Consider the following 72,089-nt stretch of genomic DNA (forward strand, 5'->3'; position numbering starts at 1 on the left):
TTTGCATAAATTAGATAATTCTAACTATTCGTTTTATGTAAAAAAAATTCAACGGTTAATTATATATTAATATAGATGGTATTTTACCTACACGTGTTGGATGCAATAATAAAACACATTGCACTCCTAAGGAAGAATGCAAGTTTGGACCTTGAATACAACATTATTAGAAAAGAAAACCACAAATTTTAAATATGAACCATAAAATAGACATAAAAATCCTAAAAAATTATAAATGTTATTTCAAATCCATATGGATTGATCCTTCCCATTACAAAATTTTTATTTAATTTTTTATAAAATGTATGAATATTAAGTAAAAAAATATTTTTGTATAAAAATATTTTTTTAATAGTTTACCTTTTGCCACACAAGGACCAATCAAGAAGCTAACAAATAACTCTATTTTGTACTTTTTGAAAATGAAAAACAACTTTAGTCTTTTTTTATATAACAAATGAAAATAGAAAACTAGGACCAACATTTATTTGGATCACTGTGCATTATGGCAAGCTCTGTAAAGATTGGTCTCGGATTGATAATTGATAATGTATTAATTGCATATGAAGTTCTATATACATTCAAGCAATAAAGGGTAGGGAGGAGAGGTTTTTTGGCGTTAAAATGGGACATGAGTAAAGCATCTGATTATGTTGAATGACCTTTTTTACGAAAAATTTTATTAAAGATGATGTTTGTCGTAACCATTTTTTGGAAAACGGGAATCGACTTAAGTTTTGGAAACGAAAATGAAAAATGGGAGTCGCCATCAATCCTTTTTGGTGAGGTGTGATCGGATCACCTTAAATTAATCATTTTAATTAAAATTACGATTTATTAAAACAATAGTTTTTGGTCTTCGAAAATTAGAAAAATGAGTTCGGGAGTCGGTTACGCACGAGGAAGGATTAGCACCCTCGATACGCCCAAAATTGGTACCTAGTTGATTAATTAGTGTCTTGGTGTTGAAAATTTGAAAACTTGAAAGAATTTAAAATACGATCCCTCTTTGCATTAATGCTAAAAAATGATTGAATAAATCAAAACGGATATTAAGGACCCTCTCATCTCGAGGTAATAAAATATCATGCCCAGTAAGTTAGGACACGACATCTCGAACTTTGAGACTGAGCTTGTCTTTTAATTTAAAATTAAAAGGGTATTCGATTATTTAGTGTAAGCGAGAAAAATCGAAACCCAGTAAGTTAAGGCACGATATCTCGAATTTCTAAATGTCGAATATTGCCTTTGTCAGCAAAAAGTCTTATCCTGAGGTAACAAAATGTCATACCCGGTAAGTTAGGGCACAACACCTCGTATCTCCGAGAATAAGTATTTTTCAAAACTCGTATTGCGATTTTTTAAAAGAATATTCCGTTATTTAGATGAGACTAGAAAAATCGGAACCCAGTAAGTCAGGGCACGATTCTCGAATTTTCAAATACGGAGTATTATTTTTATGAAAGGATTATTTTTGTTGGGTAAAGGATGATATAACGCAAATTTGTGAAGAAGAAATAAATCATGATCTTAACAAGCATAATAATAAATGAGTAATATGAATGACAAAAAATGAAAGAAATAAACAAGCTATGTAATTGAAGAAGAGAATAATAGGTAAAAATAATAAAATGATAAAAATAAATAAGAATAAGAAGAATAAGAATAAGTAAAAGGAAACTTAATAATAAATCGATAAATAAATAAGTAATATATAAAATAGAAAAACAATAACAATGTTGACAAAAGGTAAAAAATGTATTAATAAAGATAATAAAAATAATATGCTAATAATATAATAGCGATGATAATAATAGTAGTAAAAATAAGGGCAGCATAATAAAAAATAAAAAAAAAAAAAATAATAGTAATAAAATAATAAAGAAATAATAGTAATACTAGTAGTAGCCGTAATAAAGTAATAGTAATAAATATGGTACTAATGCAAATAATGATATATATATATGTATAAAAAATAATGGTAGTAAAAAGTAATAATACAATGATAATAGTAATTACAAAGATGATGATAATAACGATAATATTAATATTACTATGTATAAATATATGTTGAAAATAAATATATGATAATATTGAATGTATATACATAACATGTACACGAAATGGGATAAATACATATAACTAATAATACTAATGATATATATACATAATATACAAAACAAAATATACACATAATATATTAAAATATATGCATAATATACGTCAAATATATGTAATGTCTAAAAAGAATAAATATACGTAATAATAATACATATATCGTAGTATGGAGTATAATGTATATACATTAAATGAATACATATATGACACATAAACACATTAACAAAATAATATTAAGCTATCAATAACACTTTATAACATATATATATATATATGTAAGTATTAAAATAAAAATGAGATAAAAATATAACGGTGACAAAATATAATATTATGGATAATGTTAAAATTAGAATAATGAGATAAAGTAGAAAAAAAAGGACAAAATTGGGTTGGAAATGGAACTTTAGAGGCGAATTTTAAAATAAATAAAGGAGAAGGGGACCGATTTGAACACGCTAGCAATCAGGAAGGCCCTAAGGAGAAATAACCCAACCTTTCTAAACGACGCCGTTCAAATGTCCCTCCTTCAAACGTCCAGAGGACTAAGTTGCAACGGAGATAAAATTACTTGGCTGAATTAAAAAAGAAAGGAAGATGAAAAAGGATTAAAATAAAGAAGTAAAAAATGCGGGGGGATTGCAGTCGTAAATATCCCGAAGCAATAAAAACACGCGGATCTTTCTTGCCGGGTTGGGTTGATCCGTTTTACACCAAAACGACACCGTTTTGGGTGCTGAGTATTGGCCCCAAAACGACGTCGTACCAGGGGGCCCTTTAAAAATCAATTTTTTTTTAGAAATTTCATTTCTGCTGATTTTAAAGAAAAAGAGAGAGAGAGAGAGAAAGTTTTCTCTCTAGAGAAAATCTGAAAATGACCAGAGGGTCCGGCCATCGCCCCGCCGTGGCCCCGCCGTGCCGGCCACCCCTGAGGTAATTTTTTCCTTTTATTTATTTATTTAATATATATGCTTTGTTATATTGGAAATGAAAATGGTATGTGTAAATAAATTCGAAGAAAAAAAAGAAATAGACCTTAGATTCGGTCCTTACTATTTCTTGCTGTGATTTAATATTGAAGCCATTTTCGGTGATGCTCTTTCTTTGTATTTGATCGATATTCTTTGCTTTTTTATCAGAAAAGAAAAAAAATCAATAATCCTTCTCTTTTACAGCGTATGCTTGGGCTTATATAGTCGTTTACACTTCTTTTTCTTGCTTTCTGTCTATTCTCGTTTAATGTTTGCAGGGATGCAACTTGAAGGATGGTGGGGCGGTGCTGATGCTTCGTCAGAGGCGTCAGAGGGCAGGTGGTTTAGGTGGCCGACTGGTATGGGGCTGGGGACAGAGGCGGCAGAAGCTGATTTTAGGGTTTCTTTTTTCTTTTTTTGTCTTTTGATTTTGGGTATTGGGCTAATTGGGCTAGGGTTAGGTATTGGGTTTAGTAGGTTTTGGGGTTATTGGCTTAGTGGGTTTAGGGGTTATTGGCTTAGTGGGTTTAGGGGTTTTAGGCCCAAAATTGGGCTTGTACAATGTTAAAATAGAATGTTGATAATGGCAATGTATCACTAAGAAAAGAAAGAAAAATAGAACACATATACGCGAAAACCTTTTTGGGGAAAAACCACAGGCAAAGGAGAATAAAATTTACTATGTTGAATTTGAATGATTACAACGAGTATAGACTACGTCTATTTATAAATTTAGAAAATCTTATTCTAATCAACATTTAACAAAAGTAATGCAGTAAGGTTGAAACACCTTATTCAAATCAATATCAAACAGAAGAAGTAAACTTTTTTATGGATTCTTCTTGTGCAGCCTGTATTATACCTATCTTTCCACTTGTATTTTATTTTGATAAGAATTTGGGTCACAACTCTAATAGATGGTTTTGCTAGTTCGTGGGTAGATTTTTTTATGCATTGCATCAGTTCAATCTCATATTTGATTGTGGTGAATGGGTGTGAAGCTGAGAAATTGAAGCCAACAAGGGGCTAAGGCAAGGGGATCCTTTGAGCCCCTATCTTTTTTTGGTGTGCAATGAGGGGTTATCTACTTTAATGTGCTTAGCTGAAAGGGAAGGGATAGTGAAGGGAGATAGAGTTAGCTGAAGAAGCCCACAGATTTCACATTTACTCTTTGCGGATGATAGTATATTATTTGGAGAGGCTTCAATTCAAGGGGCACAAACATTAAAGAAGATTATGCAGGAGTATGAAGAGGTTTCAGATTAGTGTGTTAATTATGAGAAGTCTACCATCTTTTATAGCACAAATACAACTAACAGATCAAGAGCTCAATTACACAATTATTGAATGTTAGAAGTACTTTTAATCAAGAAAAATCTATGGGTTTCCCTAATATGGTTGGGAGAGGGAAAAAATTGGCATTTCAAGGTTTAAAAGATCGCATGAAACAAAAAATTGCGAATTGGAGCACTAAATTTCTATCGTAATGAGGTAAAGAAATTTTCATAAAATTGATTCTCTAGGGTATTCCAACACATACTATGGCTTGTTTTTTATTGTCAAAATCATTATGCTATAAGATGGAGAAAATTTGTGCTTCCTTTTGGTGGCAAAAGAGCCATAGGAAGAGGGAGATTCATTAGTGTGCTTAGAGACAGCTTTGTGAGCTAAAGGAGAATGGTGGTTTGGGTTTTCGCAGTTTGGATAAATTTAATCTTTCGTTACTTGCTAAACAGGATTGGTGATTGATTAATTATCCTAATTCATTAATTGCGCTACTTTGAAAGTGAAGTATTATCCAGATTCAAATTTTGAGAGTGCAAGGTTAGGGAATATACCTTCCTATACCTGGAAGAGTATCTGGGCTACCAAGGGAGTGCTCTAGGAGGGGTTGGGTTTAAGAGTAGGGAATGGGACCAAAATTCTAGTTTGTGATTCAGCGTGGGTTCCAAGAGCTGTAAACTACTTAATCCAACATAGTGAACGGTGTCAGGAAACTCTTTTGGTATCGGATCTGATTAATAATGCTAAAAGGGAATGAAAAGTGGATTTAACAAGTAATACCTTCAGTGACACTGATGTGAAACGGATCTTGAATATCCCATTGTCCAAATTCCCACATGATGACTACCAGGTGTGGAGAGAGGAGGCTTCTAGAGAATTTATAGTCCAAACCGCATACAAAGTTATATTACAATAGGATAGAGAGGCTACCCATGTATACATCTAGGCAGAAAATGGGAACTTTACAAAAAGTTGTAGGGTTTAAAAATTCCTTCTAAGCTGCAAATTACAATATGGCGAATCTCAAAAAATTATCTTCCTACCCTATGTAATTTACTCTATATAAGAATTACTAATTCTAGCCACTGTTCGGGAGGTGCAGGTGAAATTGAAACCAGTATCCATGCCCTGTGATGAAAAGATATATGGCATCATTTAGGCTGGGCCTAGCATGAAATGGTGTCAAATATGGAGATTCTAGAGTGGATTACCTAGTTCTTTAAACATAACACCAATACCCAATGTCGATTGTTTGCATGTGCTCTATGGTCTATTTGGATAGAAAGTAAGTGGCTTCATGAGGGTCAGAAAATATCTGGGAATAAGTGGTTTTATGGTCTATTTCCACATAAAAATTTGTGTGTTCTTTATTTCTCTTTTCTCTTTTCTTTGCGATATATTGTCATTACCAATATTTTATTTTTACAAATTAGTATCAGAGCTTTCAGGTTGTTCATCTCAATCACAATAATGATGTCTTTGAAGTATGAAATTTCGTTGTTGGATTGCAATACTAGATTCACGCTGTGACAAATAAAGATCCAGATAGTTCTTGCACAGATAGACTTAGAGGAAGCCCTGCTAGGGGTAGATAAGATACCTTCAACATTGACGGGGGAAGAGAAGAAGTGTAAAGATTGAAAGGCGTTAACACAGTTACATCTGCATTTATCTAATGAAATTTTACAGGATATGATGAAAGAGATGACCGCCGCTACATTATGGAAGAGGCTAGAACAAATATGTATGTCGAAAACTCAATCCAACAAGTTGCATATGAAGCAGTGTCTTTATGCTCATTGTTTGGAAGAATGTGCATCTGTGTACAAACACTTAATAGGTTTAAAGAAATTCTCTCAAATTTGGAGGCCATGGAGGTTCAGTATGATAAGGAATATCTAGGGTTGATTCTACTTTGTTCGTTGCCCCCGTCTTATTCAACCTTTAAAGATACGATTTTATATAGCCGTGAGTCTCACAGTTGATGAGGTTTAAAATTTTTTGACCTCGTATGATAAGATGAAGCATCTTGTGGTTAAAATCGACTATCAAAGAGAGGGTCTCATTGTTCATGAAAGACAAGATCGGAATGCTGATGATGATCTTGGAAGGACACATGAACAGAATCCTCGTGTAAATCTAAGTGTAGATTGAAGTCTTCAAACAGAGGTAAAACTTGTAACTTCTGCAAGAAGAAATGACACATTAAATCTAAGTGCTATAAGCTACAGAACAATATCAAAAGGGAGGTTGTGAATCAAAAGGGAAAACAACCATAAAATTTCGGTAAAACTGATGTTGTAGAAGACTACAGTGATGGTGAACTTTTAGTCACTTTTGTCAACAATTCTAAAGCAAGCGATAAGTGGATCTTTGATTCGAGCTGCACCTTCCACATGAGTCCCAACCGGAATTGGTTTACAACTTACGAAACAGTGTCTCAAAGTGTTGTTTTGATGGGAAATAATGCTTCATGTAAAAATCACAGGTGTTGGAACAATTAAAGTTAAGATGTTTGATGGAGTTGTTAGAACACTTAGTGAGTACGACATGTTCCAGAACTGAAGAGAAATTTAATTTCATTGAGTACTCTTGATTCAAAAGGTACAAATACACAACTGAAAGTGGGGTTTTGAAGATTTCTGAAGGTTCCCTCGTTGTGATGAAAGGGCATAGTAAGACTGTCAATTATATGTTTTGTAGGGTTCTACTGTTACTAGTGATGCAACTATCGCTTCCTCTTCCTTGTCAGATGATGATATTACTAAAATTTAGCATATACGCCTAGGGCATATGAGTGAGAATGGCATGACAAAATTGAGCAAAAGGGGACTTCTTGATGGGGAAGGAATTTGCGAACTGAAGTTCTCTGAGTATAGTGTTTTTGAGAAGAAAAAGAGAGTTTGATTCACTAGAGGAATCCATAACGCAAAGGGAAAGTTAGAGTATATTCATTCTGATCTGTGAGGGCCATCCAGAGTGCCTTCAAGAGGTGGAGCTAATTATATGCTAACTTTTATTGATGATTTTTCCAGAAAAGTTTGGGCGTTCTTCCTGAAGTAGAAAAACGATGTGTTTTCAGCATTTAAATCTTGGAAAACTATGACTGAAAAATAGACGAGAAAATAAATAAAATATCTCCACACAGATAATGGCTTAGAGTTCTATTCTGATGAGTTTAATAAATTATGCAAGTTAGGAGGGATCGTGAGACACTTGATAGTTCGTCATACTCTACAGCAAAACGGCGTTGCAAAACGAATGAACAGAACGTTTATGGAGAAGGTTCGATGTATGTTGTCAAATGCCAACTTACCAAAGTTATTTTGGGCCGAAGCAGCCTCTACTGCATGTTTTTTAATCAACCGATCTTTATCCATTGCTATTGAGAAAAAGACTCCCCAAGAGGTATGGTCTGGTAATCCTGCTAACTATTCTAATTTAAAGATCTTTGGGTGTCCTACGTATGCTCATGTTGATAATGGAAAATTGGAACCGAGATCTATTAAATGTGTTTTTCTTGGTTATAAAGCTGGTGTAAAAGGGTATAAGTTATGGTGTCTTGAAAATAGAAAAATTATGATTAGAAGAGATGTTCCTTTTGAAGAAACTGCTGTGCTACCTAACTTATCTCTTAAAGACTCTTCTAATAAAAAATCAAAAGTAGGTGGAGCATCAGATTAATTCAGAATCTACAATAGAGTCGACTCCTCAAGCTAGTGTAAAAATTTAGAATAGAGTTGTTTCTTCACCAAAATACTCTATCGCTAAAAATAGAATTAGAAGAGAAATTAAACCTCCAAAGAAGTACGCCAAGGCTAATCTAGTTACTTATGCTTTAAATGTGGCTGAAGATATACTTGCAAACCAAGAGCCATCTAATTATTTTGAGGCGGTTAGCTGTGAAGACTCAGAAAAATGGATGTTTGCTATGCAAGAGGAGATGGAATCACTCCACAAAAATAGAGCATGGGATATTGTGAAACTTCCTAAAGGTAAAAAGGTTGTTCGTTGTAAATGGATGTTTAAAAAGAAAGAAGGGATTCCAGAAGTTGAAGAACCCAAATATAAAGTAAGGCTTGTTGCAAAGGGTTACAGTCAAATTCCAGGAGTGGACTTCACAGATGTGTTCTCCTCAGTTGTGAAGCATAGTTTGTTTCGAGCTTTGCTTGGTATTGTGGCCATGCATGATTTGGAGCTTGAGCAGTTAGATGTAAAAACTGCATTTTTGCATGAAGAACTTTAGAAGGATATTTACATACAACAACCAGAGGGTTTTACAGTATCAAAAAAAGTCCCTTTACGGTTTGAAATAGTCACCAAGACAGTGGTACAAGAGGTTTGATTCTTTTATGACTTCTTATGATTTTAAAATAAGTAGCTTTAACAATTGTGTTTACTTTAAGAAAAACAGTGATGGTTCTTTTTTGTATCTACTCCTTTATGTTGATGAAATGTTGATAACAGCGAAAGATAAATGAGAGATAAGAAATGTCAAAGCCCAATTAAGTAAAGAATTTGAGATGAAAGATTTGGAACCAGCAAAGAAGATACTTGGTACGGAGATTCACAAATATAGAAAAGCAAGTAAATTTTACCTAAGTTAGAAGGGGTACATTGAGAAAGTTTTTTGCAAGTTCAATATGCAGAGTACTAAGCCTATTAGTACTGCTTTAGCAGCCCATTTCAGACTTTCATCGGCTTTGTCTCCACAATCAGATGATAAGATCGAATACATGTCACATATTCCATATTTTAGTGCAGAGGGATCTCTCATGTATGCTATGGTTTGTTCACGTCCCAGTGTAGTTAGCAGATACATGGCGAATCCTGGTAAAGAGCATTGGAAAGCAGTTCAGTGGATTTTAAGATACTTACAAGGTACTACTAATGTTTGCTTACAGTTTGGAAGAACTAGAGATGGAGTTATTGGGTATGTTGGTGCTGATTTTGCTAGAGACCATGATAGAAGAAGATCTTTTACAGGTTATATCTTTACAATCGGAGGTTGTCCAATCATTTAGAAAGCTACTTTGCAAACTACAGTCACTTTGTCTACTAATGAAACTGAGTATATGGCGATTACTGAGGCTTGTAAAGAAGTCATTTGGTTGAAGGGACTCTTTAGTGAACTCAATGAAGACCTTCAAATCAGTACAGTATTTTGTGACAGTCAGAGTGTCATCTTCCTTACAAACAATCAAATGTCTCATAAGAGAACAAAACACATTGATATTCGGTATCATTTTGTTCGTGATATTATTGCTCGTAATGATATTGTTGTGAGCAAAATTAGTACTCATGAAAATCCTGCAGATATGATGACTAAGTCACTTCCTATAACCAAGTTTGAATATTGTTTAAACTTGGTTGGTGTTCATTGTTGAAGTTAAACCCTTAAGGGGTTTTAAGGAAGAGGTGGAGAACTTGTTCGTTGAGAGTTCACGATGAAGAACTTATTAATTGAGAATTTGCGTCAAGGTGGAGATTGAGTGACCCGAATCCTTATTTAAATAAAATACAGTGGTAAAATAAAATAAAAGTAAAATCCATATAGAACTACACTTCTTTTATTTTATTTTAGAATAAGGTTTTTTAAACATTATTATACTCCATCTATTTGATATTGATTAGAATAAGGTGTTTCAATCTTACTACACTCCTATTACAATATGGTTTTACAAGCCTATAAATAGATGTAGTCTACTCCTCTTGTAATCATTCGAATTCGACATAGTGAATTTTTTACTCCTCTAACCGTGGTTTTTTTCCTGAAAGGGTTTCCACATAAAAATCTGTGTGTTCTTTATTTTTTCTTTCTCTTTTCTTTGCGACATATTTTCATTACCGACACTCTATTTTTACACTCTTCATATTGTGCACTGAAGTGTCTTAACTATCTTTTTGGGTGTGCAAAGGCAAAAGGAAATCTTCATGGTATTACTATTTGTTGTGGCAGCCCCAATGTGTCCTATCTTTTGCTTGCAAATGATAGCTTCTTGTTTTTTAGGTGACAGAATTAGAATACAATATCGTCAATTGCTTTCTGTCCTGGTATAAAGAAATTTGAGATCAAAACTTTCAGAAATCGAGTATTATGTTAAGTACCAACACTACTCTCCCTGTTGGAAACAATGGATGCTCAATTCTTGGAGTGACGACTCTCTTAAATCATGGATGGTACCTTAGTTTTCCCTCTCTTGTTGGTAGTGTTAGAACCATTTTTGATAAAAATGTGCTTGACGACATTTGAAAAGAGAAAAAAAGAGTTTTTGTTAAGAAAATAGGAGTTATCATTGATTTTTTTTTAATTAGGTGTGATCAAACATCTTAAAATCTTCTTTTAAAAAGAAATTTGAAAATTATTCGAAAAAATATATAATTTTTGGGTTTACATAAAAAAGTCAAATAAAATTCGAGTACAAGAGTCGATTATACTCGAGGAAGGTTTTAACGCCCTATCAACGCCTGGAAATCATACCTTGCAAATTACATGTGGTCTCCAATTTTAGAAATATGAGTTCAATATTTAATTTTGATCCTTTAAAATTAAAATTATCGTGAATTTTATTTAAGTGAGTGAGTTAGGTTTGAAACCTTGAAAATGTGATAAAGTTTGACTTTTATTTTTATTCACTCCAGTTTAAAAAGGGAATTTTGACAATAATCTCATCAATTTTCCTAATATTGAAATGTTAATTTATTATAAAAAATTAAATAAATAATAAATATATTAATTGAGATGCATGTATTATTAAAAACAAACATAAAAAACTGTGACTCAAGCTATTCCAGGCCACTCTCACCTGAACTTAGAACCTAATCTTGTTGAAGCTTTCGCTGTTAGAGAAGCCTTGTTGTGGTTAAAGCCACTAGATTTTGATCGAATCTTTGTGGAGTCAAAATTGCCTCCATGTTACCAGTGCCCTTAATAGTCGAGTTACCGATTATTCGAGTTTGGAATGATGATTCTATATTACAAAATTCTTGCTATATAATTTCAAAATTTGTTCTTTTCTTGGAGGCATCAGAAAATTAACAAAACGAATCATATGATTCCAAAAGTAGCTTTATTATATGTAAACCACTGAATGGGATCTTCCTTCAAGTAATCTTTCTTTGATTTTATTTCATGATGCTATGTGGAATATGTCCCACAAAAAGAGTTTGGAATGATCTTGTACCAATTTCAACTGTTATGAAATGCGATAGTATCAATTGTTATGATGCATATGCGTTATTATACATTGGGCTAAAGCAAGGTTATTTTTTTGGAGTTGTCAAATTTATGAATGAAGCATTAACCCCTAAAACCCCATTGCAAAAGGCAGCATCTATTCAGCAATAAAGGCTTCCATCAGTCCTGTTTTCCATGTTTGATTGTTGACAGTATAGGCTCCATCAACCGGCAGGTTGATACCACTCACATATTTGGCCTCATCGCTAGCTAGAAACAGGGCAGCCTGCGCAATATCTTCTGCTTCGAGTATGGTCCCTTTCAACACTCCATTTCTCAAGATGATCTCCTCGACCTTTCTCTTATCCGAAGTCACAAACCAGTTTAGTAGCAGAGGAGTCGCAACCGCATGAGGTGAAATGCAATTGACTCGTATACCATACCCTCCTAACTCCACGCTCAAGCTCTTAGCCAATCCCACAATAGCGTGCTTTGATGTGGTGTAGGCATGAGGAACACCGATGCAAAGCAATGAAGCGACGCTAGCGGTGAAGAGAATACACCCTTTTTGGGCTGGAACCATCACTCGAGCAGCATGCTTGGCACCCAAGAAACCACCAACCACATTGACATCAAGGACCTTCTTAAAGCTATCAGCATCTGAAGCAATGGCTCTCAACTCATCCCCCCCTACAATACCAGCATTATTGAACATGATATCAAGCTTTCCATACCTAGAGACTGCTAAGTCCACAGCGTTTTGGACATCGGTTTCGCATGTCACATCACAATGGATATAGGTGACGATATCCGGGGTTCCGAGCTCTTTGCAGAGAGATTGGCCTAATTCATCTTGGACATCAACAATAAGAACCTTGGCTCCATGCTTGAGAAACAGCCTAGCTGTGCTCTCTCCTATGCCACTTGCACCACCAGTTATCAATGCTACCTTCTCTTCTAACCTGCATCAAGGCAAATATAGGCAAGTACGAGGCTTTCAATAATAACCATGTATATATTGTCTTGGTAAAAACAAGATTTAAGAATAGGAAAACACAGTTTTTCTTTTCACCTCTTATCCACCACAGACTCAGCAGTTGTACTCATCATTATATATATATAAAACTTTAAGTTTCTTTTTCCTTATCTGTGAATGTTTCATTTCTTGGCCATCGGTATCTTCTTTATACAGAGTTTTCAAACGTACAAAGCGTGGAAACATTTATTAGATAGGCCTCTGGCCCTGATTTTCCCACCACACATTTTTTTACGTACCCAGTATGCCCTATCCTTTTAAGAAATTTGAATTTTATTTTATTAATTACTTTTTATATTTAAATGATTGTACTTCAAAAAAATTTATTGCACACGATAATTCGCAAATTAATTTAATATATGTACTGAATCTATTCAACCAAAAACCAAGAAAATTATTCTATTAATTATTTTAAATTTTATATTAATATATATTATTTTATTTTTACATGATATTTAAATCATTGATATTTATGTTAACTCAAGAATTCAATTGAATTTGTATTAAGTTTATGGAGTAATATTTGGTATATTGTTACTAGAGGTTTTAGACTCCACAAACAAGGTTAAAGGGCAGCGGGGAAGCTAAGGGCTAGCAGTGGCTTCGGCCTGCTTGAAATAGAAAATTTTCTATTTAAACTCTTTATAATTTATAAAATTTTAAAATAGTAATGGTTAAATTACACTTTGGTCCCCCTTTTTGGGTCAAAACCATCATTCGAGCAACATGCTTGGCATCGAAGAAACCACCAACCACATTGACATCAAGGATCTTCTTAAAGCTGTCACCATTTGAAGCAATGACTCTCAACTTACCCTCGCTTCCAATACTGTCATTATTGAACATGATATCAAGCTTTCCATACCTAGAGACTGTTAAGTCCACAACTTTTTGGACATCGGTTTCGCATGTCACATCGCAATGGATATAGCTAACGATATATGGGGTTTCAAGTTCTTTGCAGAGATTTTAGCCTAATTCATCTTGGACATTGTTAGGAAAGTTGTTGTTACTAGTTCCATGTCCTGTTATAATGAAATTGTTTCTCTACTTGGGCCATCAAATTGGGTCTTGAATAGGTTTCGTTTGTGCTAAGTTCGGTCCATTTGAATGTGGCATATTTGACAAAACACGAAACATGGTTCAACTAGGATTTTAAAGACTCCCAACTGAATTGCGTAATGTGATTGGATAAGTATGAAAGGCTTATTATCTCCCAATTGAATTGCTAGAGGTGATTAGATAAGCATGAAAGTCTTCTTATCTCTTAGTAATCAATATGTTAGTTTTTAGAGATAAACATCACATTTATTTAAGGGAGTTCGACTAGGACTCTTTAGCTTTTAATTAATTGGTCATACTAAGAAGTTTAAAATGAAGACAATGTTTATCTTTATCCTTATTTCTTGAGAGAGTTTTTGAGTTGTTAAAAGACTGATTTATGAATACTTTTATTTAATAAATAATTAGGATAATTAATGGGATAATTTCAGTTTTTAAATAGGAGTTTAAAGTTCATCAAAGCTCTGTTGGATGAACTATTGTATCAACCTATAAATACATTTTGTGACACTTTTTTAGGTATTATTTATTTATTAAATTGTGAGGTATTTGGGTGATTGATTTGTGGTAATTTGGGGTTGATATTGGGCTTGCAAGTACTTCTTTGTCTAAGAGTAGATTGGGCTTAAGCTAATAGGTAATTTGGATGATTGTTAAATAAAATTATTTACTAGACAAGGCTTCGCAAACATAGGATCGTTGTATTTGAATTGCGTTAACAAACATTATAGATTATCTCTCCTTATGTTGCTCCTTTTATAACTTTGCATTTAATTTTTCTATTCATTTCTATTCTAACGATAAATAGAATGAAATTATTTTTAAATGCGAACCAAAAGCATTTTCAGATATAAACAATAATAACCTTGACTTCATGCTTACGAAACAACCTAATTGTGCCCTCTCCTATGCCACATTCACCACCAACTATCAATGCTACCTTGCCTCCTAACCTGCATCAAGGTTGTTAGAAGTCAAATCGACTTTTTAAAGTCAACAAAGATTGAAACCAAGAGTTTGTATACATATTAACTTACAACTTGGAATTGATTGAGGTGGTAACCTTATCTTTGACCAAGTTGACTAAGTATGAGTTTAAGCATTATCCATAGTAAAGGGATAAGCTTAACAACATGGAAATTTTTTACACAGGCTTTTTAAAGTTGGTTTACAAAACTATAAATAGGACTTATGTTTGTGTAATAGAAGAAGTGAAAAGTGAGAGAAAAAAAGTATGAGAGATAAAAAACTAGCAACAGCTAGTATAGAGAAAAAAGAAAAGTTTGTATTGTATTGCATAATATTTATGTGTAATAAAATTATTATTTCAACTATTAAGTCTCCATTACACATTCAACAAGTGGTATCAGAGCTAGGTTGGTGTCGATGTCACAATGGCAAACATGATTCAACTGCAGATCTCGAAATTAACGAAGACAAATTATGGCAATTAGAGCATCCAAATGAAGGCTTTGCCCAGTTCTCAAGATTGTTGGGATGTTTTCTAAGAAGGATATGTTGAGCTAAAAAATGCAACTGCCGAAGCGGCTTTGACAAATGAAGAAAAAAGAGTATTGAAAGAATATCGTAAAAAGGATAAGAGGGCGTTGTTTTTTATTTTTCAAGGTGTTGATGAATCAACCTTTGAAAAAATTCCAGATGTAAAGATATCAAAGAAAGCAAGGGAAATTTTGCAAAAATCCCTTCACTGAGCGGAAAAAACAAAAAATGTACATTTACAAACCCTTAGATTCGAATTTGAGACGTTGTAAATTAAAGTTTCAAAAAGTGTCAATGATTATGTCACCTGAGAGAAAGCGGTGGTAATTGAAATGAAAAGGAACGGAGAAACACTTAATGACGTAAAAGTAATGGAAAAAAAATTGAGGTTATTAACACGCAAATTTGATTATGTAGTTTTTTTGCCATTGAAGAATCAAAAGATCTGTAACAAAAATCAATCGACGAACTTGTAAGTTCCCACCAAGCCCATGAGTGTAACGACCCTATAATAAGGAGTGTCGAAAAGTACATTCCCGAGACTTTATTCTCATAAATCAGACTCGTAAATATTTTTAATAAATAGTTACAAAGCTAGTTGTGTAGTTAATTAGGCTCCGATTAAATGAATTTGCATGAATTAAGAGTTATTATAGTATAATGTCTAAATCGCGTATAGGATAAAAGTTGAATTATAGATTGCATTAAAGTAGTAATTTAACAATTTCTTAATGTGGTGGACGACATATGTTATATATATATGTTATAATATTAAGTAATTTTAAACGAAACTAAATGAATATATATATATGTATTATATAATAATGAAAATAGTTATATAATAATAGTTATAATGATAATAGTTATAATAATAGAATAGTAAGTGGAAGCATGCAAAATTAAATAGAAAAGAAGAAAAAAGAAAGAAAAAAAAAGAAGAAAGAAAATAAGGAAAAATAAAGAAGAAAGAAAAGAAGGAGAACGCACGGCCTAAGGTTTCAAATCTTTCCAAGTTCAATTGGTTAGTCAATTTAGTCCTTTTTTCTTGTAATTTTTATGTTTTTGGAATCCCGGGGTTAAGTACTACCCAACCCATGTTGAAATTTTAGCATTGATTAAGATTTTAAATATTGTTAATGTTGAATAGTTTTAGTATTAGGGATTAAATTGATAGATTTTTAAGCTAGAAATGGAAAAGGATTAAATTCTAGAAAAAATTGTAAATTTTGAATAATAGGGACTAAATTGTGAAAAAAATTTGAAATTTAGGGGTTTAATTAAAAATTGGAAACTAAATTTAGCTTAAAGTGAAATTAATATAAAAATATAGGATTAAATGTGAAGAATAAAAATTAGTCTCGGTTTAAAGACTAAATTGGAATTTAAGCAAATGTTGAGTAAAATTTGAAATATTCAATGTGAAATTGAATTCTGTTGTATGGATATATTTTAATTGTTTTAATTCTGTGGCTAACGTCATACCGAAATTCTCAACTAAAAAGGGAAAGGATTAAATCAACGTCGAACAGCTCAGAATCCACGGTTTGTGTTTCTATAATCTGAACCTAATTGTCAATTGGTGTATTTTGATTTATTGCATATGGCAAGTAGTTGACGTGAGAATTTGGTACTTTGATAGTGAATTGAAATTATAGTTGATTGAAATGGATTGAATTGGTATATACATTATGACTGTATTAATTATATGGTTTTCAAATGAATATATGTTTAAATGTGATAATGTGCAAATATGAGAATTGGATATTCGTTCTATTTGAAAAGTAAAATGAAACCCTATTAACTGTATCGGGTTGAGTCAGATATAGATGGCATGCCATAGGATAGGAAGAGTTCAGGGATTTCTCCGACTTCGAGTCGATAAGGCACTGGATGCCAATTTGCTTTGGTTTAACCAATGAGACACTGGGTGCTAATTTGTTTAGTGTTGGACGCAGTTACTACTTCGGATTTATCCGATGAGACACTAGCTGTCAAACTGGTGTGTTGGTTGGATCCATGTATCCATTTGAGTCAAAGTCGCGTTAATAGGGGTAATTAAATCATAAAGTTCTATAATCGATATTGAATGGTATGGTATGTGAAATAGAAATGAGATAGTGAATTGAAACATTAAAAATGAGATATGTTGTGATTAAATGAAATACATGAGTTATGTACTTATGAATTGAATATGGAATGGATAATGTCATTGTATAAACAAATGTGGTTTCATATGTGAAAAGCTATTTATATAGCAAGTGATGTGAATTGAGATATTTGTTAAACAATTCAAATATGATAGCATGTGAAAATTGAGTATAGTATGAAATGATATGGTAATATGCATGAATTCGAAATGATGGTATATGGTAGTTGTGAGCTTAGACAATAGTATGTTTGTATAATTCAAATTGTACATTTTGTATCCTCATGTCTTTAATTGTTCGGATTACAAAAATATCATTGAATTTTACTCAGCGTACAGTTTTGTTTTCTGGGTGCAAGTTAAGTACTTCTCTTTTGATCACCGACTCGGCATCCAACAATGATCTCGATCTCAAATGTGGTGATGTTTACCTTTTGTAATGGCATGTACCTAGGATGTCTTAAATTGATAGTTATTTTGTGAATGGTTTGTAATAGAGCTATAAGTATAATGTTAGGTTGAACATATGTTTGTGTTTGGAGACATAATTTGGCATGTTGTTTTGAACCAATGCTTGTTAGGTGTATCTGAATTTCAGTTGATGTTTTAGGTAGTTATAAGCTAGGCTAAAATGATTGATTTTGGCATGTTTAAAAATTTGATTTGAATGATGCATGGATGAAATGTTTTGATGGTATCAACAAGGTTACATTGGTTAGGCATCTAGGACAATTGTTTTGGCATGTTTTGAGCATGTTTGATTGTGTTTTGAATAGGTTAAATGATTGGTAATTTGGTTACTTAGTGCCCAAGTAAGTAGGGAATGGTAAACTTGAGTTTTAAGGTAATTTTCGGTGCACACAGCTTGGCCATACGGATGTATATCACACACGAGCAACACACATGGCGTGTGACCCAAGTCAGAGAGTTACACGGCCTGAGACACAGGCTTATAACCCCTGCAGTTGAAATTTTTCTAACTTTACCCTAAATTTTTTAAATGTTCCCGATTTAGTCCCAAATCATTTCTAAAGTGATTCTAAGGTTTCGAGGGCTTGAATAAGGGACGATATGCATATTTAATAATGGATTTTGTTATAATTGTTGAAATGTTTTGAAATGAATGATTTAGATTACGTTAATCTAGTAATGCTCTGAAACCCTACCCCGACGACATATATAGGTTAGGGGTGTTACAATGAGCATAAAATGAAACAAAATGATGATACTGGAAATTTGGAGCAAGTCTTGCAAAGCAAGCTATCTTTCAATGAAAGTGGAGCTAGCAATAATTTTGGATAAAATACAAGCAATCGTGGAGAATATCGTGGGGGATATAAAGGTAGCTATAGAGGTGGACGAGGCAGACAATCTTATGGTAGAGGCCAAACAAATGAAGAATATCAGACATCAAGTCATGGGCAAGGAGTTCGAGGCTGGAGTCGAGGTAGAAGTAGAGGTAGATTTCAACAAGGAAATAAATCTCAGATACAATGTTATAATTGCAATAAATATGGTCATTTTAGTTATAAGTGTAGATCAAATCCCTAAGTGGACGAGAGAAATCATGTAGCAGTAGTTAAAAAAGAAGAAAACGTGGAATCTAGTATATTCCTCACTTATAAAGAAAGTGAAAAATTAAATAAAAATATTTGGTATCTTATTAATTGTGCCAGCAATTACATGTGTTGTCGAAAAGACTTATTTTTAAAGTTGGACGAGAATATTCACGGGCAAGTAACGTTTGGAGATAAATCGCACGCCATGATCAAAGGTAAAGGCAAAGTTACAATTACACAAAAGAACATAGATAAGAAATACATATTAGATGTTTATTACGTACCAACTTTGAAAAGCAACATCATCAACCTTGGATAGCTTTTAGAAAAAAGGATATGAAGTAAATATGAGGGATCGCACACTTTTCCTAAAAAATAAAAGTGGTGAATTAATTGCTCAAGTTGATATGACCCGTAACCGTCTATTCACTATTGACATTGAATTTAGAGAGGTGAAGTGTATGAAGAATGCAATCAAAGATGATTCATGGTTATGGCATGGAAGGTTTGGGCGACTTGGATTTTCTGGTCTGAAGTTATTTTCAAAAGAAAAAAAAGATGAATAGATTACCAGAAATTAATCCTCCTGATCAACTGTGTGAAGCTTGCATTAAAGGAAAACAACAAAGAGTTTTGAAGTTGGAAAATATCGACAAGGCAGGGGACCATTGAGATTGTGCACTCCGACATAGCAGGTCCTTTTGATATATCATCACTTGGTGGAAACAGGTACTATTTGTAACACCCCTAACCCGTCTTTATTGTTGAATTAGGGTGACGGAAGATTACATTAGATATCAAAACAAATGACATCATAAAAGCATTCAAATATTAATTTAAACATCAAAATTCAATCCACACATTAAACACAGCAAATATACACTTACATGCCTTAAATTGAGCTCACAGGACCTTAAAAATAGTTTGGAAACAATCAGGAACAAAATTGAAATAGTTTGGAAACAATCAGGAACAAAATTGAAATAAAATTGAAAAACATGAAATATTTGACAATTTTGAAAACAGGGGTCACATGACCTGGGCAACACCCACATGCCAAAATAAACAATTTCACAATTTAGTCCCTAATCTCAAAACTAATTAAAATTACTTTACAATTTAGTTCAAATCCATCGTCAAATTTCAAACCAAAGCATAAACGTCAACAAAGCTTCAAGAACAACAATGGCAAGCTTTTAAAACTTTGACAGTTTCACAATATAATCCCTGGGCTAGATAGATTAAGCTACAACGATATCAAAAACATAAAACTTACTAAAAACAGAAGCAAAAAAATCACTTACATGCAAACACTCTAAATGATCGAATATTCAAGCTCTTCCCATGGCTATTTTTCTTCTCCAATTTTGGCAAAGACCAAAGAAAAATGATGATAGCTTGCTTGTTTTCCTTTCTTAATATTTTAATTACTTATTTACCCTTAACTAACATATAAAACTTAAAAATTTACTAACTCATAACCGCCCACACTAAAATATTATTGTCTAATTTCCTTTTTAATACATTCAATCTTGTTTCTTTAATGAATTTACTCCTTTGATCTAATAACAATTGACTTTTTCAACTATTACAATTTAGTCATTTATACTTAATTGACTATTTAAATGTTAAAATTATTGGAACAAATTTCAATATGACACTATAATGACCTCGTATTAAATAAATAATATTTATGAACTCACATGTACAGGTGTTCATGGGTCGGGCTACCCGGCCCGGCCAGAAGGCTCGCCTGAAATATGGGAGGTTTTGGTAAAAAATATAGGCCCGAAAAATGGGCTTAGACAAAAAAATAAGGCTCATTTAAAAAATGGGTTGGGCCTTGGGTAAGGTATTTTTATCCCGGGCTCGACCCAAATTCACTAAAGGACAAAAAAAATCTGCATTTTTTTTATTTTTGAATGTTATTTTTTTTGTTTTCTCCCTATTTTGCTACCATTTTACTATTATGTTGCTACTATTTTGTTATTCTTGTTTGGATATTGTATAAAACTTATTTTATTGTTAGTTTTCTTATTATTTTAAAGGTATTTGTTAATTTTTTTATTACTTTAGAGTCATTTGCTTGTTAAGTTGCATTTATCTTAGTGTTATTTAAGTCTACATATTTTTTAAAATTTATTTTCAATTTGTTGGCGAATATTTATTTTGATGTTTTTTGTATTTTTGATGTATTATATATATTTAAAAATAATATAAAAATTAATAGGAGCGGGCTGGGCCGGGCCCGGGTTTTAGTATTTTTATCCGGATATGGCTTGGGAAAAATTTTAGGCTCATTTTTTGGGCTCAGCCTAGCCCGAGCCCAATAAATGGGCATGATTTTTTAGTTGAGCCCGACCCGAAGTCGACCCAGCCCGGCCCATGAACACCTCTACTCACATGTCAAAATTGTAGTCCTGAAATGACTATTTTTGATACCACTAAAAAACAGGTTGTTACAACTCTCCCACCTTAGGAAATTTTGTCCTCGAAATTCTTAGCTGAAAATAAGTTCGCATATGGCAATTTTATCAATTCATTAGTTTCCCAGGTAACTTCCTCAATACCTTGTTGATGCCACAAAACTTTTACTAAAGGTACTTGTTTATTTCGGAGCTCTTTTACCTCGCAGCTAAAATTTTTATCAACTTTTCAAAATACCACATATCAACCTTTAATTCGATCTCACTGGAAGTAATCATATATGAAGAATCTGATCTATACTGCCTCAGCATCAAAACATGGAAAACATTGTGAATCTTTTCAAGTTCAGAAGGTAGACATAATATGTAGGCTACAGGAACAATTCTTTTAATAATTTCATACGAGCATATAAACCTCAGACTCAATTTTCCTTTTCTGCCAAATCGTAGCACTTTTTTCCACAGTGAGACTTTTAAAAACACTCGATCGCCAACAATAAATTCTATCTCTTTTCTTTTCAAGTCTGCATACGATTTCTAACAATTTGAAGTGGCTTTCAAACAATCACAAATAACACGAACTTTGTCTTCAGTTTCACGAATCAAGTCTGTTCCAACTAACTTGGATTCACTCAATTCTAACCAGTATAGCGGTGTTCTAAATTTTCGTCCGTATAAAGCTTCAAACAGTGCTATTTTAATTTTGGACTGGTAACTGTTATTATAAGCAAAATCAATAATTCTGACCAACAGTTCAATGGAAGCACTTGCAAGAATGCATAATTTACGTGATATTTTTTATGTCACAGAACCTATAGAAACAATATTTGATTATTATTTTTTTTTTTTGACAGAATGTGATCCAATAACATATGAAGATGCAATTGAAGATGTCAAATGGAAGAAGGCAATAAATAAAGAAATTGCAACAATAAGAAGAAATGACATGTGGGAGCTAATATGTCTATTAGAAAGACATAGTCCAATTAGAGTCAAATAGGTGTACAAGAAAAAGACCAACAAAGAAGGAAAAGTAGATAAATACAAAGAAAGACTAGTTTTAAAAGGCTACAAGCAAATACATGGAGTAGACTATGATGAAGTATTTGCTCTGGTAGCCAGAATTGACACTATAAGGCTTCTCACTGCAATTGCAGCACAAAATAAATGAAAGATTAATTAGATAGACGTGAAGTCACCATTCCTTAATGGCTACCTAGAAGAAGAAGTCTATATCGAACAACCACTTGGATATAGCAAACAAAAATAGAAAGACAAAGTCTATCGCTTGAAGAAACCTTCATATGTACTAAAGCAAGCCCCGAGAGCATGGAACACAAGAATATATGAATACTTTCAGAAGAACGAGTTCATGAAAAGCCCATATGAGCATGTCCTATATACGAAGAAAAATGGAATTAGTGACATTATGACCTTGTGCTTATATGTGGATGATATGATTTTCACGGGAAACAATCCAAATATGTTCAATGACTTTAAGAAAGTTATGGCTAAATAATTTGAAATGAAAAATATTGGTGAAATGTAATACTTTCTTAGAGTCGAAGTGAAACAAATGAAAGATGGAATATTTATGTCTCAAAAGAAGTGTAAAACAGATTTTAAGAAAATTCAGAATGTAAGTTTGCAAGCCAGTATCCATGCCAACAGAATCAGAAATGATAAACCGTAATTTATACATATTTTTATCTCATGTTTAGTACATTATGGATGGTTTCTCCTTAGATTTGGTGAATTCGAGGCTCCTAATCCTTTAATTTCATTTTTTATACTTAGGTGAGCATAGGAGAGTAAAAAGAGCGAGAAACTGGCCGAAAACGGAGAAAATGGACCCACGAGGGAAATCAACACGGTCTGGACTTCCTCACACGGGCGTGTCACACGACCGTGTCCATTAGGGGTGAGCAAAATCTGATTCAATTCGAAAAACTCGATAAAAAATTCAAATTTTGAATTAAATAGTTCGAGTTATTTGAGTTAATTAAGTTATTCGGATCAACTCGAATAAAAAATTAAGTTTTTCGGTTTAACTCGAATACGAATTACACAATTCGAGTTATTTGAAAATCCGAATAAGAAAAGACAAAACTACATAGTTTTGATAAATGTTTACTTTATTAAAAGTTAAAATTCAAAATAATTAAGTTAAAAGGTAAAACTACGTCGTTTTGATAAATGTTTACTCATTAAGTTAAAAGACTAAATTATTATATTATTCATGTAGTTAAATAATCTTGTACTTCATCTACTAGTTAAATAAGCGGTCCATCTAAACAGAACATTAAGTATAAATAATAGGATTCGTTAACTCGACTCGATTTGACTCGAAATTTTTTGACTTGATTCGATTCGATTCGAAAAAATTTCAAATTGAGTTCGGTTGCTAAAATAGGATTTGTCAACTCGACTAACTCGAAAATTTTTGACTCGATTCGACTCGACTCGATCGAATACTCACCCCTAGTGTCCATTTGGCAGAATCGAAGCACGACTTACACGGGTAGACTATACGCCCGTGCCTATTCAACAGCCTTGACCACGGGCTAGAGTAATCGCACACGGGCGTGTCCCTGCCGAGCCCAAGTATAGCCCTATTCGGAAAATTCCACTTTTGATGGCTCTTAGGCGCTCTAAAGCCTATTTAAACACCGGAGGAGGCACTTAGAACTCAAAAGTCAGATTCATCGTCAAGACTGAGGATCTCTCTTCAATTTCCATTCAGGGGTTTTGGGTTTTCTTTATGTTTTGTATTCATTATTCTTTTGAGATGTTTTCTTTAATAATTATGAACTAAACCTCCTAAATACCTAAGGGGAATGAAACCTAAGACAGATCTTGTTATTATTATCTGAATTGTATGATAAATATTTGACTTGTTCTTAATTATGTGTTCTTAATTCTTGTTTTAATATTTCAGGATATTGATTTAAGTTAATGCTCTTATTCAGAGGAGGAAAAGACCTTGTCTAAGAGTAAATTTATCGTAATTAAGCGAAGTTGATTCCACGCCTAGAGATAGGGTGATAAGATTTTGCCAGATTAGGGTGAAACCTAATAAGGGGATCCATAGATCGAGTTAATGCAACACTAGGGCATTAATTAGAAAGAGATTTCAATTAATCAACCTAGGGTTAGACGTTATTAGTCTCGAGAGAGATAATAATATAACTTAGGGATTTCTACGGATCAAGTCAAATGAATAAATCGTCTGATTCAGAGTCAAATAACAAGTGAAGTCTAAGTGGATTTTTCCTTGGGTATTGCCTTAATCAATCGAATTTTCCCAAAAGCTTTTCCCCAATTTCTCTCTGTGCACTTTTAGTTTATTTAATTAGTTTAGATAAACAAATCCCTTAATTTTTAGGCTAGATAATAAAAAGAAAGTAATTACTAGTACTCTTGGTTCCTTTGGGTTTGACAATCCGGTCTTGCTAAAGCTATACTACTGTTCGATAGGTACACTTGCCTTCATCATTATAAATTTTTAAAACTTGTCGCGAATATCACGTACCAAGGCACGAAATTAAGTATTGATTCATCTAGAGAGCTAATAAATCCAATGATGTTTAAAAGTATTGTTGGAAGTTTAAGGTACTTGACTATCACGCAACCAAACATCATCTACGCAGTGGGAATAGTTAGCAAATACATAGAGAAGCCAGAACAAGATCATCTGATTGCAGCAAAGAGAATTTTAGGATATGTTAAAGGTACGATGGATCATGGTTTATTTTATACACAATCACAAAGTTCAAAATTGATTGGTTATTCATATAGTGATTATGGTGGTGACTTGGATGATCGCAAAAGCACATCTGAATATTTATTCCATATTGGCTCCGCGGCATTTTCATAGTCATCGAAAAAGCAACAAACAGTAGTCCTCTCAACATGTGAAGCAAAATACATGGTTGTTCCAACATCCACATGTCAAGCAATTTGATTGAAGAATATTTTGGGTGAATTATCTATTATATAAAAAGGTTCAATCACAATTTATGTTGACAACAAGTCCACAATATCTCTTGCAAAGAATTCGGTGTCTCATAGTCGAAGCAAACATATCAATATAAAGTATCATTTTATTCAAAAGTAAATCAGAATAAAAATATAGAGTTAATTTACTGAAAAAACAGAAGATCAATTGGCAAATATTTTTAAGAAGCCATTAAAAGCATATGTATTTCACAAACTCAAAAAAAAAAAAGGGCTTCGAATGAAAAACACAACAGACTAATGATTATGTATATCTTAAAGTCAAGAAAGATTGAAGCCAAGAGTTTGTATACCAATTGATTTGCAACTTGGAATTAATTGAGGTAGCAACCTTATCTTTGACTAGGTTGGCTAAGCATGAGTTTTAATCATTATCCATAATAAATAGATAAGCTTGACAACATGGAAGTTTTAGCAGTAGCTGGTATATAGAGAAAAGAAAAATTTGTATTTGTATCGTATAACATTTGTTGTAATAAAATTATTGTTTCATCTATTAATTCTCCATTACGCTTCCAACAAGGCAAATATAGGCAAATATCGGGTTTCAATAATAAACACAAATTTTCTTTTCACCTCTTAGCCTTTACAGACTAGAGATGCTCACGGGCCGAGTCGGGCTAGGTTCAACTAAAAATTTAGGCTCATTTATTGTGCTCGGACCGGGTCGGACCCAAAAAATAGGCTTAAAATTTTGCTTAAGCTTGACCCAAATAAAAATGTTAACACTCGGGCCCGCCCGACCCGTCCGTATTAATTTTTATATTATTTTATATAATTTTAAATATATATAATACATTAAAAATACTAAAAAATCAAAATAAATATTTTTCAACAAATTGAAAATAAATTTTAAAAATATGTAGACTTAAATAGCACTAAGATAAATGCGACTTAACAAGCAAATAACTCTAAAATAATAACAAAATTAACAAATGCCTTTAAAATAATAACAAAATTAATAATAAAATAAGTTTTATACAATATCCAAACAACAACAACAAAACAGTAGCAACATAATAGTAATATGGTAGCAAAATAAGGAGAAAACAACAAGAAAATAACATTCAAAAATTTAAAAAAAAAACAATTTTTTTTGTCATTTAGTGAATTCGGGTCTGGCCCGGGGCAAAAAACCTTACCAGAGACCCGGCCCGCTTTTTTAAATGAGCCTTATTTTCTTGTCCAAACCTATTTTTCGGGCCTATATTTTTGTCCAAACCCTCCCACATTTCAGGCGGGCCTTCGGGCCGAGCTGTGTAGCTGGACCCATGAGCAGGTCTATCAAAGACTCATCATTATATATATCTCTAAATAAAGAAAAACATAATTTTCAATTTCTTTTTCCTTTTCTGTGAATGTTTCATTTCTTGGCTATCGATATTTTCTTTATACATAGTTTTCATACGTGCATAACATGCAGAAATTTATTAGTTTAGCCAATTGAGTTTTAGTTTATTTGGTACTGATATTATTATTAATGTAGGAAGATGTAGGCTCGAGTATAGTAAGACGCATTTCTTCCTATTTAAGAGCTAAGAAAAGATTACAAATAGTTATAAATATTATATAAGAAAACAGATATAATGAAAACTTTAATAAAATTAATGTTTAAAAAATTATTATTCCTTAATGTTGCCACCACCCGTTCTATTAGGTACATAGTACACCTTTTCCTTTAATAAATTTGAATTTCTTTTATTTTTAAATGATTGTACTTAAATGAGACTATTGAATAATCCTTCTAGAATTGTGAAAAATAGATAATCTAATTGTTTGGCACATTATTACTATTAATATTAAAATTATGTGTGGTTCTATTATTTATTACAAATATTTATAATATTAAATAATAATTTAGTTTGATTTATTTTAGTATAAATCATAATATATATATATAAAATATTACAATATTTTATCTAAAAAGGAAAATGTCAACTTTCTTTATATTATAATTTTTTTACATTTGGCATTAAATTAAGTTAACACATGTTTATACCTTTTTGTTTCATTTGTTTCATAAATTTTTAAATCATATATATTAGAATTTTTTATCTAAAAGAAAATTTTAACCGTTTTCACTTTTTTTTTTACATTTTCCATTAAATTTATAGTTAACATTAAATTATAATTATTATAATAATTTATGTAAATATAAGATATATTAAGAAATTTTTAAAAAATGAAATAATTAAAACCCTGTACAATTTACTATTTAAAGTTGTGCCATTCATTGAGGATGCATAATTTAAATATCGATGCCTTCATTTTTATTTTCGTGCAATAATTTTGATGCTTTCAATTATAGGACAACAAAGCAATAGACTTTTTACTATGGTGGGGCAATTAAGTCATTTTACTTTTTGTTAAAATAAGGAAGGTTAAGGATACAAGGAAGATAATTATGATGTTTACATTAACCTACCACAAGTGAATTACTTAATTCTAACGAGATAAATTTGTAGTTAAAATTAAATTATCATAATAAGTTAAGAAATCTTATGAAAACATGAAATAATTAAAAAGAAAAAAGAAAAATGCCAATTTAATGATTCAAAAAAGGAAAACAAAGAATCAATCAAACTTTGGATGACAGGCTCTTCATAACATTGGACAGGGAAGGATTGGTGGTACTATAGCCTCCATCGATGATCATATTGAGTCCACTTACGTACTTAGCATCATCACTCGCCAAATACAAAGCCGCTTGAGCCACATCTTCTGGTTCCAGCACCACCCCTTTCAAGTTCGACCCCATGGCTATCAGTTCCTCCACTTTCTCCTTCTCCAAGTTACCGAACGGTCTCGTTAACATCGGAGTCGCCACACCGTGCGGCGAAATACAGTTTACTCGTATCCCATATTGCCCCAATTCCACCCCTAGATTCTTAGCCAACCCCACCAACGCGTGCTTCGATGTCACATATGCATGCCCAACATCGGCACTACCGATCACTGACCATACGCTTGTTGTAAACAGAATGCACCCTTTCTTCGCCGGTATCATCACCCTAGCAGCATGTTTAGATCCCAAATACCCTCCAAAGATATTGATATCAAGAACCCTTTTGAATCTCTCATCGTTTGAAGTAACTATGTTCTTATCGGGACTGGATATACCGGCGTTGTTGAACATTATATCAAGCTTCCCATGCTTCGAAACGGCGAAATCAACTGCGTTTCCGACATCAGAGTCTAATGTAACATCGCAATGAACATATGAGATGTTTTCTTCTCCAAGTTCTTGAGAGATAGCTTGTCCTAAATCATCTTGAATGTCTGCAATGACAACCTTAGCACCATGTTGAACAAATAACCTTGCTGTAGCCTCACCTATGCCACCAGCGCCTCCAGTTATCAATGCAACCTTCCCTTCAAGCCTGTAATGGAAACAAAGGGTTAATTGATGAAAAATGTATATACACATATGAACAAATCTGGGTTTTTTTGGTTACCTTTTTTGGGTTGAAACAGCCGAAGAACTGGTACTCATTTTTGCTAAATAAAGAGTTTATTAAGTGCTTGCTAATGAAGCTTAAATTCCACTCTGGTTTTTATAGAAGATAGATATAATAAACAAAGGCAAGTTGGATTACTATAAAAGTTTATTTATTCAAAGCTTATACAGTTCCTCGCATGTGATACTGTCAACAAGGCTACGCAGCCTTTGAATAATCTTATTCTTTTGTCGGAGATGTTTGAATAATCTATATTATGTAAAAGTGGGTCCATTGCATTGCCTGTTGTTGTTTTGACACGATGATTGTGCCGAAAGTTGAGGTAACAGTTTAATTAGTGTTTTGTTTTTCTTTGCGGTTATACTCATTGTTTGTTTACTATGTCAACAAATGTTTACTATATCATATCATACTCCCCGCTTTACTTTTACTTTGGGAGTTCAGAGATGGGAATCATTTCGCAATTTGCATATAGGAAAATATGTTTTCAGTATTTGCATGTGATAGGTGTATATATTTAAGGGTAAACTTAAGATTTTTAAAATTAAATTAATATTGAAATTGTTAAAATTATTAATTTATTAGTTTAATTGGTTTAATCAGTTCGATTGATACATCTAATTCAATTAAATAAATTATTATAAAATTATAAAAATAATATATATATATTAAAAATTCAATTCAACCGTTTGATTCAATCGATTTATTGCCCTTCTCTAATTGGTATCTCAGTCAGGCTGACGTGAGTTAATCGATGTTTAAGAAGCTGACGTGAGATTTTTTATTGGCCTAATAACAAAATTAGTCTTCAATATTTACACATTTTACCAATTTGATCCTAAATCTAAAATCTTTGATAATTAAAATTACAAAATCTAAAACTATTCATAATCCCTCCCCAATCATTAAATAAGAGGATAAACACGCAATAAAGCTAATGCCGAACAAACTAAAACTCAATAATTTTAAAAATATTAAATAATTAAAATAATAATAATAATTGAATGAATAAAATAATACCAACTTTATAATTGGTTCATGGGCCTAGTTGTTGCAATACATTTGAATATAAAATAATTAATTTAACCATTGAAGCTATTGTATTTAAGGGTGTTCAAACGATTAACTAATTTAGTATAAATTGAATTTTTTAATCCTTTAACCATTAATTGAACCAAATTTTTTCAAAAAAATTAATCGAACTGAAATATTTCGCTAATTCTATCAAAATTTATATATTTTTATTTTTTGGTTAAAACAAGTATAGAACATATAAAAAATAATGGTAATGTTCATTTGACTGAATTAACCAAATTAGCTGAATTAAACAATTAAAACTACATATAATTTGTTTTATTAATTATTTAGTTCAATTAATTCTGTTAATTACCCGATTTCAAGCTGAATTAACCGATAAATGAACTTCTAAAAAGTTATTAATCAACCCCCGACTGAATTAGATAGATTAACCAGCTAATTAATTGTATTAGATAGGTTCAATTTGTTAATTTAGTTTTAACCGAAATTTGAATACCCCTAATTGTACTATAGATATTAAAGCAAAGTGAAGGCAAAATAAAGGAAATAAAGGAGAGAGCAAGGAACTTTGAGGAACTTACTTTTAGATTTGTACATAGATCGGCGAATCGGGCAGCACATGCAATGGCGGAAGAGGGTAGAGAGTTGTTGGTGCCCACCTCTTGGATTTAAGAGGTGCCGATGAGAATAGAGGAAGAGGCTAAAAGGGATTGAAGTGCCTACAGTGCTTAAACTGATGGGGAAGGTGAAAGGGGTGTCATGGGATTTTTCAAAAGGCGAGAGACATATGGGTTCATCGTTTCTTTGATGGGATAAATCTAGGGAAAGCAAGACAATGGATTGATCTATTTGATAAACTGATGAACGGTTTTCTTGACGATGGAGGCTGCTGGTTAAGAATTAAGATTGTTGTAACACCCAAAAACATAGGGGTTAAAAGAATTAGGGGTCTTAATTTGGTGCCAAGGTGTTAGTTTATTCTTAGGTCTCAAGTTCTTATGTGAGTTTAGAAGAAGATAATTTTTTTATTTTAATTTTGTTAAAAAAATATGAATGATAATAATTATTTTGATAGGTTGGTTTTGCCACCTTTGTTTTAAGTTATTTTATTTTATTGTTATTTTTGAAAATAGGGAAATCCCTAAAAAAAATTCACATTCCTTCATTCTCTCTCACATTCTTCTCCTTCTCTTTTGTTTTTTCAAATTTTGTTATTTTTTATTTCAACAATGTTGTTGGTTGTCGTTCTTCAAAGGCTTAGTTTGTACCCTTAATCTTCGCCTAATCGGGCGTCAAATCAGATGAGGGAAAGTGTAAATGTCGTTTTTAATTTGAGTTTTACATCGGTTTTGTTATTTCTTGAATATTTTAGTTTAGACCCATTTTTTTTATAGATTTAGAATGATGTGAAATTGAGTTTCAGGTCGGTTGGTAAAGGTGAAACAGTCTATTTTTAGTGCCTTGGAAGCACGTTTCAGGTGTGTGTTATAATCATTTGTGATAGGTGTGTGTGGGTTCTAACTTTTGTATGTTTTGGTGTTGACTGTAGAATTGTAGGATTGTTCATAAGTTGGCTAATTCCTATAGTTCTATGGTAGGGGTAATCTTTTGGTTTCGATAGATACGTTATTTAACTATTTTAATTGTTGTTTATTTGTTTAATTCATATTTTATTTAATTACCGATAAATGACGACTAAACCTATTCATGTTCTAAGTGTTGGCATTGCTCAAAGATTTTAATGGAATTATTTACAATATTTCAATTCATGATTTGTTTTAGCTAATGTTAAATTTTGTATTATGCTCTTATTTTTATTATAATGGTTGTTAGGATACCCAATTGAAAATATATATTATTAAATTTCTTCATCTATTTGATTTTATTCTTTATGAAATTTGCAAACACACTAGTAAACTTGATTTCACGTTAGCTATATATATATATATATATTACGAGATGTTATGCTAAAGTACCACCATCAAACAGTGAATTTTCACGAATGTTTTAGTGCTTCTAAAATTATTTCAAATCTTCTGATTTGTTTTGATAATTAATTCGATTTAGAATAATTAAAATGTGCAATTTTAAGATTAAAATTATGTTAATTGTTATGGAATTGATAATTTAGAATTATTTTTATTAGATTTGTATATTTTTCTATATTTAAGCAAAAAAAAAGTTAAGTAATATGCTACAGTGGTTAAGTGTTTTGGATATGTGTGCTCTTAAACATAGGTAATTAGGGATAATTTGATACTGGTTTCTGTAAATTGCAACAAGATTTGGGGTAGTTTATGAACTACACAGGCGTGTGCTACACACAGGGGGTCCACACGACTATGTGTCGCCTTAAAAGTTAGGGTAATGTTTTTGTCACACAGCCTGGAATGAGTCCCATGGGCTGACCACATGGCCGTATGACAACTATTAGGGAATTTATCAATCGCACACAGCTTGAGACACAACTATGTCTCCCTTGTTTCTTATTTGTGCAAGTTTGTCACACGGGGAACTGAGTTACACGGTCTACCCACACGATCGTGTACCCCAGTTACACGGGCATGTCTCTCAGCCACACGGTCGTGTCCCTCAATCACACAATTGTGTACCCCTATCACACGGTTCAAACTCACCCACACAACCTGGGCACACGGTCATGTGGTTCTTTTTCTACAATTTTGTCACCTTGTTAGCAAATTGTTTCATTTCCATCGTCGAGCGATCCCTTGCTTGTCTAAGCCTCTGTAGGTATGTTTGGGACATAAATACTGATTGTTAGTTGATTGTGATGTGTGTGTTTCTGATGGATATGTTTACGCATTCGTACATATGTGTATAAGTTATGGTTATTATGATTCGTTAAATTGATTATGTGTATAAGTTATGGTTATTATGACTTGGAATAATTTTTCCTATTCAAAATCTATATACCTAGAACCTTTATCGATTCTGTAGTTCTACTTTGCCAAAACTATTTGTTGCCAGCATCACTCAAGAGAGAAATGAATTAATACTTGAAACTAGATGGAACATACAAAATTGACTCTTAGTCTCAAGTGAAATTTTCTATAATTTGCAGTCATTTTCCAGTCCTAAGAAGGCTTGAGATGTGTAACAATGCTAAATGCTTCACCCTTGTTCAATTCCTTTGAACCATGGGAGTATTGGTCAAGTTCTTCAAACTCAATTCAACAATTAAACCTTTGGGAACCAAAATTGCCCTTAGGGTGTGTCAAATTGCATGAGAATATGTAGTTTAGGAACAGAGGGGGCATAGCCAATAACAAATTCACTTAATGAATTAAATCCAACTGCAACCAGGTACTTTTCTTAGACCCCGCTCCTTCATTTTATTCCTCACATGAGAAACATTCACCCATTGCTCTGCAGCCGCGTATATGTTGGACAACAGCACATAATTAGCAGCATTCAGTGGCTCTAGCTCATGCAGCCTAGCAGCAGTCAACTCCCCTAACTCAACATCACAATGCAATTTACAGGCCCCAAGAAGAGCACCCCAAGCACCAGCATGAGGTTCCACAGGCATAGATTTTATAAGATTGTAGGCTGCTTTTAGTCGTCCTGTTCGACTTAAAAGATCAACCATGCAAGCATAATGATCCGGCGTAGGAAACATGGAGTATTCGTTTTTCATGATTTCAAAATAATGCCAACCTTCCTCAACAAGGCCAGCACCGCTACAAGCATTCAGAATAATAGTGAAGGCTGCTTCATCTGGAACCAGCCCTTCGCTTATCATTCTATTGAAAAGCTCAATAGCTTGAGCCTCTTGGCCATGGATAGCCAATCCTTGTATCATTGAGCAATATGAAATCAAATCCCGTTTTGGCATCTCCTCAAACAACTTAGCTGCTCTAGCCATGTTTCCACACTTTGCATTCATATCAATAAGAGCTGCCAAAACGTGTGCTTGGCTAACATCAACATCACTTCGGCTTAGATAACCATCAACCCACATAGCCAATTTCAAACTACCCACCTGAGAACAAGCAGACATCAAGCTAACCAGAATATATTTATCCGGTTTAACATCCATTTCTGACATTCTAATAAACATCTTGACAGCCTCATTAGGTTGACCATTTTGTTCATATCCCGAAATCATTGCTGACCACGCAAAGATATCTCTCTCCGGAGCCTGCTCAAACAAAAACATTGCTGATGCCATATCGCCAGCCTTTGCATATCCATCAATCATCATCGTATAAGAAATCACATTTCTTTCAGGCATCTCATCGAACACTTTCCGAGCAGTCACTAAATCCCCTGTTTTGACCCACCACCCCATCAAAGCATTCCATGTAGCCACATTCCTCTCTGGCATCAAATCAAACACTCTCTTAGCTTCCACAATATCACCAACATTAATATGCCCAACAACCAAAGCCGTCCAAGACACAACATTTCGCTCAGACATTTCATCAAACACTTTCTTCGCATTCAATATTTCCTTAATTTTCGCATAAAAATCAACCAAACTTGTCCCAACAAAAACATCTTTTTCGCATCCACTTCTTAAAGCTAACCCATGAAGCATTTTCCCTTCCCATGCCTTAACCTCACTCGAACAAGCTTTGATCGCCAAAGGGTAGGTGTACTTATCAGGAAGCCCACCTTCACTCTTCATACGGATAAAAAGCGACAAGGTTTGAAAAAAAGAGGAATTTTTAGAGTACCCATTGAGGAGACAGTTCCAAAGGAAAGTGCTTGGCTGGAGAAAGCTATTGAAAATGGAAGTGGAGAGAGAGAGCGAAGTGGAAAGGGAGATACAAAGGCTGATGAGATATTGATCTTGGTGCAGGCCCTTCTTAATTATGTGGGCGTGGATTTGGTGAAGCTGGTTTTGGGATTTGCAAGACCTGAGAAGGGTTGAGAGAGAAGGGAGAGTCTGGGGGAAGTGATGGAGAGAAATTGGCATGGGAGGGAACAGGGTTTACCCATTAGTGCGCGAGAGAGTTAATGTGTATTTTGCAAAATAGATAACCCAAGAGTTATCTATCCATGTTTGGAAGTATGAACCTTTGTCATTATGATCATAAGACAGCAATTGAAAGATTAGAACCATGAAATAAATATGAATTGATTATTGGTGAAGGGAGTAGACTCTTTTTTAAGAGAAAATTTTAAAATTTTATCCGTCAAACAATTGATAAGACCTTCAGATGCAGATATTGTACCTTAGATATCTATATTTGATTTTAGCTTTGGGTTTTATCTCTCGACTCTGAAAAGGTCCAAAGAAACTCACAGAATTTGAGAAGCGCCTCACCACCCAAGGAAATATTTAGCATTTGGCCTTGGCGGGGTTCTAATATTTGCTCTTAAATGGCATTATTGGGTAAGAACAGTACCAATTGATTGTAGGAGTGAGTAAAATTTAATTTGACTCGAAAAAATTAAAAAAAAATGTTCAAATTTTGAATTATTCGACTCAAATTAATTGAATCAACTTAAATTTCTTTTTCGAAAAAAATTTACTTTCTCCTAAACCCCCAAATTTTTTACGTTTTACTTTCTCCCGAAAACTTTTACTTCCCCAAAATTCCCTAAAAAAAATTTCTTTTGTTTTCCCCCAAAACTTTTACTTTCCTAAATTCCAAAAACTTCTTTTCAAATTTATATCTACTATTATATTATTGAATTAAATTTCACATTTAGTACTATTTATATCATTGAATTGTTTAATCTTACTAAATCTTTATCAATTTCGTTAAAATTGAATTATTGATGATGCCATAAAATTTCATGTTGTTATCAATTTCACATTTTATCTTTAAAATAACTTTTATTAAAAGTCACATTTTTACATTTATTTTTTATTTCAAAATACATGGTGACAAGAATCAGAAGATAATTAAAGCAATTAAGCAAACAAAGAAGCTAACTCGTATATAAAAGATTAATAAATAAATTATGAGGGGATGAAAGTTAATAACAAATTTGATTACGGTGGGTGGCACTGACTACAAGGACCCAAAGTCATTTTTTTAATTTTAAATTAAACAAATATATTTGATTCAATTCAAATTCCATCTCATTCGACTCAAATTGAGAAAATTTCAAATCGAGTTAGGATGATAAAATATGATTCGTCAACTCGCTTAACTTGAAATTTTTTTATTCGATTCGATCGAATTCACCCTTACTTGGTTTTGGTTGTGGTAGTGTTCTTACTCACCATTTTTGTTGAGGGAGATTGGCTCTCTTTTTGGAGAAATCTTTAAAGTGTCGTTTTGAGTAGCCAATGAGGCCCTCAAATAGAGGTATTATACTCGAAGTGTTTATGCTTAGTTTTAGTCTCAAGTTTTGTCTTACTATTTTGAGAAGAGCCCAAACGAGTTCATAGAATTTGATGAGAGCGCTTAGTCCACTAAAAAATTATTTTAACAATTTTTTACCTTCGTGAGGTTAAAACTCATAACCTTATATAGTATTGGTGGATAAAAACACTACCATATGAAGCAAATTCAATGAAGGTGGTCTTGAGCGATGGGAAATCAATCATCTTATGGAGGGAACGGTTCTTACAAGTTATGTGGGAACCTTCATGCTCTAAAAGATTACCGTACGTTGCTCAAGCCACATGGAAAAGCTTGGTGCCTTAGCCTGCCCAATAAAAGTTTTTCTTGCTTGCTTCTAAACCTTTGTTATGTGAGAATCATGTCGTGAGTATTGTATGTCGGAGGATTGGGAAGAGTAGAAACTTATACTTGATTTTGTAATGATCATTATTCTTCTCAAGATATTGTTCTTGCTAGTTTATCATCGGCCTAAGAATGTTGATTGTGAAGAACCTAGTTTTTTGCATTTTGTGTATTTTGTTGTTATCCTATTTGATCGTGATTAGCCTCTTTTATTAATAATAAAAAAAAATTTAAAAAGATGGATATGTGATTATTGATCTATCATATCAATTTACTGTACCGATCATCGAATCGTCTTGGAGCTTGTTAATCGAATTTTTTTAATAAAAAAACTTAACATTCTAATAACTTCAATAAAAATTTTCAAATTGTTCAATTATCATTTTGTAATTTTTAAATTGAGTGATCAAAACATAAATTTACTAATAATTTAGTAATTTTAAATGTAATTTAACTTTTAAAAATAAAACCACAAATTTCTTAGTGTTTTTTTATTTGATTTGTTAAACTATGATTTAAATAATAAATTTCTACTTGAATCAAATATTAAAATATGTAAATTTAATTAATTTACTTATATTAAGTTCACTTAATCTATATTAAAAATATTCAATTTTTAACATTAATCTCATTATAGATTCTTATCATGTCTATTCTTTTGATACAATGTCTAGAACTATCTATAGCCCCTCCCCAACACTTAAATAAGATAATAATGCACATCAGCGCATTCAAACCCACATCCTCATGCACTAACAATAATTTAAATACCAATCAAACTAAGACTCAATCGACAAAAGTGATTTAATTTAAAGTATAATTTGTTTGTTAATGCCATAATCATGTTGTATCTTAGTTTATAACACTTTGTGCATATCAAATATATATTTAGTGAAAATTTATTCTTCCGTATCAATGTTTTCATTATCACTTTAGTTTCAAATATTGCAAATATATATAGTTTTAACGATTTAATACTTCGATATACATAATTCTTAACACATTTAGATATTTTGTTGTATTCATTTTATAATTCCTGACATGTCATATTTTAATTATTTTTAATTTTTATACCATAATTTGTATAATTATAATGATTTAATTTAACCCTAAATGTATTTAATAATTGAATTATTGCACCAATTAATATCATATTAGGGTGAAACCAAAAGAAATTTAGAGAAGGCTGAAATTAAATTGTAATTTTATGATAGTAAAAATATAATTTTATCATTTTAATAGTTTATATCTATATTACTTTTAAAGAATTAAATTAAATTTTTATCATTTTAAAGGATCAAAATATAATTTTATTTTTATTAATTTAAAATTTTAAAACTTTTAAAGAATGTAAATAAAAATTTGTTCATTTTAAAAGTAGTGAGCCCTGCCAACCCTTAATTTCGCTCCTATATCATACGTTAATTAAAATTTTAACTTAATTTGATGAAGTGTAGCAAAAGAATGCCCAAAAGTAGTTGGCCTCTTTTTATTTTGGACTATTCTTCATGGTTGTTTTAACTTTTGTAAAAGCTCAAGCTTTGGTGATGGAAGAAATGGGACACCATGCAAATTGCATATTCCACATGGCATGCCACTGAGAAAGAACAATAAAAAATTTGGACAGACGTGGCGGTTTACAACGTGGTGATATGCATGATAGCAACTCCGAATGCCTTAAAAAGTTGAATCTGAGCAAGAGAGATGAAAACTTTGCAGGCAATTCTCACATCACAAGATGCATAGTACCGGTGATCACTAGGTGTTAACCTACTATGGCTTCAATATTGTTTAGTTTTATTTTTATTTTTATATTATAGTATCGTTATCATTATTTTTATACTACTAAGTAAACGCATCATCTATTTAAAGAGACATTAAAAAACAGCCTTAGCCTTTAGAGATTGCAATAGAATATTAACTAGATGAATATTGTTGAATCTACTATTGATTCACATTTGGCACATTTTTTCACTCATTTCATTTCATTACACATGTATAATCTTGAATATTATTATCACCTTACAGAAATTGGATGTATCAATCCCACTCCTTCCCATTTGTTCTAATTTAAATTTTGTTACTTATTTTAATATTTTCAATCTTTTTAAAGTCCAATAAATATTTAAATATAAAATACATAATTTTTTTCTTTAATACATTATTACATTCTTATCCTTTTAATAGTTATACATATAATAATAAAATGACAATTTAATATAGTGAAGCAAGATGGGGCAAAACAAACCATTATCATAACTGCTCTATACCTATTATCTAAAAGAAAAAAAATCTATTTACCCGTATTTCTTTTTAAAAAAATCTATTTCATTCAAAATTAATCGATTTAAAATTCATGGGATAGTTGGAATTTTACCATCTTGTCAAAACTTATGGACCTCAAATATTTTTCTCATATGACATTTTCTTGTAATAATTAAACCGAGAAACAAATTTAAATAATTAATAATCACATATATTTCCATAAAAGAAAAAACAAACAAACACGTATCTTCTTTACGAGGAATAGTTAAATACAATGGGAAACCATTGACCCCGTGATTGAAAGCCATTTACTAGGACCAAGCCAGCATAGAATATCTCATCACTCCTACTTATTTACTTCAATCTTTGGAATTAACTCTTTGACAGCAATATCAATTCTTGGAATTAACATTTTTTTGTGATTTTTGTTTAAAAATAAAATATTCTCTTGTACATTTCAACTTTGTTATTTTATTTTTTATTATATTTATTAAAAATATATGTTAAATTATTAATATTGTTAAAATTCTTCAATTAAATTCAAATTCATTATAACGTTTCTTTTATATAGCTACTAAGTGACAAGGGTGAAGTCAGAAATTTTGTTAAAGGATTGGAATTAAATAGTATATTTTTTATAAGAGTTAAAATATAATTTTATTATTTTATTATTTTAATAATTTATATCTTTTAATTATTTTTGAATTGTCAATGTGTACTTTTTCTATTTTAGGGGTACGGGCCCTACCAAAATGATCACTTTTATTTGCTTCAGATTATATTTTAGCCACTTATGTTTGAAACGTTATGTTTTAGTCACTTACGTTATCGTGTTGTAACATTTTAACCACTAGCTGTTAATTGTCGTTAACAGTGTAACGATAAGCTGATATGGTACGTTAAATCATCATTTTAAACGAAAATTTTAGATTAAATTCTACAAGTGATCCCTATATTTTTTTATTTTGAATAATTTAATTTTTTTCTTTTACGTTATTTTAACTTTTTTTTATCTTTATTTTTCATTCTCTTCTATTTCTCCCTTTCTTAATTTTTTTAACATAATTTTTCCCACATGTCACCATCAAAATTGTAGTTGTTTTTCGTTCTTTCATATGGTTTGTATACAATTATGAAAATTTAAAAATGTCAATTTAAATAATTGAATCTGTAAATTTAATTTGATATTATTGGATGACAATTGACGGCCAAATTGGAAGAAAATGTTAGACAAGGAACAAGTTGGGCACCCCACCAAAAATGTCTTTTTTTTTCTTTTAGGCTTAATGATAAATTTAGCCACTAATGTTTACATGTTTTGTCAAAATGACTTTAATTGTATTTTTGAGCCTTTTTTTGTCAACAACTTTTATTTTTTTTTAATTACTTTTTTCTAACAGATTTGATGAATGTACGGTTAAAAAGTTAACGGGATGATATGGAATTTTATAGGTGGAATATTTTTAATGAGATGTAATCTATTACTTATTTAACTTATTCCACATATGAAATTCCACATATGAAATTCTACATTATCCCATTAACTATTTAATGGTACTTTCATCAAATCTGTTAAAAAAAAAGCAATTTAAAAAAAAAAGGTTGATGGTCAAAAAAATACTCAAAAATAGAATTAGGGCCATTTTGACAAAACATGTAAAGGTTAGTGACTAAATTTTAATTAAACCTTTCTTTATTAAATTTCTTCAAGGTTAAAATTTGCAATTAATCCCTATACTTTGATAAAATTTGATACTTAATCTCTATACTTAAAAATTATTACTTTTCTAATTTAAAATCTCACAATAATCATTAACTTTGCATATTAATTAGATTGTAAATAAATATGTGACATAAGTTACCAAAAAGGTATTGATTGGACTTATAATTTTCAAATTAAAAAAATATTAAAAGTACAAGATTAAATCTAAAATTATGAAAAATACAAGGACTAATAGCAAATTTTAACCTTTCTTCTATAACAATGGTCTAAACCATTTCCAAACCAACACCCAACTATTTCTTTCTTATCCTTTCTTTTTAATAAGTATTTCTTCAATTATCTTATTCACAACAACAGAAGTTAAAGTTTTGTTTTTTTTCTTTCTTTTTAAGATTCTGTTTGTCTCTCCACTATTCAATATTAGAAAAGAAAAACCAGATAAGTTCATCAAAATCATGAGGATAGAAGCAAATTTAATCTTATTTTTCTGGGCTTTCTCTATTTTTTCTTGTTTGTGTTTTTCAGTATCTTCAATCAATTTTGGTTATAGATTTCCTTCTTCAGCCATTAAAGCAGAGCAAGTAAAGCTTACTAGAAAAAGTAGCAGTACTAATAAGCTTTACAAAACAAAATATTTCACCCAAATCCTTGATCATTTCAACTTCAATCCCAAAAGTTACCAAAAATTTCAACATAGATATTTAATCAATGACACTTATTGGGGTGGCCCAAAGCAAAATTCCCCAATCTTTGTTTATACTGGAAATGAAGGAGATATTGAATGGTTTGCTCACAATACTGGATTCATGTTCGACATTGCACCACATTTTCAAGCTCTTCTTGTTTTCATTGAGGTACGATTCATTAACAACACCCCCCATTTTTTTTTTTTAAATTTTCCTTCATTTTCTCGGTGACCAAACAAAAGGGTATATGACTATGTTCTATGATGTGAATTTTGCAGCATCGATTTTATGGAAAATCGATTCCGTTCGGCGGTGATAAAGATATTGCTTACAGTAATGCTAGTACACTTGGATATTTGACATCGACGCAGGCTTTGGCGGATTACGCCACTCTAATAATTGATCTGAAAAAGAACTTGACGGCGGTTGATGCCCCCGTGGTGGTTTTCGGCGGTTCATACGGTGGAAGTATGATTAAGATTCAATTCAAACAAACCTTGATTTCTTTTCTTTTCTTTTCTTTTCTTTTTTCTCGTTTAATTTTAATGTTTTGGGCAGTGCTGGCAAGTTGGTTTAGATTGAAATATCCGCATGTCGCCATTGGAGCTCTGGCATCCTCTGCTCCAATCCTCAACTTTGAGAACATAACATCTCCATATAGCTTCAACAACATCATTACTCAAGATTTCAGGGTTATTTCTCTTAACTCTATTTATTTATTTTAGTTCTTTTATCATTTAGTCCACTATTTTTTTTGGTAAATTCTTAAAAGGCTAAATAGTCATCTAATTATGGTTTTTTTAGTCACTTAATTATGAAAAGTTATAAAATAAACATTCAACTATTCAATTTTATCTTTTTTGATCACCAGTTGGCTAATGAAAAAAAAATCCAAAAATTCAAGATAGTTGAGTGACCATTTTTATAACTTTTCATAGTTGTGTAACTAAAAGAATAATAATAACGTAGTTGGGTGACTATTAATAAAGTTTGCCAATCCTTAAAATAGTAAAAAATGCAAATTGACCTCTATAATTCATCTCAATTTTAATATTGAACAAATTGGTCCATTTGAGAAAACGGAGTAATTTAATCATTGTTAACTTTGAAAATGAGCATTTAAGAACAATTAATCATAGCATTAATTTTTTTCGTCAATTTTACGTAATTTTAATTGGTATAATAATAAATTTAACTTTTAAAATTTACACATTTTTATTTATTTTTATATATTTGAGCTAATTTTTTTATATACTTTGTTTTTAGTTTTTATATTTATCCATTTTTAGATAATTTTTTTATAATCATGCCCAAAATATGTAAATATTGAAGGATTAATTTGTTATTCTATTAATGATGAAAAATATTAATTATCGTGATTAATTATACTTAATTCCTTACTTTTGAAATTGATAAAATTAAATTGTTTCAATATTTTTAGAGAGACTAATTTACATCCTATTGAAATCAAAAGAGAGTGAAGAGGTGATTTTACTTTAAACAAAATATTTACGTAAAAGTTCACGTGCATACAACATTATTTCATGTTCAAAATCGATCTATTAGACCATGTGTAGTCAACTTCTTCATTTTTTTAAAAAAAATTCACAAATTTATGCATTATTACTACTTTATAAAAAAAGAAACCCTTAATCTCCATTTTTTTTCCAATTAAAAAATCCCCCTCACTAAATCAAATCTATGGGATAAGATTCCATGAGTATGCATGTGAATGTGTATGGTAAAATTGTATTTGTAAGAAGAGATAGATTGTATTATATTCTCTATTTAAAATATAAGTTTAGATAAATTAAAAATTAGTTTTTCTGTTAAAATTTCATCCAATTTTACTATTAAAACGGGTTATTGTATGTCAATATGAGGTACATATGGTATATCACATGTAATTATCTAGTTATTCCGTCACCTACATTAATTTTAATAGTAGAAATAAATAAAACTTTTAACAAAAAAATCAACTTACTCTTTAATCTAATATACAAGAATTAATTATTTTCTTTTTTTGAGTAAATGAAGAAAAATATATGAATTATTAGAAGCTGCATACATTGATACATATACAGGGAATAAAATGGTACAATTCCATCTTTAGTCCCTTTAAGAAATTAATAATTCAATTTAGATCTTTTAACATAAAATTTCCAGCTTTAGCACCTAATAATTTATATTTTCATCTATCGAGACCCATATGATCCTTTATTAAAGTAAAATTTATGAGATGAGAAAGTGTATTGTTTCCTTTCACAATTTGTAAAAAAAAAAAAAAAACAGAGTGAAAGCGAAAATTGTTACAAAGTGATAAAGGGATCGTGGAAAAAGATCGAAGACACTGGCAAACAATCTGGGGGACTTGAGCTACTCCGAAAATCATTTCGAATTTGCAAGTAAGTACATTAAATAAATTAATCTTTCTAATTGAATCCAAATCTTTGAAATTAACCTTTTTTTACAAATTAATTAATTTAATTTGATTGATTATTGTAGAAATTTTATTGATGTAGACGCTTTGGCGAGTTGGCTTGAAACAGCATTTGCTTACACTGCCATGACAGATTATCCAACTCCCTCAAACTTTTTAAATCCAATGCCCGCTTATCCAGTTAAACAGGTAATTAATTAAACAAAATTAAACCGATTGAGCTTTATTTTGATTGATATTTGCATTATTGTCAATACAAGAGAATGTAGGATTGAGTGCGCTGAAGTGCATTATTTTTTTATTTATAGATTAGACAGGAACTATGAGTAGTTCTATGCATTGTGTCAGAAAAAAATAAATATGATCAGAAACTAAATTAACTCATTTTATTCAAAATAAATAATTTCAGTTTTTTAATTTTATAAAAAATTAGAAAGTCTATTATTACAGTTAATAAATAATTGATTCTAAAAGAAATTAAGATTTTCTTTTTACTCAGAAATTTATTTTTAAGGGTTTTTTTTTTTTTTGGTCTTTCAAACAATTTTGTGGAGCAGATGTGTAAAGCGATCGATGATCCGAAGTCAGGGAATGATACGTTTGCGAAGTTGTACGGTGCAGCTAGTTTCTACTATAACTACTCTGGAACTGCCACGTGTTTCAATCTGGCTTATTCTCCTGATCCTCACGGCCTCGATATGTGGAGCTGGCAGGTACCAGAATATTTCTCCTACTCTTTCATTTTACTTTCCTTTTTCAGTTTTGGGATTAGGGTTATCATAATTTTTTCACCACATTTTATTAATTTATTTTGGTACCTGAATTCTAAAATTAGATTTATTTTGATTCTTAAATTTAGTGTTAAATATAATGTTCTAATAATCAGACCAATAGTTGAACCGATCGACCACACTAATTCTCGATTCAATCAGTTTAATTAGTTTAACTACTAAAAAAATATTTAAATAAATAATTCAAAATTTATAGAAATTTTAAAAATATATATATTAAATTAGTTCAACCTATTCAACTACTGATTTTTGTCTCAGTTTTCAATTTTTATCGATTTCGAGCAACTTTTTATTCAACCAGTTTAACCCTTTTGTTTGGATTAATATACCTGTTAATTCTCGATCCGACCAATCAATCCAGTCATATTTAAATAACATTGGTCATATCATTAAATCTTGATGAAATCCAAGTTAATAGACCAAGTTGGATCTAGTTGTCAAGTTTAAGTGCAAAAATTATATTATCCCTAACTAATCAAATATTTTTATATTAGTTAATATGATATTTATAAAAATTATAATTTATATATTATTGTTTCTAAATATAAAAGTGAATATTTAAAAATATATTTAAATAAGAGTAAAATATTTAAATTGATGTTGGTGATATTCAAAATAAAATAAACATAATAATAAAATATTTTTAAATTTCTACTTTCCATATATTTGGAATTTTAGTTTTTTTTATTACAAAAATTTAGTCGCTTTCTATTGCTTTTAGAGTTTGTAAGTACAATTACAGTATAATTGTAAATATCTGTTTAGCCTACTACGAAATAGAAACAAATCAATACAAAACAAAAGTGAACAAAGATTGAATTATAACTAGACAAAATTCACGCCTAATAATTGCACATGGTGGGATTAGAGGTCCTCACAAGACAATTGCGAATAATGTGACTCAAAGTTGGGTATTTAAGAATCCAGAGCCTCAATCTTTTGTCACTGATGTAAAAGTCACATTGGATTTCTTTATTTTTATATTTTAAAATTCAAGTCTAAATGTTAATTATGTTAAAATTTCTAGCTAATTTTTTGGTGTGAAAATATGAAAAGACGAAAAAAACCATCAAAATAATAATGGTTGGTATATTGGTTATTTCCTACCGGGTTGGCATCCTGTTAATTCGTGACACCAACTCGATTAGTGGGCTTATTAATAGTACAGATGATCAAGTAAAAGCGTTATGGAAGTCTTTATACTAAGAGTCAAATTGTATTGTGCCTTCTCTATTTAAAATATGAGTAGATTAGTCTAAAAAGTAAATTGGTCATTTTATTAAAAATTCCATCAATTTTACTATTAAAAACTATTCCGTATATGTCAACATAAGGTACACATTGTTTAGTTATTCCGTCAACTAGGCTAACGGATGAAATTATTAACAAAAAAAAATCAGTTTATTCTTTAATTTACCCTACATGGATTAATGAGCTTATTTTTCAGTAAAGAGAATAAAATGCAATTTGATCGTTAATTTAAGGACTTTCATGATGTTTTTAACCACATGATCAATACTAAAGCTGCTACTGCAAAATTAGTATTTTAGAAATCTAGAAATAGAATCTGAATTGTAAAATTAGCAAACAACAGTCATAAGAGGCGATTCTGTGGGGCATCCCTAAAATGAAAAATTATTATTTAAAATTTTTAAAATTTTTAAAATTTTAAATTAATAAAAGGTAAAATTATATTTTGGCCCTTAAAATTATAAAAATTCAATTTAATCCTTTAAAAATTATAAAGATATATATTATAAAAAATTAAAATTTTATTTCGCCTCTCCTAAAAAATTGTTCTGTCTCCGTCCTTAACAGGCATGTACCGAAATGATTATGCCAACAAGTGGAAGCAATAAGGAAAGCATATTTCCGGAAAATCAATGGAACTATTCTCGGAGAGCGGCTGGCTGCAAAGCCTTCTATGGTGTTCACCCCAGACCCAACTGGATTACTACCGAGTTCGGCGGTCATGTAAGTATCCAGTTTTCCTCCTTTCACCTTTTACCATAAAATATTTGTTACACATACATACATACTTTCATGTAAGTCTTTTGAGAAAAAAAAGAAAGAAAGATAATTGATCCCAAAACAAGTGGCATCAAGTTCAACTCTTGACTGTCTGATTTCATGTTTAACGTCTTAGAGAGTGATTGGCAGAGTGTACCAATCGTGACTCCACATTGAACACTCTTAAAGTAGGATATATAGGCAAAATCGATAAAGATGCTCGTATCAAAAGAATATCATGCCAATTAAGCACTCTAAAGAGTATACACAAGTGCATTAATCTCGTATTAAACTCATAAAACAAAGAGAAAATCTTCAGTACTAACAATAATATGTTGGGGATTGAGCAACAGGATATTTACAGGGTGTTGAAGAGGTATGGAAGCAATATGATCTTCTTTAATGGCTTAAGAGATCCCTGGAGCGGTGGAGGGTAACATCTTTCTATCCAACTTCATATATATATATACAAAGACCTAGGAGGGTTTAATATCTGCCAATGTTTGAGCTTTGTTTTTGATGATCATTGGGCAGGGTTTTGAAGAACATATCCAAAACCATTGTAGCAATCGTTGCTGAACAAGGTTTGAAGAATACATACTGACAAACATATACATATATGTATATATAATATTCATCAATATTGAATTGATGTTGGCATTGGTTTAGGGGCTCACCATGTGGATCTAAGATTTGCAACTAAAGACGATCCGAAATGGCTTCGAGATGTACGGCAAATGGAAATCAACATCATCTCCGACTGGATTTCTCAATATTATCATGACCTTGCACATCAATCTTAACAGGGATAAGGCTTCACTCTTGTTCTTTTTTTAAAAGGAAAACTATTTAACATTGTATAACCAAATTAGCAATCAATCTGCCTCTTAATTCTTAAACGAAAAATTGAGAAAATAAAAATAATTGAGAGTTTTATAATTGAAAACCACATCTAGGCTAAACTGGCAAAATTGAAGTCTTGGGACCTAAAGCTATGTGATTATTTGCTTCGATGCTTGTAATGACTTACTCTTATGTAATTGCTGATATAGCTAAAAGTTGAAACTTCAAAAAAGAAAATCTTAAAATGTACTCAAAGCAACTATGAAAAAAACTTGAATTATTGTTATTAGATCTATCTAAGGGATGGACCAATTGATCTAATTTGCTTAAGTTTGACCTTGGATCAACTTATTCACAATTCAAACTAGCGTGTCTCACGCCAATAGTATAATAATAAAATTATTTTTATTTAAATTTAATTATAAAAATATTTTTAATACTTTATCATATTTGAATAGTGAATATGACTTAATTTTTGAAGCTTTAAATATGCTTGAAATAAAAATTAGTATTCAAGAATAATCAACAATTATTAGGTATAGTTGTAAGATATAATAAAGAAAATTCAAGTTCGAACTTTGGAGATGAAATTGTTGAGAGAGACAACAATGACATCAAAAAAATTATTCTTTATAGACCATAAAAACGAATATAAAAGATACATTGATCCGTTAGTTTCGGTTAATTTTCCTTTGGTTCAAAAGTTTAGGATAAAATACATTCAAGGTCACTAAATTATTACTAAGTTTATATTTTAGTCACTCAACTTCAAAAAAGTTACAAAATGATCATTAAACCATTCGAAAGTTTTCATTTAAGCCCTTGAGCTATTCGAAAGTTTCTATATAAGTCATTGGGCTATTAAATTTTATTTTTTAAGTTTGGTTAAAGAGCATCAAAAAACGATTTGACAATCGGTACAGTAGATCAGTACCCATCAACGAGTAAAAAAACATATCTTAGGTCCATGTTGATTTGACGATTAGTGTTGGAGATTGGAGAAGAAAGATGTTTGAATTTTGGTTTCCAAGTTTGTAACGTACAAAGCTATTTCATAAAAAAAAAACTAAATTATAGAAAAGAAGGAAAATAAGAGCTTTCGATTAGTATAGGCGACGTGAATAGAGAAAACCAAATAACGACGACTTTAATAGCCCAACAACTTAAATGAAAGCTTTCAAATAATTCAATGATCATTTTGAAATAAAATGACCGAAACATAAATTTACTAACAGTTTACTGACCTTGAGTGTAGTTTACCCGAAGTTTATATGTCCCTACTAGTCACTAAATTAACACACAGATGGAATAAAAAGAAAAAGGAAATGATGAAATAATTGTAACATTATATATGGGAAGGAAAAGGAATTGTATAAAACTGTAATTCCACATCATCCCTATCCCTTTTTATTAGTAAAATGACAAATCAGATTTTTCCTCCTGATTTTTAACTTTTTCCTCCTGAAAAAATTCAAATCCAACTAAAAATGATAAAAATCAGGAGGAAAATTTTGATTTGTCATTCTTCAATAGAGATGACGTGGAATCACAGTTTCATATAATCCTTGAGAGATGTCATGTTGATAAGACAATATCTTCTCAATCAGATTAAGTTGTAATTCAAAAGTTAGGTCCTAAAAAAAGACAGGTCGGTTCTTTATTCAAATCAAAATTAATTTTGCCTATTGTCTTTTATTCAATTTTGACATAATTAGGGTTGACTAATGCTTAGTTTTCAAAGAAAAATAAGTATCGGCTTTGCATTATACGCCATTCCATCACATTTTCTAACATGTTTTTTCTTTTTTCTGATTTTGATTTATAAATCTATTTATCAAAATTAAATTAAATTAATTAACTTAATTTAAATTATTTTGATTTATTTTTCTTCGTTTGTACCGTTACTACCAATCAAAAGCTTTACTTCCTATCGTCTCTTCTACGATTTTGTTTTTCCATGAAACGACTTTAAACATTACGAACCTTTAAACCAAAATTTAAATGGCTATCTTCTTATCTAATCTTCAATGCCAATCACCAAATTAGATTGAATTTAAGTATGTTCTCCTCGTTGGTGAGTACTATTCCACTGTATATCAATCTTCAAACTATATCTCTTGGAGCTCACCATCAAGGCTTTAAAAATTAGTCTTAACAACCCTGTGACTTAAATGAAAATTTTCAAACAATTCAGTGATTATTTTAGAATTTTTTGAAGTTGAGTAGTCAAAATGTAAACTTATTAAAAGTTCAATGATCTTAGGTGTAGTTTATCCCAATTTAAATATAATTATAATATAAAAATAATACAAATATGTAGCAATATTGAAAGTTTGGGCCGAAATTGTGTTGTGGTACTTTTCTGGTAGGGTCCAATTTTGAGGAGCAACAGTTTTTGTTCAGATTGGACCCATTTGATTAAAAATCCAAGGCACTCCTTTGATGAATGGGTATTTCGTTATAATTAATGTTCAATGTTGAATTTTGACTTGAAATTTCAAGTAAAAAAGTTTTAAGTTTAATTTTATTAAAATAAAATTGAGTTATGTGAGTTTAATTAATCTAGATTATTTATGCATTTGTTTCATTTTAACTCACTCTAATAAATACAATATTTAATATATTATATATAGAATCCAATCAGTACAATGTACAATAGATAAAATCAAATTAATTTGGAAGAAAGGACAAACCCCACACACATGGTGAAATTAGGACCTACATAGTGTAATTACGAATAGTGAAACTCAAACCCAAACCTTCAATATTCAAGTTTTCAACTTTTACCAACTGTATTAAAATTTCATTGACGATAAATTAAAATTCTTTAATATTAATTAAAATTAAAAAATTAAATAAACCCGATTCAACTCACTTGATAACTTGAAATACATCAAAATAAATTAGTCAAATTCAAATTTTTTATTCCAAATTAAACTTTATTATCTTATAAGTATTTCATTCACACCTTTAATTAAATTTTATTTTATATTATCTTTAAAAACTTAGTTCTAAACTAGATTTAACTCAATTTAATTAATTTTAACTAAAGAAATTTAAAATTTCAATATATGGTCCCCTTTTGTATTGAAAGATTAAGATATGAGAGAGAGAGATTAAGCCAAAACAATTACGTTTTGAAATTTCTTTGTTCTTTTTAACTATTTTAATTTAATGTTGACACCTCATAGATTTCGGCTTCAAATGCTTTTAGCATGCGTCAATTGAAAAATATTATATAATATAAAAAAATAAACACCCAAACTTAATTGTTGTTTTTATATTTTTTAACTCTGTTTTACGATTTATATATAGAGTTTGTAACTGTCCCTCTCAACAATGTCTTTTTCAAGATTCGAATCTTAATCCTCCAGTTAAAATTATAATGTGTCTTACCGTTACACCCAACCACTTGTTAATCCTATTTTTTTTCAGTACAAAATTTCTTATATAGACTCGAATTTTAGTCTACGATTTCAATAAATAATTCTCCCGTTCTAATTATAATTTCCTCGATAAAATTTACTTTTTGAGTTTAATATTTTATTTATGATATGATATTTTATTTAGTAGATTTCATTCGACTCATTACATTTTATTATATAACATATAAAAGTTTTATTATTCCTTTTCAAGAAAAAAAACTTAATTAGGTATGTATATTTAATTTCATATTATTAACCTACATTTATATTATGAAATAATGGTAGCAGATGCCAGTCAGTACCTGGATTATTTGGTGCATTGTTCCTGGACTTTTGGTATATTTTTGGGACTCTACATTTTATGTGTTTCGTTGAAACTACTATAATAGAAACAATTAATGAAATCATTCATAAATTTTCTAATAATAAAATTAAAAAATATTGTTAACATAGGTAATAATAAAGCATATTGCATTTTTAAGAAAAAGACTCGAGTTTGCTTTTTAAAAATGATATTACTGAAAGGAATATCCAAAATTCAAAAATTAATTTTATAAACCATAAAATGAACATGAAGTGTACCTAATTTTTTAAAAAAACGAACTTTATAAAAATTGTGAGTAAAAATCCCGATTATGAAGAAATTTCAAATATAATATTAATATATAAATGTATCAAAATATTAAGAGTTATTAATTTGTTAATATATATATATATATATATATATGAGATTCTAAATATAATAATATGTAGAAATAATAAATATGATTGATGGGTGTCGAGCTACCAAATATAAATTCCTACAACGAAATTACAATAAATAGCAGTATAAAGCAATAGGGTCGAATCTACAGGGACTGATTATCTAATTTCGCCTTTTCTTGCGACCAGAATTATTGTAGCGGCAACAATCATACCCACAACTTGTGCGTTGCAAAGATGAAAAATAAATAAATAAGGGGGTATAGAGATAATAATATAAAAAAAAACAAATATAAAATAAGTAATAATAGGAATATGATAGCAAAATAATTAAGTGAAATAAAATAAACTTGGTGAATTAAATATATTAAAGCTTAACTTCAGTCTCGGTACTATCCGAACTTAAATCGATCCTTGAAAAATGGATTATCCCTTCCAAGCGATAAGTTGGCTATAGCGATTAAAGACCTCCCAACTGCCAACTTTTCCTTGTGTAGTCGATTCCCGTACAACCTATAAATCGACCCTTGTCGAATTTCTAACCATGTAATTCATGCCTGTAATTTAAGATTTTAACAGCCTTGCGATCTAGAAAGCCCAGCTCAAATTAACGGCCTCAACCGCGTGGGTCGTTTAGATCCGATCACTATCTCTCTTGACGGAATCCAATTGACCTTTACCCACCTGAACACGTCAATTTGTTCGCAGGAATTCGAACGCGGCAGATGACTGTCTTGTTTTCCCAACTATACGCCAAACAACACCAATCTAACGCGCGCCTTTTGAATTGAAATTGAATTAACGTTAAGGGACGATTATTACTATCTCATATACAGGACAGATAACGAATATCGTGTTGAAAGATTTTGTTTAATGCGGATTCATATCTCACAATTTTTTTGTCGAAACAATAATTGGGCTAAAGCTAAATGGGGAAATTAGTTGAGCATGAAATTAATCATGCTTTGTTGGTTTATGGAAGGGATTAAATGGTAAGGTTGAGTGGTGGAAATGATAAAGGACTTGGGAAACAATTAAACTAAAGTACAGAAATGGAAAAAGAATGGCAGAATTTAGCCTAATTCATCTAACAACCAATGACATAAAATCAGATTTTATATCAAATTTTTTCTGAATCTAGCTTTTACAAAGTCAAATAGAAAATATGATCAGCCATAAATTTCTCAAAATTTTCAATTTAGCCCCCCTTTATTGCTTGTGTTCTAATTTAGCTTGATTTGCTTTTTAACTCAAATTTCAATGCTCCATTACATACCTGATAAAATTAACAAAAAATTGCAGACTCGATAGCAAAAATTACGAAATTGGGTACGTTAAACATACAAATTCAGTTTGTCATTCAAATCTTTTTATGCGAAATGAGATAACAACCCAAACACCTTATCTCGGTTATTCAATTTGGCCAGATTTCCAAAATCTTCACTCATAACTAAGCCATTAACGAATATTTATTTTCCTTTTTTTTTCTTTACTTACTTAAATGAGACTGAGTACTTTTATTAGGCAAGTTTAAAAAGCCAACAATCTTCATGAAATGTTGACTTAGCCATAACATTTTCAACTCTACAAAATACTTGATGATCAAAGTAAGCAATAGTTATTCATGAATTACCTAATTATTTAAATAAACTAAGCATAGGAATTGGAAGTTCATTTTCGAAACGAATTAAGGAATAATCTTAGCATACAAATTAACACATGCAAAGAAGAAGAAGTAATAGCATGACGTGTCCTTCGAATCCCCCCTACTTAACCCACATTGCCCTCAATGTGTCATAATAAAAGAATAATAAAGAGAAAGGTCAAGTGTACTCCCCATGTATGTTTAATTTGATGGAGGGTGGTTTGGGCAGTTCGAGTTGTTTCTAGCTAGTTCGGGTTGATTTAGGCTGATTTGGAACTAGGTGTATGTTTCAGCAAATGGCAGTACTGAAATTTGACAAGGCATGCCGACACCATAGAAATCCAAATCCAAATAGATTAAATAATAATATTTTTTATTTTCAACATAAATTAAACTGAATTCAAAATTAAATAAATTAAAGTAAATATGGGTTGCCTCCAAAAAAGTGCTTTTGTTTAACGTCGTTAGCTCGACAACCTGAGAGTTATTCATTTGGTTCCTTGAAAATTAATTCTTCCACCATGTGAAGTTGGAAGTTCTCGTAAAAAGGTTTCACCCTTTGCCTATTGACCTTGAAGTACTTTTCGGATTCCTCGCTCTTAATTTCAACTGCACCATGAGGAAACAATTAAGTAATAATGAAATGACCTAGCCATTTGGTTCGAAGTTTACCTAAAAAGATCCTTAGTGGGGGATCATAATGTAGCCCTTTTTGTCCTATTGAAAATTGTTTACTGGATATCTTTTGATTATGAAATGCTTTTGTTTTGTCTTTATAAATTCAGGCATTTTCATATGCATCATTCCAGATTTCCTTGAACTTTTGAATTTGTAATTTTCGATATTCACCTGCTGAGTTTTTAACTATAATCACACCGCTTTTCTTAGGCACTACATGAACACTAGAGACATTCGTCATTACACTTAGGCGGCCCATGTCCTTATAAACATTAAATTTGACCACTTCACTATCGAACATCATAGTGAGTGTTCCACTTTGAACATCAATTTTCATACGTGCAGTGCTTGAAAATGGTTTCCCAAGTAGAATATCAGAAGAATTGACTGAGTTTGCATCTTCTATGTTGATGATGTAAAAATCTGTAGGAAAAATTAGTTCATTTACCTTGACAAGAACATCTTTCAACACTCCTTCTGGATACACTACGGACCTATCTACAAGCTGAATGATTACACATGTTTCTTTCAAAAGAATCGTTTTTAGTAGTTTATAAATAAACAAAGGTATAATGTAACAGCCTATTTTTAGTCAAATCAAAATAGTGGTTTCGGGACCACAAATCCAAAGTCAAAATATTTATTTTATTATTATTTTAAGGTCTGAAGTATGAATATATGATTGTGTGAAAATTTTGTTAAGAAATTTCATCATTTGATTAGTCAATTTGATAAAAAGGACTAAATCGCATAAAGTGTAAAAGTATTGTTCTGCTAGCTAAAGGTATTTAATAGCTATAGAAATTTAAAGTAGAGGTCTTTATGTTATAATTAGACCATTTCAGTTCTGAGTGGACAAGCATGGCCATTAAATTAGGTGAATTAAAGGTTTATTATTAAGGTTATTATAGTAAATTAATTATTAAGATTAAAATAACTAAAACAAAGCCAAAATTTGCTTCATCTTCTTCCTATTGCGAAAATTACATGAGCAAAAACACCATTTTAGAGCTTTGAACATTCAGTCACTTTTCCTTGTACATATCAAGAAAAACGAAATTTGGAATTAAATCGAGAGAAAAACAAAGTTTCGGATTAATCGATTTATTTCATCATTTTTGAAACCGAGATAAGTTCGTATATTATAAGTTTTAATACAAATGTAATTCATATGCTTTGATATTGCATAAATTGTGAATACGAGAATATGGATATGTTCGATAGTGATTCGATGACGATTCGACATTCGAAATCTCGGTTGAACCTTAGGAATAGTTTAGGATACTAGTGACATGTCATTAGACGATACATTAAGTCAACTTCGGGCCATGATATTAGCACTTCGGGTACGAGTTATACCGATTTGGCCTCGAGCTATGAATATCGGTTGATTTGGCTTCGGGCCGTAATATCAATATTTCAGATATAAGCTACATTGATTTGGCTCTAGGCCATGGTATAGGTACTTAGTGTACGAGACTCGTGAGTATCCGACTTCTATTCTGAATGGTTCAACGGGTAAACGAAAGATGTGATTGAGTATGAGAATGATATAAGATGGTACAGGTACATCCGTGACATGTATAAACTATGATTCAAAGAAACTTATGAAGAATGTGATAAGTATCATAATTGTGTATATGAAAGGTTTGTTAGCTAATATATGCTAAATGTCGATATATATATTCAAATTGTTGAATTAGTTTATTGTATACGAGCTGACTAAGCTTTATAACTTACTTTGTTTATTTTTCCCATGTTTTATAGTGTTATCAAGCTAGCTCGGATTCAGGGATCGTCGGTGATCGGTTCACACTATCCACCTATCACTTGGTACCTATGAACTTTGGTATTTTAAGTATATGGCATGTATAGGGACTTTGAGTCATTTTGGTATATGGAGCATGTTTTTGGCCATTTGTGTTAGCTTGTGAATATTGTGTTAGACATGTAAGTTGGCTTATTTTGGAAATTATACAGTGTATGTATATATGTATTAATACCTCTTAATGATGTGGTTCATGATTGTTTGGGAATGGATCGTTAAATGCAACTTTCAATGTAGCTAATGGTCGATGAATTGGGCATGGTTGTGCTTGTGGTTTTAGGCAAAGAAATGCTTAGTTGAAATGGTACATATAATTGCTTTGAAATTGTGAATTGGCATGATTTGAGTAGGCATAGTATCACGTTAGATGTTGGTATTGAAATGGAATAAATGATGCTTGGTTAAAGTTGATTAAATGCTCATTTATGCCTTGTATTGGTATCAATTGGTTTGGTGTAGGTGTGTGCCAATTTGGGGTGACAAAATGGTTTGGTACATAGCCTATTTTTGTCCACATGGGTAGAGAAACGGGCTTGTGTCTTAGTCGTGTGTGACACACGGTTATGTTATACGGCAGTGTGTCCCCTATGTTGAATTAAAAACCAAGTCAGTATACCCCACATGACCTCACACACGGGCGTGTGACTTGGCCGTGTGGCATAAGTCAGTATACCCTACAGGTTTGGCACGGCCTAGCACACGGCCTGGCACACGGGTGTGTGTGGCCACTTCGAAGGGCACACGGGCTAGACACACTGCGTGTGGTTGGCCGTGTGACCCAAGTCAGTAAGCTCACTTGTTTAGACACGGGGCCGGACACGGGCTGGGACACAACCATGTGATTCCAATTCGAATGTTCACACGAACTGTGGCACGAGCGTGTCTGTTGGCCGTGTGAGACACACGGCCGAGCCACACGGGCGTGTGTCCCCTATTTTGAGAAAAAAATTTTAAGTTTCATAAAAATTTATTGAGCTATCGGTTTAATCCCAAACCACTCCCAAAGTATGTTTAGGGCATCGTAGGCTCGTAATAAGGACAATGTGATTGTATTTGATTTGAATTACTTTTGGTTGATGATTTTTTATTCAAATTGGGTGGTTGTTTAAGTTGTAAGCTCGGTAATGCTTCGTAACCCTATTTCAGCATTGAATACAGGTGAGAGGTATTACATATAACGTTAATAGATGCACCTAAATCACATATGATCTTTTTAATTCCAATACTACTTATTTTGCAAGATATAGAAAACATACATTGGTTCTTACACTTAGCTGAGATTTTTATTTTTATTTTGTAAAATAGCATAGATGTTTTCTCTGACACTCACCTTTTCATTACCTAAGAGCTTCTTCTTACTTGTGCATAATTCTTTTAAGGATTTTGCCTATCGTGGAATTTGTTTAATCACATCAAGAAGATGAATGTTTATTTCTACCTTTCAAAAAGTTTCAAGAATCTCTTTTTCTTCTTGCTTCTTTTTACATTGGACGAGTTTTCTAGGAAATGGATGCGGTAATGCAAACGACTTCTGAGGAGCTGAATCCGTAATGGACGTTGGATCAGGCTTCTATTTTTCCCTTTCTAGGTTGTGGGTACGATTCGTGTCAGGAGCTGACTTCAAAATTGTTCCACTTCTCAATGTTATAGCACTTGCATTATGTCAAGGATTAGGTTCAGTTAGATATGACAACTTACCTTAGGACTGTAAATGACTAACCGTGAACGCAAGCTTGATCACTTACTTATTTATTTCCTGCAAATGCATGTTAGTTTTTTATTGAAATTTTTTAGTACTATTGGCACACCTTTCCATTATAGCTTCCAAAGATGATTTTAGAAATGGTAATTGTTTATTCGAAAGCGGCCTTTGTTGGTATGACTGATTGAATCGAGGATTCGACCCATAACTCAGATTTGGATAATCTTTCCACCCTACATTATAAGTATTTGAATAGGGATTATATTGCCTTTTGGGTGGCTCTGGAAAGTTTCTGACAACATTTACTTATTCTGTCGAACTTTCGTGTAAAATAAGATATAAGTCTGTCGAGTGATCTAGCATAGTACTTAACCCATAAACTTGTATCGTGGGTTCTGAAGCCGGTCGAAATTGTTGAGAATTTGTAGTCATGGTTAAAATTAACTCTCTTGCTCTCTGAGGCGTCATATTTACAAGTATCCCTCCACTAGCAGCATCTATTTCTACTCATTTCCATTGGGAGTAGCTTTTCATAAAAATATTGTAAAAGCGATTGTTCAGTCAGGCCAGTTTGTGGATAACTTGCATACAACTTTTTGTAATGCTCACAGTAATCATAGAGCGATTTATTCTCTTTTTGCCGAATTCCTATAATGTCTCATCTTAATTCGACTGCCCGAGCTGTTGGAAAAAATCTGTCAAGAAATAAATGAGACATATCAGACCATGTATTAACTGAACTAGGATGTAAATAAAATAACCACTCTCTAGCAAAGCCGGCTAACGAGAAAGGAAAAACACGAAGTTTAATTTGATTTCGATCACTCCCTAAGGTTTCATGCTTGTGCAAACCATGTGAAATTCCATAAGGTACATATGTGAATTTTCATTTTGCAATTCACGGAAGGTAGGTAATAGATGAATTAAGCCCGATTTCAAATTGAATGGTATCCCTCTCGCCGGATAAGTTATGAAAAGTGGTTGTTGTTCATCTAGTGCTACTGTGAGTTGGCGTATAGTTTTATTTGCCATTTTGTTTGGTTCATCAAATGAGAAAATATCATCAGTATAAGATTATATTTCAAACTTAGGTTGTGATCATTTACCGCACCAAATAACTTTTTTCGTATTGTTCGAGCGAACTTCTCTATTTTCGGTTCAAATTCTAGAGCCCCCCATTCTAACCTAATCATAAGGAAAACAAACAAAAATTAGAAAAAAAATATTTCCAATCCCCGACAACGGCGCCAAAATTTGATTAGCGTCAAGCCACCAAATATAAATTCCTACGATAAAATAACACTAAATAGCAGTACAGAGCAGTAGGGTCAAATCCACAATGATTAGTTATCTAATTTCGCCTTTTCTCGCGACCAGAATTATTGTCGCAACAACAGTTATGCCCACGATCTGTGCATTGCAAAGTTGAAAAATAAATAAAAAGGGAAGTTTTAGTTATAAAAAAACAAATATAAAAAAAAAAGGATTATGATTTCAAAATAAACTAAGTGAAATAAAATAAACTTGGTGAATTAAATATATTAAAGCTTAGCTTTAGCCTCGGTACACTCCGAACTTGAACTGGCCCTTGAAAAATGGATTTTCCCTTCCAAGCGATAAGTTGATTATAACGATTAAGGACGCCACAACCGCCAACTTTTCTTTGTGTAGTCGGTTCCAATATGAGCTGGAAACTGACCATTACCAAATTTTTAATCATGTAACTTGTACCCGTAATTTAAGATTTCGACAGCCTTGCGATCTAGAAAGCCCAACTAGAATTAACGACCTCAATCGTGTGGGTCGTTTAAATCCGATCACCATCTCCCTTAACGGAATCCAATTGACCTTTACCCACCTAAACACGCCAATTTGTTTACGGGAATTCGAACTCGGGTAATGACCGTCTCGTTTTTCCAACTGTACCCCAAACAACTCCAATCCAACGCGTGCTTTTTGAATTGAAATTGAATTAATTTTAAGGGGTGATTGTAACTATCCCATATACAAGAGAGATAATGAATACTGTGTTGAAAGGGTTTTTTTTTTAGTGTAGATTCATATCTCATATTTTTTTTGTCAGAACAGTAATCGGGCTAAAACTAAATGGGGAAATTAGTTGAGCATAAAATTAATCATGCTTTGTTGGTTTATGGAAGGGATTAAATGATAAGGTTGAATGGTGGAAAGGATAAAGGACTTGGGAAACAATTAAACTAAAGTAAACAAACGGGAAAAGAAAAGCAGAATGTCGGCAATAGCTTTTACATGACAAAGAAAAACAAAAGAAATAAATAAATTTCATTCAATTTCCAGTCTAAATCAAATTTTATATCAGATTTTTTTTTTAATCTAGTTTTTAAAAAGTCAAATAGAAAATCTAATCAACGATAAATTTTTCAAAATTTTTAATTTGGCCCCCACTTTATTGCTTGTGCTCCAATTTAGCTTGATTTGCTTGCTAACTTGAATTTCAATGCTTCAACTGTATATCTGATAAAATTAACCAAAAATTACCGAAATTGGGTGACTTAAATATATAAATTCAGCTTGTTATCAATGACATGAGAGAAAGAATAATTATTGAATCTAATCAAGACAAAATTTCTTGGTTGACATTAATATAAACAATAAAAGTGTTATTGAGGTTTTTGTATTAGAAATTGAATTGTCTTATGCCCTTTTTACTAAAAAATGAGTAAATTAATTCATATATATTAGATCAAAGAGTAAATTTATCTTTCTATAAAAATTCCTTCCATTTCTATTATAATATAAGGTACATGTAGCACGCCACGTATCATAAAATGATGAAATTTATAAAAAAAATCATTTACCCTTTAATTAAACGTATGTATATATATTTATTTATTTTTAAGCCGAGAGACAAAAAGCAATCTTATCAATTTTTTACCTAATATAAATCTATTTGATGATTGAAGAAGATAGTGAGTGAGATGGGATGAACATGTTGGGTGCATTAGACAAAATCTACAGTACATGATATTAAAGCCAAAAACAAACATGTATTATTTATGTTTTTTCACAAACATGTACTTAATAACCAGTCCTTTTTTTTTTAAAGATGAAAAGGGTGTCTGAATCTACCTGGAAATTGGTTGTCTCAAACTTGGAAAAAAAAAACAATAGTATAGGCAACTAAATTCATATTCAGTTTAACCCTAACAAATCCAAATAATTAAAAAAAAATGAATGAAAGTCATGGCAGCTTTGTGAGGGAAGACAGATCACTCCTGGTTGAGGTCAAGGGTGTCTCTCCCTGTCCTTTTCACTTTAACTACTTTTTCAACAAAAACAAAACTTCCTTTTCTTTTCTACTGATCCTTACTATTCTTATATCTTTTTTCACTGAACATAAACCTAACAAGCATGTTCTTTGTTTTGTCAGTTTTATTTTGTAGTATCATATTTTTCACTGTTTGAAAAGATGCTAGCTATTTCTTTCTTTCCTTTTCTTTTACTTACAAGCCAAACTAAAATAAAGGAAAAAAGAATGGTAAATGTTCTTTTTCAGTTTATAAATTTATTTTATATGTATTTTTATTATCTTTATAAGTTGTAATTGACAAATGACGATGTATGTTGTCGTTAAAATTTCATTGGCCACCAATAATTTCTCTTAAAAAGTGAACGATTCTTCATCAATTTCTTAATCTATTTATATTTTTAGAATATTTTAGAATAATAAATAATTTCATGAATCGATTTAGACTTATGTTGTCTTATAACACGCTTTTAATTTTGCTTATACATATATTCATACTTTTACAAGTGATTTTTGTCCTCCCCATATCCCCACCATTTATTATTAGACAAGATAATTTAGATTACGATTTTAAATATTTAATTAAATAATATTTGAATTTGAATTTAAGTAACACTGATTTGGTTAACATTGAGATTTAAGTTCAAACATTCCATCGTTACCCATATTGCGTGAGGTTTGGCTCCACTTCCACCCATTCTGATTTGACTCCCAATCTTTTAATATGGATGTTTTTTTTTCTGTTTTTTTAATTATAATTATAATTAATTATTATATTTATATATTCATTTGAATTATTAAGGTTTTACAATCATATTTTATTATTATACTAATATATTAATAATCAATTATTAAATAAATAAACTAAAATATATCCAAACAATTGGCTTGATATAATCGCAATAATCTTAATTGCACAAGATTCATATTTGTTATGTTCTCACTTTAGACCACTTTATTAGAGCATTTGACCATTATAGGAACCCAGTTACATACAATTTCATTATAATTTCGCTAAGAGAATTCGATCCCATGAACTCACTTAATCATCATGTCTCATTTAGTGGGCTTACACAATTTGTAAAAGATAGATTGAGACAGGTCCTTAATGACATTCATCAATCCATCACATTTAGTATATATTTTATCTAATCCCTTCAAGTAGACTCCAACAATACCTTAAACTGACATCCACCACTCTATCGCAATACTCATAAGGTAGAGAAATCAATGGTTGGAACCCATGCCCAACTATCTTCTTTTTATAAATACCCCTCAACATCAAGGTAAAGAGGGACCTAGAGATAGCTCACATTTAGTAAAAACTCTAATCTCAACCCCTCATACCACCAATAATTTATGATAATTGGATGATTTACGGAGAATGTTGATTTATATTAATATGTTATAAAGGCCCTTTAAAATTTGTCAAATCATAAGTTAGTATAAAGATAAATTTATATTTTAGCTCAAAAATTATAATTTATTGTCGACTCTAAAAATATTTTTTGACTTCGCCCTATTGACAATCTAACTATTTAGATTTATTTTCAGTAAAATAATATTTATACATTATATATGTTCAATTATTGGTACCTAATCTAAAATGTGTAAATTATTCTCAAATGTTAGCATATTCTATGAGGAGGTTACTTCTTGGATTACTTATTATAAGATGCTTTATCCACTTTTAAACTGGATTCATTGAATTGGAAATGATGAATAAATGTGGAACACATGGGTGGAAGTGAAACCTTACATATGATAAAATTTTGGATTAAAATTTACATCCAATAACCACAAGATAAAAATATAGTATATGTTAAAATATAAAATGATTTTATTTTAATTTTTATAATTAAATTTAAATAAAATATTTTAATCATTAAATAATAAATAGAAATATAAGCCCAATTTTTATTTAGAAAAGCTTGTTTAACAATAAACCCAAATAATCCAACCTTCAAACAATGCAATATAATAGTTAAAAGAGTTTATATTTATGTATTTTAAAGATTAAATGTTTAAAATAGAGTTTAATTATTTGGAAATTGTTCATATAAAGGTTAAAATTTTTAAAATGGTCATATAATTTTTATGAAAGTGCTTAAATGAAGATTAATATTTTCAAAATAGTAAAATAAAGGTCAAACCTTTTCAAAAATGTTCAAATGATAAAGACATTTCAAATATTATATATCATGTTTCAAATTTTTTATTTTATTTTATTTTTCATTTTAAGTAATATTTAAATCACCTCTCATGTATTTTATTTTAAACATGTAGTAGCCACTAGTCACCTAATTTTTACTACAAGTTGAATTGAAATACGTGGAAAACAAGCAATTTAGTAAATGTTTGGTCATTTTATGACTATTTCGAAAAGCTTGACTATTATATAAACAACCATAAAAAACTAGGCTTAATTTGAGCATTTGGCCAAATGTTTTTTAAATTTGACCAATGATCGAATTAATTAGGTCACAAATTTATCAATCGATTTGTCTAATTCCATTAAAAATCATAAAAATAAAAAAAAAATTCAATTCAATCATCAGTTCAAACAATTTGTATTGATTCTTAATTTAATCAATTCAAAATTTAGACCGATACTAAAATTAATTCTCCATCCAATTAATCCCATCCAAACTTTTTTTTATTTTATTTAACCCTTTTAAAATATAAAATTTCTTACACATGGTAAAATGTACGTCAGGGATATAAAGAAAATTTAAGTGTAAATTTTGCTCTTGGGGAAAACCGTGAGGCATGAAGTACCCTCGTACCTCCTTTTTCCTCTCATATTTTATCTCTGTAAGTTGTTGTCGCTCTGATTTTCTCTTTCATTGTCGAGTGTCAAAATCAAATAGTTTCCACTTCAAACCCATAATCACCCCCACTCCTCCCATCTTTTACCTCTCTTTTTTTCTCGGCCATTTTCATCACCACCACTTCCTATTATAGAAAATCAACTCTCAACCCCCCCACCCCCAAAAAAACTTCATTCATGGAACCAACCCAAAGCTACCAGCCTTCAATGTCTTTCTTTTCAAACATCCCTTCGTCGCACATCGAAGACGAATACGAACAATTCGACGACCATGAAAAGGAACCCATGTTTGAAAAACCCTTAACTCCCAGCGACGTCGGCAAGTTGAACCGCCTCGTTATCCCCAAACAACACGCCGAGAAACACTTTCCGTTGGGCGGCAGCGGTGGTGATTCGGTGGTCTATAACAAAGGCTTGTTGCTGAGTTTCGAGGACGAGTCAGGCAAGTGTTGGTGTTTCCGTTACTCGTATTGGAATAGTAGCCAAAGCTACGTGTTGACTAAAGGATGGAGCAGATACGTTAAAGAGAAGCAACTCGATGCAGGTGACATTATTTTATTCCAACGACATCGTCTCGATGCTGAGAGGTTGTTTATAGGTTGGAGGAGGCGCGGTGCTGCACTGGATGGCGGGAACGCCGAGTTGGGAAATAACAGCGGCGGCGTCCGCGGTGGTGACAATAGTGGGTGGAGCAGTAGTAGAGGATTGTATCAAGGGAATCCTTATCCTGGGCACATTCAAGGCCAATGCCATGGGGCTAACGTGCCATACCAACATGACTGTCTTCATGCAGGTATTATTTTTTTTTGTCACATTTGTAAACATTATCTCCTTTTATCATTTTTTTTTAAAAGTAACCGGTATTAAAATTCAGGATAAATAGATAAATTAGTCATGTTAGATCAAAGAATTAAACAATCATAGGTGGCTTGTCATGTCTACTTTATTCTGACGAGAGACTAATTTTTAATAGTAAAAATTAAAAAATTTTAATAGATAGGTCAATTTATTTTTAAATCTAATGTATAAAAATTATTTTAGTATAAAATTAATTTATTTATTTTTAAATAAATAGATGGTAAAATACAATTGTACTCTTAATATAAATTTTTTATACTACTTTTATTTTTTCCAAATATTTTTATTTAATATAAATTTTCTGAATAATGAAAAAATGGACACTTTCCAATTATATTGGAGTAATTTGGTGGTTGTGGTTTGGAATTTATTTCATGCGCAATAAAAATCTTTTTAATAATTAGAGTGATAGAGTGTCTAAGTTTTAATTTTAATAAAATAAAAATCTAACTCGAATAATCCCCAGTTTTTTTTTTTTACTTGAAGACTAAAACACAAGTCAACTTACATGTGATAACATATATTTGTTTGTTTTGAGTATTAATTAAGGGGAGGTGGGGTTATTGAAAATTATTGACGTTATCACATGGGAGCATGTGTTTTGAAATTTGTGTCACAAATGCAGGAAGCATGGCTGAAAATCAAGGGCCAGGTGGGAACCCAAAGAGGCTATTGCGGTTATTTGGGGTGAACCTAGAGTGCCACCTCGATGACTCCTCCGAGCCATCCACGCCCGATAGCTCGTCGGTATCGAGTCAGGGTCCAACGTCCACCCACCACTTTTATTCTCAATCCTACACCTCTGACTACATGGTAAGCACGTATATATATTATTGATTAAATTATTATTGAAATTTTGTAGTCTTTCTACATTAAATTAAAAGAGCAAATTGGTTATTTTTATCAAAATTTAATCTATATTTACGGTTAAAAACTGGTGTAACTAACAGAATAATCAGATAGTTACACGTAATATATCACATGTACTTCATTATTACATACGATGACTAATTTGCTCTTTAATAAGTAAAAGTACCATAGAGGTTCCTGTATTAGGTGTCAGATTGCATTTTGCCCCTCTACTCAAAAAATAGAAAATAATTCCTTATACGTTAGATCAAAAAGTAAATTTGTCATTCTATTGAAAGTTTTTTTTATCTATTTCTACTGTTAAAAATTAGTTTATGTACGTCGAAATGAGGTACATGCAGCATGCCGTGTGTCATCATTTGGTTATTCTGTCAGCCATGCTAGTTTTTAACAAAAAAAATAAATAATTTAAAAAAAAAGAATCAATTTACACTTCGGTCTAATGTATAAGAACTAATTTACTCATTGTTTGAGTAGAGGGGGGAGAATGCAATCTACACCTAATATAAGGGCTTTTATGATATTTTTACCCTCTTTAATCTGATACATGTACAATGATTAATTTGTTATTTTTTAATATAAAAAAATATAATCTAATTCTTAATACAATGATTTCATAATGTTTTCTTATTCTACATTATCATTAATCTTTATTAAAATTAATTAAGGGTAAAAGATAAGGTTTAATTATTAAAATATTGGATTTTGTTGCTGGTGGTAATGAGACAAACAATTTGATAATTTTGGGAGTTGACTACTTGCCACGTCGCCTAGTTGGGTTACTTAATTAAAAATTAAGCTGAGACGTGTTTTCCTTTAGCCCCTTCCATTTTTATATAAAATAAAATCAAATCAGGCATTCATTGCCCTAACCAAGCTGTCCAATTCAGCTGGATTTCGGGATTACTTTTTGGAATTTGTATTTGATAGTAAATTTATTATATTTATTTAAAAATAATTATCGTATATTATATTTGGTTAAAGAAAATATTTTTGATCTTTTAATTTTTGAATTTCTTTTTAAAAAAAACAGGCTTGTTAAATAAAATAAAATCTATTTCCTTTTCTTTCTGTTTTTTTTTACATATTTTGGTTTTCATTTTTTTAAAAATGAAAAATTAATTTTGTTTCTTTTTCAATTTTTGAAAAAGAAAAAATTTCTATTTTCTGAAACCAAATGCAGACTAAATAGATTAATTTAATAAATTTTCAAAAATCTCACAAACAGAAGCTTTGCTTGCTTGCTTGCTTGATTGATTGATTCAAGCAAATACAAAATATTTGTTATTTATTTCACCCATAGAAATTCAACAAAAATACAAAGTTTTTGAAGTCTTTAAACCAAATAAAATTGATGACATTGGGAAGTGAAAGAGATAGCCAGTTAAAATTTCCAAGTGAAGAAGATTTTGTGGCAGTGGGAGATTTCGCAATAATAATGAAAGATACCCTCCAAATATGATTGATTGAGTCAACAGGGGATATTGGTCATAATAGTTAGGCAAACACATAATCCTTGTAGATTTTTCCATTAAAGCATATTTGGTGACTACAAATGTGATTGATTTTTGTTTTTGTGATTGTACAAGGATATTGGTTTCTCAAGAGATATGAACCAGATGAATAATCATAGAGCATAAAAGCTTTCAAGATGTTGACATCCATGGATTTGACTTAATTCAACTTTGAAGGTCAAAAGAGTACAAAGAAATGCTAAATGAATATACAGGCAACTTGGAGACGATGGTGGCAGTCTTGGGTTAGATGCATGACATCCATGTAATAGTATTTATATATATGTTCGAACGTAGCCAAAGCTCTTTTCTTTTTATTTTCTTTTTTTTTCAGAAATAGATAGAATTTTCATACTCTCTTACCCTCTTTTCAACCACATTTTTTTTTTGAAATTTATGTTGCAGATCAGAAGAGATGGAACAACCTAAAAATTTATTCTAAAGAACAAATATAGAAAGATAAAAACAAAGTGGTCCCTTGAATGGATAAAGCAAATATTGCAAGTTGTAGGAAAGATATAAGCGAAATTACAAGAGTAAAGGTAATCATAGGGTTCCATTCTTTTTAGTGTTTTTCTTCTCTTTCAATCAATTTGCCTTAACTGAACAAGGACGTGATTATCAATCTCAATGTGATGTTTTATGGTATCTATTTCGTGATTTTAGTTTTATTAATCATGATGATGATTTATGGTAAACTCGACTTACAACATAGCTAAAAAGCTAAACTCGGCATATAACATCTTAAAGACTTGAAAAATATTAAAAATTCTATGTTATGACTTGGCCTAAAAATCTTGTCACGGTACTAATAAAAATAATCACATCAAATTTAATTCTCCTCAATTTTAATCTTATTGATGTTTTTAACTTTCCAAACTCAACAACTTCACATCGTATTATATTTAGCTTATATCCCGTGACTTGAATGTTAATTGAATTCCACTAAGGAGACAATCATAATATGAGAGACTCACTTTAAACCCTTTTTCTCTTATAAATACTCTCGTTTTCAATATCAAAGGAGACACGAGCAAGAAACATTAACCATCAGTTTGCTTACATATCACCTCTAAACTTTCATCTTTAGCGGTTCTTTGCACCACTTATGTTGTAAACTACTATTGACCTTGTGTAATTCATGTTTTATTTTTTAGGTAACTTATGTATAAGTTAATTTTGGGTTCGGATTACTTTGAGTTTAAATCATTTAAATTTAAGATTTGAGTTCTTTTAATAATATCGGATTAATTATTTAAATTATTTTCAATTTTAATTATTTTAAGTTTAGATTTATTTCATTTTCAAATTGTTGAATTTTTCTAAAAAAAATAAAATTGATTAAATTGATTGAATTTGAGTCTACTTGCATGCCATGAAATGCCCTATGTGACAGGGATCTCGCTTGGTTGGTCTTGACTTCCGGGCATTCACATTACAATTTTCTTTTCTTTCATTTATTTCAAGATTTTACGATTTCATCGTCGTCGTCATCTCTAAAACCAACACCTTAAGCCACCATAAACAGCGACAGAGCACACCAAGGTTAATATTCAATCGTGGAATTTCAATATTCTGATGTCACCAACTTAATAAGAGATAAGGTTCTTATAATTACCAACACTACCTTCCCTAATCAATTAGCTTCCTAATCCTACCACATATTTCATAAGGTTCTTATAATTACCAACACTACCTTCCCTAATCAATTAGCTTCCTAATCCTACCACATATTTCAGCATTCACTATAAATCATTTTATTAATCACTGTTCTTTAATCATTCAATCATACAAACAGCTGAAGCAGATATAAAGTATATAGAAATATAGCTTCAAGTTACAAGGTCTAATTCTACCCCAAGTCCTTATACTTCTAAATTTACTACCTTACTTTTAATTTCAGAAATTTGAATACTAAAATGTCATATATTCAAATTTAACGAAAACCCATTAACAATGGATAAAAAGTACTATAGATGGAGCCCCTGTATTAGAAGCCAGATTGTATTTTGTCTCCTTTACTCAAAAAATAAAAAAATTAGTCTCTGTAAGTTAGATCAAAGAATAAATTGGTCCTTTTTGTTAAAAATTTCATCCAATTCTACTGTTAAAAACTGGCATGCCTAACGGGATGACTAGACAGTTACACGTGACATGCCACGTGTACCTTATGTTGATGTACAATGATAAATTTTTAATAGTAGAAATGGGTGAAATTTTTAACAAAAGGACCAGTTTACTCTTTAGTTTAGTGTACAATGATTAATTTGCCTCTTTTTAGTAGAGAGGGCAAAAACGCAATCCGAATCCTAATATAAAGGCCTCCAAAGTATTTTTGCCATTAACAATATTATCAATTGGACTTTAACTTTCAAATCAAATAAGTAAAGCGACTGAATTGATGGACTAAACATCAAAAGTCCGAAGAGTAGAAGGACCGGAGGAACATTTAAACCAACTAACAATTAAAACCCATTAGGCCCAACATTGTGTTTGGAAATAATGGGTACAGTGTAGTAACTAGCATGCACATGTATATGAAAAAGTATCTTTTACATTTGGTGACAAGATCACAGATATCTTTACATTTTTATCATGCGACTAAACAGAGAAAGTGTCAAATGATTCATAATGGCCCATATGGATTTCAGACAAGAGGGTTACCCATTTACCGCCATTGGAAATGGAATCCCAAAGTTTTAGTGGCTGTGCTAGTGGGAGGATATATCACCAGATATATACATATATGTATATCATTGAGCCCTCTCAGGGTGGTGGCCAGTCAACCCATTGAAGGGACACTCTCTTCAGTAAACAATAATATTCAATCATGCATGAATAAGTACAGTACAAATATAGTAACATGACTTTGTTTTTCATCTTCAACTCTCTTAATATCTTAAATTTTATTATTTTTGGCTAAAAAAGTTATTTTTTAACCTAAATTAAATTGAATTCGAATAATTTAATTTTGTTTTTGATAAGAGCTTGATTAAATTTTGAAAAAAAAAATTCAGCTCGAGTTTACTACTATTTAAGCACGATTGAAAACAAAAAACCAAATCAATAGTGTATCTAAGCAACATTTGACAGCATTAAGACATTAAGAGGTAGCTAGATTTTGTAATAATGGTAAGCTTGAAATTTTAACAATTTATTGACAAATTATGTCTCTTAAACTAGAACCACATCTTTAAATCTAGAGCTGTTTATTCGAATTTAGCAAGTATTGTTAACCGATTTGTTTCCATCACAACTATGCAGGGTCTGCATTAGAGGATTGACAAGTGCTTTGGGCTCTTAAAATAAAAAATTATATGTTTGTACATGATAAAATTATACTTTAATCTCCCAAAAAATAAAATTCTTATTTAATTCTCTAAAAATATAAAGTTATAAGTTAATAAAAGATGAAATTACATTTTAACTTTTATAAAAATATGTAATTTAATTTAGACACTCCAAGAAAAATTGATAGTTTTGCCCCTATATGAGTATGAACAAATTTTCTTAAGCTTTTATGTAGATTTGGAAATCATGTTTTTACGCTGGTTATAAATACCGAAATAAGTATTTCAAGAAAAGTAAAGATTCGGACTCCAAGTATCTTATTATTAGTGCAAAGCTTAACTGGAATTTCAACCCTGCACCAACAACCTCAGGCCCCATTTCCATTCAGCCATATACATATAATGTGCAAGTCATTTTCAAACACTCTCTAGTTTTAGGCAAATGTACTTACGACATTTGGTATTGCAAAATTGATAAAAATTCATCTTCCACATATAGATTTTTTTAGTAAGATTTTGATCATATCTGTTTTTTTTAATATTATGCCTAAAATTACTTATAGTCCCTCTCAACTCATAAATAAGATGATAATTCACTTCAACGTACTCAAACCCATGTCCTCTTGCATTGGTAATAATCTTCATACCAATCGAATTAATATTCAATCAATACATACAAACCTTTCTAAATTTAAAAAAAAATATATATTAAACAGATTGTACAGATTCCTAAGAATCCTTTGAAGAGGTCAGAAAAAGATCCGCATGCCATAGTAGCAACAATTAAAAACAGTCCTTGCTATCAATTCATATGAAGAAAACAAAGTCCCCACTTTCATTCCAAACAAATAAGTCAAATAAGTTCATAATAGTCAAATACAAAATTTTTTGTTGTGGGAGGGGGGAATAGATTCAAGGCTTGGATCACACTCACACTTGAGACATTACTTAAGCATTATCTAACATTTTATCATTTTTGAGATAAATTTTTTTTGTCTAATTATGAATTTAGTCCTTTCACTTTACGAGAATTGAAAATTAGTCCCTCTATTTACTTTACAAAGACTAAGAAGTTAGTCAAGTTGTGGGTAAACACATAAAATTGAACTGTTTATTTTTACTAATTTATTGTATATATATTGTTAAATACAAGGATGAACAAATAATCGATTAAACTAAATTAACAAACAAACTGAACCAATTTAATTGAAATAAGTCAATTTATTTAGTTACTTAATTAATTTGGTTAGCTTACTCGTTTCGAACGGGTTATCCAATTGGTTATCAATTTTGGATATTCAAATTGGATAAACTGATTATTTTTTAATTAATAAATAAACCTAAATCTAATATCCAAATACCCAACCCAAAACCAATCTAACCCAAAAATACCCAACACCTAACAAAAATTAAAAATCAATTAATTAAAAATAAAACCCTAAAACCTTTTATTGTATAAATAGATATTAAAAGAAATCCAAAAAATTGATAAACTAATCTAACTGAATTAAACCAAACTGAAACTTTCATTTTTCCCTTAAATCGACTTGATTTATTCAATTGTAATGCTTTGGTCATTTTATTTTATAATTGGTATATAAAAAATGATTAATCGATTAATCGAATTAACAAAATGTTAACCCTAATAAAACCATTGATTTTTTTTGTGCATATAAAAGGTAGAAATGTTGATTCCCAAATTAGCAATTTAACGGTAAATATTAACAGTGTTAGTTAATTGCATTCAATTTTCAATTTTTGTAAAGAACAAAGACTAGACAAATTAAAATGAGGGTTGAATTTTTATTTTTAAAAAGATGAGGGATGAAATTTATAATTAAAGGCATATATATGTCAAGGGCTAAGGCAATAATTAAATCTAGGGACCTGAGCACGGGTGCCCAAGACCATTAAGGATCATGTAAATTGGGCCTCGCCAAGGCCTAGTACGATCCATTTCTTGTATTTAATTATTTTGGTTTTAGGATTATAAAAAAGAGAGGAAAAGAGTGTATGGTAAGAAAGGTAAATTACATTATTGGTCATCTAAATATTAGCATATTTTTGTTATAGTAACCAAATTTCAAAATTTTCAATTTCATCACTAACATTATTAATATTATTTTTTTAGTACTCCTCTTTTAAATTATTAATGAAATGTTAGTGTGGACTTTTTTATTTGTATAATGATAAATTTAACTCTCAACATTTACACATTTTATTAATTCAATCCTAATTCTAAAAAT

General features: G+C 31.0%; 5 protein-coding genes across 5 annotated transcripts; 2 read left to right on the forward strand and 3 right to left on the reverse strand.

Moving 5' to 3' along the window:
• Window positions 1-11,469: 11,469 nt before the first annotated feature.
• LOC108464965 (short chain aldehyde dehydrogenase 1-like) lies at window positions 11,470-12,765 on the reverse strand. The gene is made up of 2 exons (XM_017765252.2): window positions 12,620-12,765; window positions 11,470-12,509 (listed from the first exon to the last, which is right to left on the reverse strand). The coding sequence occupies exons 1-2, from the start codon at window positions 12,655-12,657 to the stop codon at window positions 11,705-11,707; spliced, it is 843 nt and encodes a 280-aa protein (XP_017620741.1). The 5' UTR covers window positions 12,658-12,765; the 3' UTR covers window positions 11,470-11,704.
• Window positions 12,766-27,751: 14,986 nt separating this feature from the next.
• Window positions 27,752-28,939, reverse strand: LOC108461506 (short chain aldehyde dehydrogenase 1-like). The gene is made up of 2 exons (XM_017761367.2): window positions 28,749-28,939; window positions 27,752-28,673 (listed from the first exon to the last, which is right to left on the reverse strand). The coding sequence occupies exons 1-2, from the start codon at window positions 28,784-28,786 to the stop codon at window positions 27,872-27,874; spliced, it is 840 nt and encodes a 279-aa protein (XP_017616856.1). The 5' UTR covers window positions 28,787-28,939; the 3' UTR covers window positions 27,752-27,871.
• Window positions 28,940-32,766: 3,827 nt separating this feature from the next.
• LOC108461497 (putative pentatricopeptide repeat-containing protein At5g37570) lies at window positions 32,767-34,958 on the reverse strand. Its single transcript, XM_017761356.2, has one exon. The coding sequence runs from the start codon at window positions 34,729-34,731 to the stop codon at window positions 33,094-33,096; it is 1,638 nt and encodes a 545-aa protein (XP_017616845.1). The 5' UTR covers window positions 34,732-34,958; the 3' UTR covers window positions 32,767-33,093.
• Window positions 34,959-40,731: 5,773 nt separating this feature from the next.
• Window positions 40,732-47,452, forward strand: LOC108463538 (uncharacterized). The gene is made up of 10 exons (XM_017763468.2): window positions 40,732-41,299; window positions 41,410-41,599; window positions 41,690-41,823; window positions 43,424-43,536; window positions 43,637-43,760; window positions 44,129-44,284; window positions 46,181-46,336; window positions 46,726-46,805; window positions 46,907-46,956; window positions 47,042-47,452. Exons 1-10 carry the CDS (start codon window positions 40,901-40,903, stop codon window positions 47,173-47,175), a joined length of 1,536 nt encoding a protein of 511 aa, XP_017618957.1. The 5' UTR covers window positions 40,732-40,900; the 3' UTR covers window positions 47,176-47,452.
• A 15,787-nt stretch (window positions 47,453-63,239) lies between these two features.
• On the forward strand, window positions 63,240-66,946 carry LOC108466282 (B3 domain-containing protein At2g36080-like). Its single transcript, XM_017766618.2, has 3 exons — window positions 63,240-64,104; window positions 64,795-64,982; window positions 66,629-66,946. The coding sequence occupies exons 1-3, from the start codon at window positions 63,489-63,491 to the stop codon at window positions 66,677-66,679; spliced, it is 855 nt and encodes a 284-aa protein (XP_017622107.2). The 5' UTR covers window positions 63,240-63,488; the 3' UTR covers window positions 66,680-66,946.
• Window positions 66,947-72,089: the final 5,143 nt, after the last annotated feature.

This window comes from Gossypium arboreum, chromosome 2 (assembly GCF_025698485.1).
Source record: "Gossypium arboreum isolate Shixiya-1 chromosome 2, ASM2569848v2, whole genome shotgun sequence".
NCBI classification, from domain to species: Eukaryota; Viridiplantae; Streptophyta; class Magnoliopsida; order Malvales; family Malvaceae; genus Gossypium; species Gossypium arboreum.

What these genes read in the sequence shown, in the direction of transcription:
- LOC108461506 (XM_017761367.2), bottom strand. Translation starts at nt 28,786, where the DNA reads ATGAGTACCAGTTCTTCGGCTGTTTCAACCCAAAAAAG. An exon ending in GCTGTTTCAACCCAAAAAAG is followed by an intron (nt 28,674 to 28,748) that starts GTAACCAAAAAA and finishes TTTCCATTACAG; the next exon opens with GCTTGAAGGGAAGGTTGCAT.
- LOC108461497 (XM_017761356.2), bottom strand. Translation starts at nt 34,731, where the DNA reads ATGCCAATTTCTCTCCATCACTTCCCCCAGACTCTCCCTTCTCTCTCA.
- LOC108463538 (XM_017763468.2), top strand. Translation starts at nt 40,901, where the DNA reads ATGAGGATAGAAGCAAATTTAATCTTATTTTTCTGGGCTTTCTCTATT. An exon ending in AAATCATTTCGAATTTGCAA is followed by an intron (nt 43,537 to 43,636) that starts GTAAGTACATTA and finishes TGATTATTGTAG; the next exon opens with AAATTTTATTGATGTAGACG. An exon ending in TCGATATGTGGAGCTGGCAG is followed by an intron (nt 44,285 to 46,180) that starts GTACCAGAATAT and finishes CGTCCTTAACAG; the next exon opens with GCATGTACCGAAATGATTAT.
- LOC108466282 (XM_017766618.2), top strand. Translation starts at nt 63,489, where the DNA reads ATGGAACCAACCCAAAGCTACCAGCCTTCAATGTCTTTCTTTTCAAAC. An exon ending in ACATGACTGTCTTCATGCAG is followed by an intron (nt 64,105 to 64,794) that starts GTATTATTTTTT and finishes TCACAAATGCAG; the next exon opens with GAAGCATGGCTGAAAATCAA. An exon ending in CCTACACCTCTGACTACATG is followed by an intron (nt 64,983 to 66,628) that starts GTAAGCACGTAT and finishes TGATTGTACAAG; the next exon opens with GATATTGGTTTCTCAAGAGA.
- LOC108464965 (XM_017765252.2), bottom strand. Translation starts at nt 12,657, where the DNA reads ATGATGAGTACAACTGCTGAGTCTGTGGTGGATAAGAG. An exon ending in GAGTCTGTGGTGGATAAGAG is followed by an intron (nt 12,510 to 12,619) that starts GTGAAAAGAAAA and finishes GCCTTGATGCAG; the next exon opens with GTTAGAAGAGAAGGTAGCAT.